General features: G+C 35.4%; 2 protein-coding genes and 1 pseudogene across 2 annotated transcripts in view; 2 read left to right on the forward strand and 1 right to left on the reverse strand.

Annotated features, from left to right (window-relative positions):
- The first annotated feature begins 32,664 nt into the window (after positions 1–32,664).
- On the forward strand, positions 32,665–32,760 carry LOC131851418 (U6 spliceosomal RNA; annotated as a pseudogene).
- Positions 32,761–42,947: 10,187 nt separating this feature from the next.
- LOC131851294 (uncharacterized) lies at positions 42,948–45,835 on the forward strand. Its single transcript, XM_059201779.1, has 2 exons — positions 42,948–43,438; positions 44,978–45,835. Exons 1-2 carry the CDS (start codon positions 43,052–43,054, stop codon positions 45,359–45,361), a joined length of 771 nt encoding a protein of 256 aa, XP_059057762.1. The 5' UTR covers positions 42,948–43,051; the 3' UTR covers positions 45,362–45,835.
- A 24,034-nt stretch (positions 45,836–69,869) lies between these two features.
- Positions 69,870–72,089, reverse strand: part of LOC131851297 (uncharacterized) — a 5,307-nt gene continuing 3,087 nt past the window's right edge. Inside the window, exon 2 of the mRNA XM_059201782.1 lies at positions 69,870–70,364. Coding sequence (XP_059057765.1) covers positions 69,870–70,364 — 495 coding nt within the window. The remainder of the gene's footprint in view (positions 70,365–72,089) is intronic.

Consider the following 72,089-nt stretch of genomic DNA (forward strand, 5'->3'; position numbering starts at 1 on the left):
TAGACATCAGAATAACACAGACTAATATAGTATAATATATAATAATAGAATAATACTATTTGACGCGGGAGAAACCGCTGGAAAGAAAGAAATAAAGAAAAAATATTTATTCTGTGGTTTTTAACAATGTTAAAATATAAAAGATAAGCAAAGGAAAAAAAATTAAATAAAATGTATATATAATCAAACTTAAGCCGCTAGTTCATATATAATTTATTAATTGAATAGTAGTGGTGGCACTTTACTTCCTATGGACGCAGGTTCGATTCCTCGCACGGTACAAACATTTGTGTTCGTGATTATGATTGTTTGTATCGGTCTGGGTTTTAAGTGTGCTATCAATGTACTATCTCAGGTTGACCTCCACGCGGTTCCCCTGAAAACCATCGTGGTAAATTGCCATTTGTCAAGATGGGGTAACTGACCTGACTTAATACTCATTGCATCATCGTTACAGGTGCCCCGTCAGCGCAAACCGTTAAACAGATGCATCATTCAATTATAAATATATAAAAACAAAATAAAAAAAAATACCGTTACTGTGACACTTAATGTAAACTTTGCTTTCAGTTAACCAAGCTGTTGACTAATACTCAATACATAATTAGTGATCCATCGACGCGGCTGTAGGTAGGCATATTTAAATTATTGAACAAAACCAGCAATGTATACGTACTACGTATTACGAAAGTATCCGCTAATTACAAACGCCCACACACCACGCATTTGTGGTAAGTGGTTGAGTAAATATTTTCAGGAAAACGCATGGGTATGAGGAGAGTTCAAGGATGAGTTTGGATATTGGATAATGCAGCTTCATAACACTCTTTTTCTGCTACGGTAACCGTTTACCATCAGGCGGGCCGTATGTTTGCCGCCATCGTAATATAAAAAAATATATTATTTTAATAACAATGACTAAGTTGTCTAATGAAATCTGATATAACTGAATAATAACCTTTATACATAGGAACTAGCTGTGCCCGCGACTTCGTCTGCATGTTATAGACCTTGACTAAATAAAGAAATATATTCAATTTTATTTTCCATACAAACATTCATTCCCTATACTATTTTAGTCCCTTAAGAGCAATAAAAAATAAAAAATAAGTTTCAAACTTCTAGGTTTAGGCATTCTTAAACCTTTGATGAGATGAAAGATGAAAGATGATGAAAGATGGAAGTATTCAATCAATAAGTTAAGTCATTACAATACTTCCATACAAACTTTCATCACCCCTTTCAACCCCTTACAACCCTTTTTCACATTAAAAACTAACCTACGCCCTTTCTCAGGGTCTAGACTATCTGTGTACCAAATTTCATTTAAATCCGTTCAGTAGTTTTAGCGTGAAAGCGAGACAGACAGACAGACAGAGCATTTATAATATTATTAGGGATAAAGATACACGAATGACGTCATAAATGTCACAGATTACGTTCGTATGTCACAGATTACGTCCGTATCTAGCATTCCAGTGCGTTGCCACTCCTGAAAACTGAAGAGTTATGCGTCTTTTCTTAAAACTAGCTTTTTCCGCGGCTTCGCTCGCGTTAATTCATCCCCTTATGGGTGAAATTTATCAAAATCCTTTCTTAGGGATTGCCTTCGTCAAAGTAGCTTTATGCATGCAAAGTCTCAGCCCGATCGGTTTAAAATTGACAAAGTTTCATACAAACTTTCATCCCCTATTTTATCCCCTTGGGGGTAGAATTAATCAAAATCCTTTCTTAGCGGACGCCTACGTCATAACATCTACCTGCATGCCAAATTTCAGCCCGATCCGTCCAGTGATTTGGGGTGTGCGTTGATAGATCACAACGTCCGTCACCTTTGAGTTATATATGTTTAGATATCTGGTGGTTATCTTATCAGCATCTCAAATAGGTCACTTCCTGTCCTACTTCATATGCAGGATCTTGCCTTGTTTTGTATTATTTTGTAAATTTATTATTAACTAACTACCCGGCTTCGCACGGGTGTACATGTATTTTACGTATAAACTTTCCTCTTGTATCTATTGGTAAAACTACATTAAAATGCATTGTAGTTTAGAAGATCTAAGCGAACAGATAACGGAAGACTTCATGTATACTATGTAAATAGTAGCTATTACTTGAATGTTTTTCTATATACATAATGTATGTATTTACAAAAAATATATCTATTTATTTATATCAATTGCAAGCTAAGCAGAGATTGTGTTATGGGTACTTTTTGGACTCAAAGTTACACCTCGATGAACATATAATCTCAATTAAAGATCGTGCAATGAGAATGTTTGGTGCGATCTTCTTGTGACTTTAAACGACCTTCTATACTAAAGAGCTGCATCACTGATGTCTAGACTTCGGGGGAGCTCAAATAGCATCCTAAAAACTGTTGCGAATACACCTGATTGTCCGCTCCAGAGGCACTGGATAACGTTGCATTGTGGACCCAGTGCTTCTGGACGTGGACACAGATTATGAATTAAATATATCTACGTATATGTATATTATAAGTTACTAACATAGTTTTAATAATAGTAATCCGAATAAAAATAATAATAAATATACTTCTATTTCTCTATAAATCTCATATAAGATCCCAACTGGAATATGCTACCTCTGTTTGGAGTCCGGTAGTTAACAAATATATAGAGATGTTGGAGAAAGTACAAAGTAAATTTTTACGAACAATTTACTTTAAATGTCGCGTCAGGCTATCGTACACACAACTATTAGATAAATACAAAATGTGTTTGGAACATAGACGAATTGCTTTCGATGTCGTTGACAGAATTCTCATCTAGTATGTTTAATTTGAAGTATCGCGAGTCATCTGTAAAGTATAGATCATTATTATTATTACAAAATTTAGTACGGATATTTAATTATTTTGCGCGCATATTAGACCAGTAATAAATAATGTATATAATAATAAGAATAACATAACATAAGTATTAACCCGTGGATATCTGTATTGGTTTTACTATTATTAATTCAGATGTATGTACTTAAATACATACTACATTGTGAAACTGTTTGTATCCCAAATAAAATAAACCCAACAGAAACTGCGGACAGTGAGACTAGATAGCAGCAAAAATGTATATAATAATAATCATAATCTTTATTTCTCTCAAACAAAACCTAATACAATTGCTGGCAATATAAAATTTAAAAGTAATAAAGGAGACGAAAAGGTCTATAACTTAATTAGAGAACAGACTGGAAATCCTCATCCAATGACTCCATCCGTAATTAAGCTTCAAAACATTAAGAAATGAAGAACATATTAAAAATATAAAAATAATTATGCGAACTTAGAACATACTAGTGCATCTCTATCCATTGTATAACTTTCTTAGATACACTTTTTATATATATATGTCTAAAAATAGAATTAAATGAATAGCTACTTTGGCAATCCCAATGGTTCATAATTAGAGCGAAACCCAGTGGTAAATAGTTAACAACAATTCTGTGGACGATTTACACTGACAGGAAATGACGACCGGCTGCCGGAAACTAGAGTAGAAAATTAAAATATCTTTATTCATGTAGGTCTATTACAGACTTATACATATGTCAAATCTACCGTCAGTTCGGAGTGCTTTCAAGTTAAGAAATACAATGAATTGAGAAAATAATGAGTTGAAACAGATATCACTATTGGTGTTCAGCGGCTTTGCTTGTATCGCTAATATAAATCCTTTGTAGCGGCTGGAAGGTGGAGGGAAAGAAATCAGTTGTAGCTATTTACATACATATATATGTTGAAATATTTGAAAGTGATATAAGATATAAGTAACATATAATCTAGATTAGGGACGAAGTTGTACATACAGGAAACAAAATTAAGTGTACCCGCGTACACTTAGATTGTGGAATGAACTACCTGCCGAGGTTTTCTCATGAGACTACAGCATGAGGTTTTTCAAGAAGGGTACATTAAGGGTTCTTAAGGGTTCTTACGGGTGCTGCTTGTAGGAACTGGTCTGCTCTAATCACTATGACTGATTTCCTCTTATTAATTGTTTAACCAGTTGGTTATATATTCAATATTTTTCTATTTGAGTATTTAATTGAATTAGTGCTAATTGGTGGTTTGTGTTCACGCACTTAAACTTAAAAATGTAAAGTAATATTAAATTATTTAAAAGAGCAACACGCAAGTTTCTTGCTCGTTCTTTTTGTGATGAGACAGCTTTCTCATGATTTTCTATTCTATTCTATTCTATAGAATAGAATATAAATGAGAGCACGGACTCTATGTCTGTGGAAAGATAGAAAGAAAGAAAAAATGTTCTTAATACATGTTCTTTATGTTTATTTATTTACTAACATACAGTTTTTAGGTATATTTGTTTCCTATTATAGAATTTAACGCCCCTCCGATCGATCCCCCGTCCAATTCAAACGGGGATCAACATTACGACGGCCTGAGCCGAGGTTCGAACCCCTAGTGGTGCCCTCAGACTAAGTCGTATCCGTCAGGCAGGAGTTGGCCTTCAGCCGCTCCATAAGTCCTTCCGTGGTTTGGAGTGCAATCTGCACTCGCCCCTAACGTCCGATGAAGCTGTAAAGGCCAGCTACGGCTAACAGCATTAGAGTAGTCCGAAAAAAAAAAGAATTTATCTGTAAATATTACATTCTTTCACAATCACAGCATTCCGGTAAAGTTTGATAATTTTGTATGCATTTTTGACAATCTACCTGATAAACAAGAATAATAATATCTTTGTATCTATGATTATTCTTGTTTCAGAATAGATAAATATGTTTTCAGATTTCTATTCATCATTGAATAAAACATTAAAAATATTATTATGTCCCCAAGTATCGTTTAGAAAAAGTCAATAGGTATAAAAATTTACAATAAGATACCAAAGGATATATTGGAATTACCCTTAAATAAATCAAAAACATCTGTTAAATCATATTTACTGAGCTAAGCCTATTACTCACTAAACGATTACTTGAATGACGAGCGTGCATGGCAATAGTTGTTCATGCACGGGATTTTCATTTAATGATAGACATAGACACCTATATATTGTAAATAAACTGGCTTTAAAAAAAAAGTAATTAAATTGAGTTTCTTGCCAGTTCTTCTCAATTGGATCTATATACTGAACTGGTCGGTAGGGAAAAAATTATAATATCAAAAGTTTTACGTTCATAAGCGGATAAAATGTCCTACATGAATAAATAATTTTTGAATTTAAATTAGAATTGAACCCAGTACTTCAAATATTAATAGCACTTTGTTTGATATAAGGTTCTTGAATAAAACAATATAGCGACTATAAATTGAGATGTAAGCTATCGTATCTTTCAAGTTAGATCCAATTACACACAATGTGCAAATCAAATTTGCAATCGGTTCAGTAGTTTAGGAGTCTATCACGGACAAATAAAGTGACACGTAATTTGTAAATATAAAGATATATATAAATATCAGAAAAATAGACACAAACAATCATGGTTATGAAATATAAAAAGTAGAATATAAAAACTTGATGTTTATAAGCGGCTAAATTGTCCTACATGAATAAAGGATTTTGGAATTTGAATTTGAAAATTTATTAATTCTAATTTTATTAAATTTAGACGCACTTTCCGTTCGATGCAAATCGTCCAGCAAGTCTCCAGTGGCAGCCAACAGCGTTACATTGAGAGCTAAACAATAGACTTAGCAACGCGGGCCCACGCCTGATTGCTGTGGTGTAGTCCATCAACTCGGAAATATCATTGTGTGCAATAACGATGTCGGAGAACTAAGAATAAATATCTTAAATCAAACAGAAGCACTGCCAGCTTGGTTTATGTTAGAAGCGTTTTGTAAAATGCATGCATTTACATTCCTCATACATTACAGATATGTAACCGTTTTGTCTAGTTGAAGAGGAAACGCCACTACACGTCCTATGTGGTTGTAGCCTACTTATGCATAAGCGATATCTCCTTTGGAATATACACAATGTATCCTGAGGAGATAAAAACCGTCGCTCCTAAGAATATCCTTCAATTTTTGTCCCTGCGAGCCTAGGCAGAGAATTATAAAATATCGAGCACAATAGATCCCTGTAGGTCGCATGCTACAGGTTTGACACACCTACCAATAGCCTCAATAAAAAAAATCTGTCATCTGAGACGGAGAAGTCAAATGTACTGCATTGAAGAATATTCTTAGGAGCGATGATTTTTATCTTCTCAGTATAGAGAGTGTACTTTCCAGAGGAGATATTTCAAATTCAAAAATCTTTTATTCATGTAGGACATTTTAGCCGCTTATGAACATCAAATTTTTTATATTATAACTTTTTCCTCTCAGTTCAATATATAGATCCAATTGAGAAGAACAAGCAAGAAACTCAATTGAACTACTTATTTTTTTTAAAAGTCAGTTTATTTAAAATGTTTATTTATATAGGTGTCTATGTCTAGCATTAAATGAAAATCTAGTGTTCATTAATGCTTGAGTGGGCTACAACCACATAGGATGTAGTGGCATATCCAATACCATTTGGCGAAATCTGCAAATAATATGAATGTTGATTTCAAAATTAGCTGTAGCAGTTAAGTGAAGACGTTACAGAATTACCTGTCAGAAGACTGCAGGAAAAAATTGACACTTGCTTTGCGCTCTGCTGGTGCCAATCGAGTCAACAGTGTCAAGGAAATCATTTCATATGCTAATTAGGTTTCTTGGCACTCAACGAAATATGCTTTTACAAATATACCTAGATTTGAAACGTACATTTGTTTTTACAACACATGTATTATATATATAAACCTTCCTCTTGAAACATTCTAGGTATTAAAAACCGCTTCAAAATTCGTTGTGTAGTTATAAAGATTTAAGCACAAATAGAGACGGACAGACAGCGACAGCGACTTTGTTTTATACTATGTAGTGATAAAGATCTGTAAGAAAGTAGGATGACGCATATTCCAATGTAAAGTAACAAAATTATTTAAAAGAGCAACACACAAGTTTCTTGCTCGTTCTTCTTGTGATGACACAGCGTTCCGAATGAGCGGTAGATTAAAAATGTCATGACTATTCAGAAGTGCTTCAATGTAAGTTCATTTGAATAAATGATTTTCTATTCTATTTCACTCTTAGGATTCTACTCAAGATGGGTTAACGAATCTAACTTATCATCATTATCATCTTCTTGTGCTCATCACAAGAAGAACGAACAAGAAACTTACGTGTTTCGTTGGTACATTTCGACTTAAAAATGTAAACTTACAAGGATTATTTAAAAGCGCAATACGCTTGTTTCTTGCTCGTCCTTCTTATGATGAGACAGCGTTCCGAATGAGCGGTCGATTAAAAATGTGATGACTATTCAAAAGTGCTTCAATGTCAAGTTCTTTTGAATAAATGATTTTCTATTCTATTCTAAAGATTCTACTCAAGATGAGTTATTGTCTGTACGTGTAATAATGACGAAATTGTAGAAAATAATATTGATGAACTAGCTAATGATTTGCTTTGGATTTGCGCCAAACTCAAAGTATTGTGGTGAACTAAAACTGAATATTGCACTGCTCAGAACAATAGCTTATATGTGTTGCTAGCAACAAATAATCATTTTATGTTCGAGTCTATGGTAATAAAGGCTAGAGGGTGGCACCATTGAATTCCTCTTAACTCACTGTCTTCACGATTCTGTCTAACATACGTCATACGTTGCTCAGTGTAATTAAGTTCTTGTATAATTTTAAATATAATAACTTTGGTCCAGCAAAGTTGTTTTTAACATCAGCAACCTACAGTATGTATAGAATAGAATTCCATATAACAAAGGTACCTTTTGAGGGACATACAGCGCCATGTAGTCCCAAGCCCAGTTTAGCTTGGGACTACATGGCGTTTATATTGTGTTATAAGTACTATACAACTGATATAAATACGTAAATATAGATAGAAAACACTCAGACAGATACAAACAATCATACTCAAGAATATTTGGACCGTGCAAGGAACCTGCGACTATCTGAAGTAAGGCTAAACCGCTTGACCACCGAGGCCACGAAACATCACTTTTCAATTATTAAAAAAAAAAAAAAAAGAAACAATTGAAGTGTTTATTCACTCCCTTGGACTATGAATATACATTATAGAAATTCATTAATTTAGGAAGAAAGATTATTTATTATATTATGTACTAGCTGCACCCCCGACTTTGTCCGCTTGGAATTTAACTTTATTTTCTAAAATAAAAGTAGCCTAATTTACTCCTTATTACATCACCTGCCAAAAAACTCCCGTCAAAATCGGTCCAGCCATTTCAGAGATTAGCCGGAACAGACAGGCAGACAGACAAAGATTGTAAAAAATGTTATTTTGGTGTATGCACCGTATCTATATTCATATGCGTGGAATATTCATATGCTCTCAATCTATGGAAATAAGGGAGTAACTAATAAAAAAAAATTGTCTGCCATCTCATCTGCGTTTTACATTCCAGTTAAGTCTTCATTGTCAATTTAATCTCCTTAATTTTCCCAGCACGCTAGCATCTTATCATTTACACCAAATAATAACAGTAGTGGGCGTGTTTGTTTGTTTGTATGTAAGCTGTTTAGACCGCCAGCGTCAACTGCTGCCTTCTGTGTATGCATCCCGTTAATTATACATACACACACGTGATGAAAACCCGTGGGAAAGTCTAGTTTATAGTCACCTGCACCGTCAGTTATCAGATGTAGACTTTGTTTTTCGTTAGCTAAAGTAACCTTTTAATGTGGGATGGATCCGCTCAGTGCCAAATTTGACGCTCTATACTCATCGACAGACGAGCTAGGAGATTTATTGGGGACGAATCACTTGTAGCTAAGAGGCTTCAAAGTCCTAATCACCGACGTAAAGTGGCTTGTCTATCGGTGTTCTATAGGCTCCATTTTGGCGAATGTGCTCAAGAACTGCACAACCTCATTCCTCCAGCACCGTTCCATCAACGTACAACAAGACGTAGAGAGCGGCTCCACCCCTACACTATTGACATCCCAGCTGCTAGAACTAACCGTTTTGCATCATCTGTCCTTATGCGAGCAGCTAAGGAGTGGAACTCTCTACCAGCGTCTATTTTTCCTGCCTCTTACAACATTGGTTCTTGTTTAGGCTGTATATGGTTATTTCGTTGCCATATAATTATAAAAAGAAAATATGTATTCTTGAAAAAAATATGGTGGGAAATACACAGAAATTATATTGTTAAATAAAGTATTTTTATTCCATCAACCTCGGACTTATTCAGTTCTTTCAAGTCAAGAGTGAAGGCACTATTTGAGCTTGCGTGTAACAGCTTAGACCACATCATCACTTAACATCAGGTGAGATTGCGGTCAAACGTGCTGAAATTATGATATATATAAAAAAAAATCTGTTGCTAAGCAACTTAAGATGCAATCTGTATTCTGAGAGATAAAAACTATTTGAAGGTCTAGATGGTCTAGTGGTAGTGCACAGTTATACTTCGCGGGTCGCTGGTTCGATTCAACATTTGTATTCATGAGTGCGATTGTTTGTATCAGTCTGGGTGTTTTTATGTATATTATGTACATATTTATAAAAAGATTTTTTTCGTCAGGTTAAGTCACCTTTTAATATAATAATAATAATCTCAGGATTCACACAGCGCCATCTAGACCTAAGTTAAGCTAGCTAAAGCTTATGTTATGAGTGTTAGATAATTGATACAAATACATACATATTATACATAGAAAACACCCAGACCGATACAAACAATTACACTCATGAATGTTTGTAGCCCCTCCGATCGATCCCTCATCCAATTCAAACGGGGATCGATGTTACGACGGCCTGAGCCGAGGTTCGAACCCCCAGCGGTGTCCTCAGACTAAAGTCGTATCCGTCAAACGAGAGTTGGCCTTCAGCCGCTCCATAACTTATAACAATAATAATCTCAGGACAATTCACACAGCGCTATCTAGACCCAAGTAAAGCTAGCCAAAGCTTGTGTTATGGGTACTAGATAACTGATATATATACATAGATATTTTTTTTGTAAATACATGCATATTATACATAGAAAACATCCAGACCGATACAAACAATCATACTCATGAATACAAATGTTTGTGCTGTGCGAGGAATCGATCCCGCGACCGTAAGTGTGTTATACCGCTACACCACTGAGGTCATCGTAATATACTATATACAAGTCGTGTGTATGTATGTCCTCATTATGTAGCAATAAGGTTATCTTTGACGTAGACGATATTGTTATTCAGACAGCGATAGACTGGTATGGTATGGTATGGTATGTTAGACTCCATTCTCCGCAATTAGCCTCACATTCGGGCCGTTGTGCGTGTAGAGCCAGACCACTAACGTAGCCAGCCAAGCTCCTCCCAAAAGCGCAGAAGACTCCTGGTGTCTTCGCAGGCTTCACGGAGCGACCTCACAGCGATAGACTGGATCGTACTGGATTTTATTGTGGGCGGTGATGATCTTACATACAACCAGATATAAAAAAATAGATCTACAAAGTCCATGCAATCATTTTAGACGACCTTATGTAAGAAGCACTAATTATGATGGACGACTGAGGCTTCGAAGCCGGCTACCGCAAGGGAAACCCCAAGTAGCGCCCGTGACTTGTTACACGGGTGTAGGTAAATGTAAATGTAAATGTATGTTGGACTCCAGTCTCCGCAATTAGCCTCTCATTCGGGCCGTTGTGCGTGCAGAGCCAGACTACTAACGTAGCCAGCCAAGCTCCTCCCAAAAGTGCAGAAGACTCCTGGTGTCTTCACAGGCTTCACGGAGCGACCTCACCGTTCCGAGGATTTGTTTTCGTTGTTGGGCCACTGCCGTGCACTCCAGGATTACGTGAGCCGCCGTTTCTTCAGCTTCAAAGCAGCCCCGACAAAGAGGACTGTCTGTAGCATCAATTTTGTATAAGTGTTTGTTTAAGGAACGATGGCCCGTTATTGTCCCTATCATTATTTTGAGGTTATGTCTATCTAGATTAAGTAGACATGTTGTTAACCGATATATTCCACGCGGACGAAGTCGCTGGTACAGCTGTGTATAAATGTGATAATATTATCTGTAGCTCAGCTCCACTCGTGTGACATCTGACATTTTGTGTTGATCGAAATGAAATACGTGTGGTGACGGAGGTAGAAAATTATGTGTCACAATTTTTATTTATTTATTTATTTATTTTAATAACTTCAATGCACGTCATACATAAGTATAGAGTACACATGGCGGACTTAACACCTAATGGCATTATCTACCAGGCAACCATGAGTTGTGCAGAGATAAGTTGGTGGCGGTGCAAATAATATTATAATATTTTTATAGAATATACATAAATACATATATACAAAAATATACCATACACACAAAAATACATGATCAATAATTTTTATTCTCGGAATGTCCAAAATTACTTGAGGATTCACCATTTTATATCTTTATATATAAAAATTACGTGTCACGTTGTTTGTCCGCGATGGACTTCTAAACTACTGAACCGATTGCAAATTTGATTTGCACATTGTGTGCAGTTTTATCCAACTTGAAGCTGGATAGCCTACATCTCAATTTATAGTCGCTATATTATTTTATTCAAGAACCTTAGACATAGCAACGCGTGGCCGGGTCTGCAAGTAAATATTATAAAATACGTCAAGAATTTATTTATTTCACCAATCTTTGGTAATATTATAAACTCGAAAGTTCGTAAATGGATGGAGGATGATCGGATAGATTTTTGTTACTCTTTCACCCAAACACTACTGAACGGATTTTGATGAAACTTATTGAATTAGTTACTTGAATTAGTGCTAATTGGTAGTTTGTATTCACACACTTCAACTTAAAAATGTAAAGTAAGAATAAAATTATTTAAAAGAGCAACACACAAGTTTCTTGCTCGTTCTTCTTGTGATGGAACAGCTTTCCGAATGAGCGGTAGATTAAAAAAATTGTGATGACTATTCAAAAGTGCTTCAATGTAAGTTTATTTGAATGAATGATTTTCTATTCTATTCTATAGTAATACTAGATACTTGCCCCGGCTTCGCACGAATGTACATGTATTATATATATAAATGTTTCCTCTAGAATCATTCTATCTTTTAAATGAAATCGCTTCAAAATCTGTTGCGTAGTTTTAAAGATTTAAGCATACGTAGGAACGGACAGACAGCGACAGCGATTTTTTTTTTTTTTTTTTATTCTTTATTGCACTATAAAGAGTGTACAAGAGGCGAGCTTAATGCCATATGGCATTCTCTACCAGCTAACCTTTGGGTAGAACTAGAAAGCGTTGTAGGGCAGTAATGGCAAAAATTTGTGATATTAATACTGTACTAAATAATTAGGCAAACAAAATCTATGTACATATATAATTTATGTTATATAAATATAATATATACTTTAAACATACACATATATATATATATATATATATTGAAATATATAAATTATACAGAATAAATACATAAATACGCTAAATATAGTTGAAAGTACCTACTTAACTCAACGCCAAACAGTTAAAGCTCATTTTGACGACTCAACAGGTAATTAAATAGTTTCGTTTTAAAAATGGTCTTACTCGGTGCTCTACGCAGGTCTACAGGCATTATATTCCAGAGGTTAATTGCCGTAACTGTGAAGGAGTTTGACATAAAGCTTGTATGATGGGAAGGAGTAGAGAGAAGGAGGTTATGAACTGAACGGAGGTTACGTGAATGAGAGTCGCCAATGAACCGAAATCTATTTTTCAAATAAGTGGGAGAGGAAGAGTCGAATATGATGGAGAAGAGTGTGCAAAGGATACGCAAGTTTCTGCGGTTACGAATTGACAACCATTTAAGTTGTGAGCGAAATTTAGAGACGTGGTCATACTTTCTCAGCCCAAAAATGAACCGAATACAGTTGTTAAGTAATCGGTCCAACTTATTCAACTGATCTTGGGAGAGATTAGTAAGACACACGTCAGCATAATCAAAATGCGGAAGTATAAGTGATTGGACAAGGAGCAATTTAGTGGAAGGTGGGAGAAAGAATTTAAACCGATAAAGAACACGGAGAATACCTGTAACCCTGCGAGATACCTCCGCTACCTGTAAATGCCATCGAAGTGTTGGGTCAATCAATATACCTAGGTCCTTAACGGAGTGACAAAACGGGATAACATTATTTTCAAAACGCACATACGAATTGATTGTATTTAACTTGGATAGAAGTTTTGTGCTGCCTATTATTATCGCCTGGCATTTGACTGGGTTAACTGATATGCCAAAACGACGGGACCAACGGGATACACTGTCGAGATCTGCATTTAGTTGATCAACTGCTGCATTGATGGCATTAGGTTCAGCTTGGGCATAAAGTTGTAGGTCATCTGCGTAGAGGTGGTAAGAGCATTTGAGGTGTGAGATAACAAGATTAATAAAAAGAGAAAACAGAAGTGGAGAGAGAATACCGCCTTGTGGAACACCAGCGACCAAGTCACACCAGTTAGATAAGTCTTGCCCGGAGCGCACAGCCTGCTGGCGACCACGAAGATAGGAAGAAAACCATTCCAGTACTGACGGCGAGAAGTTTAGGTGGGAGAGTAACATCAGTAGCAGGTCATGATCAACACAATTAAAGGCATTGGAGAAGTCAATTAGTACCAAGATGGTAAGTCGAGTGTTCTCCATAGCCTCACGAAAATCTTCCGTTACATTGAGTAATGCAGTGGTGGTGCTGTGTCCAGGTCGAAAACCAGATTGGAAAGGACTCAGAATGTTGGAATTTGCAATAAAAGAGGAAACTTGCTTATGAGTAATAACCTCGAGGACTTTTGAGAGAAATGGCAAGATCGATATAGGTCTAAAATGACAAGGAAGAGAAGGATTTGAGATTTTAGCAAGGGGTATAACAAATGCCTTTAGCCACAATTTGGGAAAACAGCCGTAGGATAGCGAGAAATTAACAATGTGAGTAAGAACAGGAAGAATTATATCTAATAGAAGAAAGACCATAGCTCTACTCACTTCATCATAGCCCTTGGCATTTGATTTAATGGATAGGACTGCTTTGCGTATATCGTCGTCAGATACTGGAGAAAATGTGAACGAGTCAGAAGCGAGTGCAGGCATGGATTTAATTTCCTGTAAGGTGGATTGTTTAATACTTGTATTGAGAGTTGTTACAGAGGAGAAGTGATTATTAAGATTATTTAATGGCACTGTTAAATCGGAGATGGTTGGGGCTTTCCCAAAACCAAGGGAATTGAGGAATTTCCATACGTCTGCTGAAGGTGAATTTAAAATATTTTTATGAATATATAAATATTATTTTATACTATGTAATGATAACTTATACATCCGAATAACGCATAGGTTATAAAATTAATGAGGATAAAACTGCGGGAACAGCTGTTTAGTAATAAAACTCTCTTCTATTCTATTCTATTCTATTCCATGTATGTATATATTTAATTAATTTAAAACGGATCTTACTGTACACTTCGATAGATAAATTAACCACAGCCACTTTACGTTAATTTATTTATTAGTTAGTAATATATATTGCATATTCTTTAGGTATATTTGTTTCCCACTGTACAATGAGCTCTACTAGTATTACAAAATATATTCTTTAGTTTTACTTTTTATTTTATCTTTTCTTACTTTTATTATTTGCACTCCTGTGACCCACACACCGCTTCCTGCGTCACGCTGTTTTGGGTTTACTGGAAGAGATCTCTTTTAGAGATAAGACCTCCTTTGTAACAAAATTTCTGCAAAAGTGCAATAAAGTATAAAAAAAAAGTTACACGATTAATTTTTTTCGAATGTATCTGTTCTGAATGAAACACCTAGCAAAAGTTTATATATATAATACATGTATACCCGTGCGATGCCAGGGCGAGTAGCTAGTATAATGATGAGTGTCAAGTAAGTGTGATACAGACGAAGGTGCGCGGGTCAGCTATAGAGAAACAGGCTCCATTTTGGCGAATGTGCTCAAGAACTGCACAACCTCATTCCTCCAGCACCGTTCCATCAACGTACAACAAGACGTACAGAGCGGCTCCACCCCTACACTATTGACATCCCAGCTGCTAGAACTAACCGTTTTGCATCATCTGTCCTTATGCGAGCAGCTAAGGAGTGGAACTCTCTACCAGCGTCTATTTTTCCTGCCTCTTACAACATTGGTTCTTTCAAGTCAAGAGTGAAGGCACTATTTGAGCTTGCGTGTAACAGCGTAGACCACATCATCACTTAACATCAGCTGAGATTGTGGTCAAACTCAAATTTTGATATAAAAAAAAATGTTCCGAAGATACTGGCAGCGTTCCCTCTTTGAATAGCTAGACTAATTCTTTGTCCGAGGTAGCTGTAAGCTGTAAGAAAAATTACCGAAGAGGTAATTTTTCTATGTAATACATTTAACAATCTCTTCCTCAAATAAAAAAAAAGTATTGAATAATATATTTAGAAGCAATTCATATAAAATTAATCATATCCGTCTTGATATTGTACAGTGCCAACGCCGACATGTCTGTTCAAGTATGTTTTTTGCAATAATTAAAGGAATTTATACCTTATTGTGTTGGAATAAGACGGCATTCGTTATACAAGACCGTTATCACGTATTACCGTACAATGAAATGTCAACCTTGTGTCAACGGAATAAAAGCGATCTGAGAAATTAGGTTTTGTCAGGAATTGAACTGACGACGAGTGTAAAGTTGACTCACTGTTGCTATGCGGCATTTCTTGTGTGTTATATTGTGAAATACCTATAAGTGTAACGGCAGTTTAAAATGATGCAATAAACTAAAGATTAATCATACTGCTAGAACTAGTTTTTTAGTTTAAACAATAAAAATATGTGGAAAGAGTGTTAAATCTTATTTTTATACTTATCTTAATATGCTTTTCTGAATTTTTGTTAGCTATTCATTTACAGTGGTCTGGGTGGTAGAAATTAAAAATTATTATATAGTTTGTTTCACAAAAAAGAGCCCATTTTCAAACTATACGGTAATGTATAGTTTGATAATGAATGATGAATATGGCATTAGTAATTTGTTGTGTTATGTTGGCAATAAATTAGTTATCTATCTAGTAAAACTACAGAAAAATCTTAAAAAGAATCAACAGAATCAGTTTTATACTAGAATAGTTAAGTTTGTATTTTTTGTGGTCAGTTCAAATTTGGATTAATTAAATCCTATAGGTTCATTTTCTTTCTGGACTTGCATTGTCATAATAAATTGTTTTATACCAAAGATTCTAGCCGTGTATAAATTATTAACTATGGATTTATGGGGGGGATCGGGGATTGTTTGTAATGTGGACTGATTACTCCATTACTAGCAATCTACTATGCTTGACCTCCACGCGGTTCCCCGAGAAACCATCATGGTAAATTCCTGGTAAACCTGTCATGATGTGCTAACTGATCTGACCTCATGCTCTTCATCCTCCACTGGTGCCCCGCCAGCGTAAACCGTTAGCGCAGGCGGGTGCACCATTCCATTATCATCCATTAAAACAAAAACTATAGTAAATATCATTAAACGATTAAATACCAGTTAGTTCACACTCCGGACCGATCGCTTTAAATTATTTAAAATAAAAAATATTACTACCTTTCGTATAATAAATTACTTAAACAGCCCGCATAAGGACTTACCCCTTTGAAATGTATTTTAAACCTGTAATTTACTTACATTTCCATGTAGGACATCTCGCTATTAACCCCATAACTATGCGGGTTAATTGTCCACTATTACGAATAGAATAGAATAGAAAATCATTTATTGAAATAAACTTACATTGAAGCACTTTTGAATAGTCACAACATTTTTTTTTTAATCTACCCCTCATTCGGAATGCTGTCTCATCACAAGAAGAACAAGCAAGAAACTTGTGTGTTGCTCTTTTAAATAATTTTATTCTTACTTACAATTTAAGTAACCTGAAACGAAACGGCAGAAGCCAGAGTCTAAATAATCTTTGTGACATTGACAAGTAGATTGATGGATGGATGAAACTGATGTAGCGGGAGTTTGGAGCGAAAAGATTAGAGTGTTTATATTATTATAAAGAATAGAATAGAATAGAATAGAAAATCATTTATTCAAATAAACTAACATTGAAACACTTTTGAATAGTCATCACATTTTTTTTAATCTACCGCTCATTCGGAATGCTGTCTCATCACAAGAAGAACAAGCAAGAAACTTGTGTGTTGCTCTTTTAAATAATTTATTCTTACTTACAATTTAAGTTTAAGTGTGTGAATACAAACCACCGATTAGCACTAATTCAATTAAATAATAAAATAGAAAAAACATTCAATATACAACAACTGGTTAAACAATTAATAAGAGAAAATAAGTCATAGTGATAAGAGCAGACCAGACCACACAAGCAGCACCCGTTCACGAGTATGGCGGATGAGGCAGCCACCACTGCGCTCGACCATATTTTAGGGAGCCCAATGACCCGGCCCACCACGCCGCCACAAGTCTGGACATTTTAGTGAGCATGACTACTCAAAACACCAGACCACGTCATAGCTACTCACAATTGCCACACACGAGAATTATGAATAGAATAGAATAGAATAGACTTTCTTAATCATGTACTACCTTATTGAAAAAATAAAGCTGAGTTTCTTGTCAGTTCTTCTCATCTCGATTTTGACGGGACTTTTTTGGCAGGTGGCTGATGTAATAAGGAGTAACTTAGGCTACTTTTATTTTAGAAAATTAAAGTTAAATTCCACGCAGACGAAGTCGTGGGAACAGCTAGTTATTAATATAGTTAATCCGGTCATAACATGTTTAATTTTATAGTATCTTATTTAAAAAGAATACGAGCTGAGTTTCTTGTCAGTTCTTCTCATCTCGATATCATTCCGAACTGACGGTAGATTTGACATATCATAAGAGTCTGTAATACACCTACATGAATAAAGATACTTTGAATTGAATCTGAAATAATGTAATTTTCAAATCGTGAAACATTTTTTAAATACGTGCAATGATTCTAGGTTTATGCTGTACCTATTTGTATAAGAATTAACGTAATTTGTACTTTCTATTCGCAATATTGGTTGTAGATTTGTAATATAAAGTGCAAAGTCTCTGTCTAGTAGGTATTGAAGAAATGTGCAGACATCTAGGAAGTTCTGATTTATTATCATCTATATAAATTGATATATAGATATTGTCATATCTATTACTATCTATAAAAAAAAATAATTAAATAACACATTCAAATAAGTAGGTTTTTTACATTGACGACGGTGGTCTAGTGGTTTGGACACCGTTTATTTTTGATGGTCGCAGGTTCGATTCCCCGCACAATACATTTGTATTCACGACTATGATACTTATAGGTTCAAACTATATTAATGTTCTGTAGTCAAAGACTATCCGTATGTGTGTCAAATACAAAGTGGGTGTAATTTTTTTAAATTGTTTTAATGTATTCAAAATGTATATTATTAAAAAAAAACATATTGATATTCTGTACTCTTTCTCTATATAAACTATAAGTGTGCAAAATTTCATAAAAAGGTGTGCAACATTTTTACTTCAAGTATGAACGTGATGTATGTGCATATATTTTCAATATTTTGACACATTTCTGAATTTTTTAATCTTGTTATCATATTAATATTATAAACGCGAAAGTTTGTGAGTATGTATAGATGTTTGTTACCCCACAGATAATATAATATTACATAGTTACTCTTTCACGCAAAAACTACTGAACGGATTTTGATGAAACTTTACAGTAATATAGCTTATACATCAGAATAAAATATACACTATATTTTTTGCTGCATACCTAGTTAATATATATATATATAAACGCGAAAGTTTGCCATCATGGATGTTTGTTACTCTTTCACGCAAAAAACTACTAAACGGATTTTGATGAAACCTTACATTAATATAGCTTATGCATCCTCTTATATAGCCTATACATCTCATCTCTCAAGTGTCATCACAAGAAGAACGAGCAAGAAACTTGTGTGTTACTCTTTTAAACAATCCTTGTAAGTTTACATTTACAAGTCGAAACGTGTGAATACAAACTACCAACCAGCACTAATTCATTTAGGCTCAAATATAAATATACAATATGATTAAATCAGTCGTAGTGTAGAGCAGACCAGTCCCTACAAGCAGCACTCGTTCACGAGTATGACGGATGATATAAATTATTTCTTACACTATTAATAATATAATTTAATTAAACTGTCGCAGTTATTTGTTGCAGTGTGGTTTAGTCATATTAATTGTTGGGAGCGGGTTTGAACTCGCTCTTGTGGCCATTGAGTCACACTTCTGTTACTAACTCGACATCATACGATGGCTGATGAAATACCTACCTCATTTTTTAGTAGGCATTATTGACTTCTTTATCATTAATGATTGTATTATCATTGAATTGTTAATCGGTAATGCGTAATAAGTCACGGCGTCCGTATGTCTACGTGTACTTTATATTTATTTATCCTTTATTTGCACTATTTTAAATAATGTACAATTGGCGAGGTTGACGCCATATGGCATTCTCTATCAGCTAACCATTGGGTAGAAACAGAAGCGATTGAAGGGCAGTATTGGGAAAAGGCATGGTCCTTTTTATATTTACCTAACTTAGGTATATGTCAATAGTAATATGCCTACATAACAATAATATGTACGTACTTAAATACTTGCTATAACAGGTACTATATATATATATATATATATATATATATATATATATATACGTATATATTATACTAGCTGTCCCGGCAAACGTTGTTTTGCCTTAAAATAAAAAAAAAAATTAGGGGGGACTACCCCTAACATTTAGGGGGATGAAAAATAGATGTTTGGCCGATTCTCAGACCTACTCAATACGCTCACAAAATTTCATGAGAATCGGTCAAGCCGTTTCGGAGGAGTATGGGAACGAAAACTGTGACACGAGAATTTTATATATAATATATATTCTTTATTGCACTTTTAAATACAGTTGTAAACTTAACTATATACAGAGCGAGCAAAGGTGGAGTTATCTCTAAAAGAGATCTCTACCAGTAAACCCAACAGTGGGACATAGCTAGTAGTGTTATCTAGTACCCATAACACAAGCTTTAGGTAGCTTAACTTTGATCTAGATGGCGCTGTGTGAATTGTACAGAAAAAAAAAATTATACATCTCAGGACAATTCACACAGCGCCATCTAGTACCAAGTTAAGCTACCTAAAGCTTGTATTATGGGTACTAGATAACTGATAAATATATCGTTTTTGTTTTCGTATATATATATACATATTATATATAGAAAATATCCGGACCGACACAAACAATCATACTCATGAATTTGAGTCGTGCGAGGTATCGAACCCGCGACCATCGGAAGTAAGGCGGTGTGCAAAACTACCGAGGCCGTAAAATAGTTTCATAGTTTGAACTAGAATCTACCTACCACGATACGTTAGCTCAGTCACGTAGGCTACATCATTAGAATGGATAGATAAAGGACTAGCCAATTGATTCGTAATAGCACATAATTCTCTATGAAATTATGAATAGCAATTAACTATTTTAACTGAATACATTAAACTATAGATTTGCCTCGGTTTCTCACGGGCATACGTGACAGAGTTTTTGTATATATATCTGTATATTATTATACATGTATATATAAAATTCTCGCGTCACAGTGCTGTTTGCCATACTTCCCCGATTTTGATGAAATTTTATATATTCGGTAGGTCTGAGAATAGGTTGTTAACTGTTTTTATACCCCTAATTGATGAGGGTGGTCCACCTCAAAATTAGTTTCCTTTTTTAATAATTTTTCTATCATAATTTTATTGATAAAAAACCGAATTTGGCAACCCTAAATTATTATCCTTCTACCCACGATATTCTCTAAATTTTTGTGAAAATTAAAAATATATAGATGCAGTGTTATTAGTACTAACATATTTTTGAGATTGAAAATTTTTAAGTTATCCCATACGGGTATCAAACATGTGACCCATGCGGATAGCGGCCATAAAATTTTTCAAATTGAAATCATTAAGTTACCCCGTCCCATACAAGCATCAAACACGTGACCCATGCTGATAGCGACCACTAACCGCTGGGTCAACTGGTCCTCAATTTAAAAATCTATAAAATAAAATATAAAATGGCGCTGAAACCGAACAATAGAAATATGAAAGCGTCAGTCTTTGTTGAGAACAAAGAACCCATGAGAGTGATATATGAAACAGCCGGTTTCATTTGTATGACCTAGATTCGATATACGACTGTAATATGACTCATATATATATGTTGTGATCGTGTATCAACATAATATATAAGTATATATATTATACTAGCTGACTTAGCAAGCGTTGTTTTGGCATATAAAAATAAACTTCGATATTAAAAATAGGGGTTGGTGGTAGAAGGGTGGAAATTTAGGGTTGTGATCGTGTCAACATATATAAGTATATATATTATACTAGCTGACCTAGCAAACGTTGTTTTGCCATATTAATTACAATCGATATTAAAAATAGGGGTTAGTGATAGAAGGGTGTTAATTTAGGGTTAATTTAATCACATTAAAAATATATATGGTCCAAAAATTAAAAAATAAATGTTAGGTACAACCCTTTTTACTTAGGTGTATGAAAAATAGATAGAGCCGATTCTCAGACCTACTGAATATGCATTAAAAAATTTCATAAAAATCGGTCAAGCCGTTTCGTAGGTTAGGTAGTAACTAATATTGTGAAACGAGATTGTTGTTGATTGTTTGACACATTGTTGTCCGTCATACTCGTGAACGGGTGCTGCTTGTAGGGACTAGTCTGTTCAGGTTACGAACACTGATTAGACTATTTGCTTTTGCAATAGCATATGCTGGAGGTCACTCTATTCATCCAAATTTGAATTTAGATGACTTTGTATTATTGTAAACATGTACAACATTTATTTGAAAAGAATACGAGCTGAGTTTCTTGTCAGTTCTCCTCATCTCGATATCGTTCCGAACTGACGGTAGATTTGACATATCATAAGAGTCTGTGTGAATAGACCTACATCATCATCTGCTTCTTCCTTATCCCATTTATTTGTGGTGGTAATATGTTTTTCGCTTCCATTCATCCCTGTTCGCAGTCATCTCGTTATTTACTTCCTTTCTTACCATATCATCTTTCACACAGTCCATCCATCTCTTTTTCGGCCTTCCTCTGCCCTTATAACCACCCACATTCATTTGTAACATCTTTCTTAAAATATTATCCTCATTCCTACGCATTACATGTCCATACCATGATAGACGATTACTCTTCAACCTCTCTGACACCGGTGCCACTTTCATGTGAATAGACCTACATGAATAAAGATATTTATAATTATATATATAACATATTATTATTATCGGCAACAACATATATACGTAAATAGGCATGAGACTTTATCTTTTAATGCATTTATTCGGTGGGTTTTTTAGACAAATAGAAATGTATGAGTCGTAAACAAAGTCACTGACCTCGTTTGTCTATATGTCCTCTCAAAGTGAACGAAGTGTTTTATTATGATTTATTTAGATTTTCTTGTAGATATATAATACTAAACCGCTTCAAAATCCGTTGCGTAGTTTTAAAGATTTAAGCATAAATAGAGACAAACAGCGACAGCGACTTTGTTTTATACTATGTTGGTAATGACGATGATACATAATTTTATTCTGTATAAAAAGTTATAATATGCAATGCTATATGTTATAAGAAACTGATAGTGAATTTACCACCATGGGCTAACTGACCTGACATTGTCCTCGTACTATCATCCTCGGCTGTTGCCCCACCAGTGTATACCCTTTTTTATGAATGATAATACAATGATGCATCCCCCTGTGCTAAGAGTTTACGCTGGCGGGGCACCAGTGGAGGATGATAACATGAACATAAGGTCATATAGGCCATCTTGGTAAAAAGCAATAGCTCATGGTTTTCAGTATACGCTGATAGGAAGACGGACCATATTTTCAAATTCATGTAGATCTATTACAGACTCTTATACATATGTCAAATCTACCGTCAGTTCTGAATGATTTCGAGATGAGAACTGACAAGAAACTCAGCTCGTATTTTCAAATAAATGTTGTACATGTTTACAATAATATAGATTTATTTTTAAATTCAAATTTGGGAGAATTGAGTGATCACCAGCTCATGCTATTGTGTTGATGTTGATAGTAATCCATTCTATTCTATTGCTATAATCTCATTGCAAGCAATATCGTTATTAGTCCACATTACTAACAATTCCCTCCGCCGGGCGTACTATTATCACAACATTTCATTATCATCCATAAAAATGTGTATAAATTACGTTAATTCTGTTATACATTGTATATAAGTAGTGTAGTACGTGTCATTTGTGCAGTTCATATTGATGACGTACAACATCATGCGTGTAATATAACATGACGTGTCATCACAACACAGGAAGTGATGACGTCTCTCTGACATCCTTTATATATTACGTTACATTTATTATAATATACACGTGTGAATATGATATGTTGATACATGTTTCTCAATACCTTGAAACAGACATACAGACTCTTATGATATGTCACTTCTACCGTCGGGTTGATTTCGAAATGGGACGACCTGACAAGAAACTCAGTTCGTATTCTTTTCAAATAAATGTTCTATACAAGAATGTGTATCTAAAGCTGCACTAGCAGGAGCCTGGTAATGAAGCTTCATAACCGAAAAATCGAATTGATTTAAATGGGCATGTGGTGGCGAAATCTCTCTCAGTCTTCTGAAAGATTTTAGCGTGTCTAGAACTGCAGTAAGTTATGTACTAGAAGGTATATCTAAGGCTACACTAGCAGGATCCTGCTAGTGGTGCTCCATAAACTAAAAATGGAATTGACTAAAAATGGGCAAAAGGTGGCCAAATCTCTCACAATCTTCTGAAAGATTTTGGCGTGTCTAGAACTGCAGTAAGTTATATACTAGAAGGTGTATCTAAGGCTACACTAGCAGGATCCTGCTAGTGGTGCTCCATAAACTAAAAATGGAATTGACTAAAAATGAGCAAAAGGTGGCCAAATCTCTCACAATCTTCTGAAAGATTTTGGCCTGTCTAGAACTGCAGTAAGTTCTATACAAGAACGTGTATTTAAAGCTGCACTGGCAGGATCCTGCTAGTGGTGCTTCATAAACGAAAATTCTAATTGACTAAAATGGGCATGTAGTGGCAAAATCTCTCTACAATCTTCTGAAAGATCTTGTTCTATCTATAACTGCAGTATGTTCTATACTAGAACATATATCTGAAACAGCACTAGCAGGAGCCTGCTAATGTAGCTTCATAAACGAAAAATCGAATTGATTAAATGGGAATGTGGTGGCGAAATCTCTCTACAATCTTCTAAAAGATCTTGGCCTGTCTAGAACTGCAGTAGGATACTAGAACGTGTATCTAAAACTGCACTAGCAGGCTCCTATCAGATTTGAACGGGCAGGGGAGAAACACGAGCGATGAAGTTGAGTGTTAACGTAGATCCCAAATCGGAATTCTTTCTTAATCGGCTTCCAAAACTCGTCTGATGACACACCTTTCGGAAATTAACATAATTTTAATACCTTAACGTAAATAAATAAAAAATACCTAAATATAAATATCTTATGACTACCTAAAGGGACTTATCGACTTAAAAGACATGTGCGAGCAGGTCGTTGATGACTAATGTAGCAGGAACTTTTTCGTTCGCTAATATTGCACCATATTTCATTTAATCGCACGTTGCAAAATCTTTATCTATTTTATCTACATAAACTAGTGGTCGCTCAGTGGTTGAAATTCGACCATAGTTAATTTAACGTTCAGTAAGACTATAATATTATAGACACAATATTAATATATTCTCAATTTGACCACAGACTTTAACATGGGCTAAGATATATACTCTTTGGTTCATCAAAAGAGTATATATGCGTGTGTGTGTCACCAAGGCAGTGTATGTAATATTTGATTTTTATTAATTTAATCTATGTTTTGGAAAATTAAAAAATAAATGAGCATTCAACTAGAGGACATGCTTTTGTGGGGTTTTGGGGCATTATCGCTCTATATAGACAATAATTCCAAATCAAACTACGTATTAAATATTATAAATGATATATTTATATTATTTGCTATTCAACATGGAATGTAATAAAATATTCTGAAGAATACTAAGAAATTTGTTCTTTCTTTCGCTCGAGGATAGAACGCTTCTCGCGGCAGTTCTAATGACGGTGCCATCCATCATCCCGGGTGTCAGGTTGCAGCGGCACCCAAGTCTTCAACCTGCCATCCTGCCAACACCTTCGGAGCCATTCATCTGAACTATCTTATCTTGCACAGCACTGTGGACTAGCGAGCGGGGCTGCCTTCCGCAACTTCGTCAACTCCCGAACCACGAGCTGTCCTTATTCCAGACTCAAAAGAAGTTTTTATGTTACTTTGTACATATTTTTCATTTTATATTCTTAGTATCTCCCTCCATCTTTTTCTGTCTCCTCTGTAACATGACACAGTATTATAAAGTCAGAATCTAATTTACATCTGGATAAAACACGTTGATATCTTTGAAGCATTTTTTTATACTTCGAATAATTTGGAAAACAATTTTAAAAGAGTGTTTTAGATTCTGACTTTAGTAGATGAAAGACACTTAGAACATCAACCAAATACGATTTGCCAGCGTTGATTTGATAATCAACGCTTGAAATAATTGTATTAATGTTATTAGCCATTTTCAAAACAATTTATACGGTTATTTAATAAAAGTTTAGTATTCGGTTGATGATGTTTATGATGTTGAGCATGTGACAATCTAGGTGTAATTTTCGATGGAACCCTTCGTTTTGAAAATCATATATTGCAGACAGTGCGTAATTGTTTTTATAGATTAAAAGTGCTATATCGTGTACGTAACTTTGTTTGTGAAGATCTGCGTAAGACACTCTGTGATTCTTTGATATTATCCAAATTCAATTACGCTGATGCTGTTTATGGACAATGTACATTGGTCCGTACTAAAAACCTGATACAGAGAGTACAGAATGCTTGTGCTAGGTTTTGTTTTTCCATACCATTTCGAGGACATGTTACTCCATTTATAAATCAAACTAATTGGTTAAAAATGGATAGACGGAACAAGCTACACTTCGCTACGTTGTTATTTGGAATAATTAAACATCAAAAGCCTTCTTACTTATTTGATAAGCTTCGATTTTCTAATCGTAATTTTGGTCAAACTTGTTCTCGATTAATATATCCCCAATTTAACACCACAGCATTTCGTGGTAGTTTTAAATACTCTGCCACTAAGTGCTGGAATAATCTGCCTCCTCCTATCCTTAATTCAGTGACAGTTAGTTCTTTCAAACATAAATTATTCACTCACCTCTTTAAAGAACAAAAATCATTGTAGCAGGGAACACATATAATATAATAAGCATCTAAAACATGTACCAGCTACACCATTTATGTACGTTATATATTTAAATATTATTAATAAATTTTATTATAATAAATATCTCATTACATAGCAATATACCTACTTAAATAATATACAGAATATACTAAATACATACATTAATTAAAATTGCATTTATCTTTACATACATTTTCATACCTATTTATAAAATGGTCTTAATTTTAACGTTTTATTTTCTTTAGTAATCTTTACGTACGCTCTCTCGTGTGTGGTGGCCCCACTGAAAATCAGCGCTGTGGTATATATATACTGCAGTATAAATGCTGAGTGGGAGTCACATTCAGCGTTACTAGTATGTTTTAGCTTTTAGCTTTTAAATTGTATAGTATATAAGATAGATAGCATCTAAGAATACTGTAATGCTGAATAAATGTCTTTATTATTATTATTATTATTTATTATATAGACTTTATATTCAAAAGACACTATTTAGACGGCGATCAATTATAATTGCACATTACAATACGACAATACGATTTTGCTACTTTTGTATATACTATATATATAATATAGGTATACATAAGTAAATATAAATATAATTAAAATAAATGTATCAAAATTGTATAAATTCCATAACAATATATAATTTTGTATACAGACAGACAGACAATAGAAAATATATAAAATTGATATTAATGGGCATGAGAAGATACAGACAAAATACAGAACAAAAATAATATAAGTGTTATATACCCAAGTTGTGTGTCTACCCAGAACCAGTAGAACTTTGATGAACTTGCGTAAAATAATCACGATGAAGCAAGCGTTTGATCCAGGTGTGCAATTACTATCCCTGGCTGACCATTATCCTTTTGACCTAGTATTTTCCCACGAGATACCCGGCAGTATTTAAGGCGTTTATACTTTGCGATGCATTTTAGCAGTTCTTGCTTCTGGAATTCTATTACGTTCTGATTTTCCGATATTATTGGTGCATTTAGATTATCTTCTTTCCTGTTTATGACTGGCATGTCAATGGTAGACTTTATATCCGGTGTATTGAGTATATTTGAATCTTTATGTACCTCAGAATTTTCATCCGTAATATTTCTTACGTTGCCTATTTTCTTGTTTTGTAGCTTTTTTACTTCATCTAATTGCATTTCAAGTTTATTTATTTTCTCGTTGGCCGCTTCCTTTTCAGACTCGAGAGCAGCAATTCTTTTATTTGCAAGTATCAAACTTACAGTATTAATTTGGAGTAGTTCTAAAATTGTAGCATTTAATTGAATAGATTGTATATTTTGCTGTTTCATCTCCGCAATCTCTGTATTTAACATATTCTTAAGAGATTGCATTGTAAAGTCTTGTAGATCTATATTTCAGTGATGGCGTTTTCTTGACAACTTCGTTAAGTTCACTTGTAGTGCTGAGATCGGGTTTTTCTCCTCCAGATGGCCTGTCCAGATTTTTGAATGCGTTGCTTGATTTGTGTTTTGATTTTATTCTAATCTTTAAATAACTGGTTATAAGTAGCAGGACAACTATGACTCAATATTTGTATTTCCAGTTATATAGAATTTTAATTAGGAATAGGAATATTTTACGAAAATGAATGTACAAGTCTTGCTTTTTATGTGGTTTCTGAAAGAATTTGCTGTGTATCGAATAATATATAATTGTGTTATCATTATTGATTGATTAGTGGTATGTAATATATTAGTCATATGGATAATGCGAAACGTAAGCATACAGCCTAAATTATCTAGCGGTTTAGCGATGGCCGCGGGTTCGGCAACACACAATGGTCGTAAACCTTTATCTTCTTCTTCTTCGTCACTGTAGTGACCTGAACGCCGCCCATCCAAGTTGAATTCGACAATTGATCTCTTTCTCAAAATATATACTTACTATCAGAAGTCTGCTAGTGGTGCTTCATATACGAATAAACGAATAGACTAAAAACGGGTATGTGGTGGCGAGATCTCTCTATAATCTTCTAAAAGATCTTGATCTATCTAGAACTGCCGAAGGACACTAGAACGTGTATCTAAAGCTGCACTAGCAGGCTCCTACCAGATTTGACCCCTTAAACCTGCACCCGGATCGCAAGTTCCGAGTACTGTTCGGAGTTCCCTCTCTGCAAATGGACCCGCCACCTGTATGGTGAATCTATGGCACAATAAGTTCGTATCTGTATGAATAGACATGTTGGTCCCTATTTCTCAATATCTTGCAACTTAAGCAGTATTTTTAATACCTAAACGTAAATAAATATGAAATACCTAAACATAAATATCTTAAGATTGCTTACAGGGCCTTATCGACTTAAAAGCAGCGTGCAGGTCGTTGATGACTAACATAGCAGGAACTTTTTCATTCACTAATATTGCACCATATCTAATTTAATTACACATTGCAAATACTTTATTTATGACTTAGTATTGTACGTTGTAATGCGTAGGAATGAAGATCATATCCTAAGGAAGGTGTTACATATGAATGTGGATGGTTGTAAGGGTAGAGGAAGACCAAAAAAGAGATGGATGGACTGTGTAAAAGACGATATGGTGAGAAAGGGAGTAAGTAACGAGATGACTGCGAACAGAGATGAATGGTGGAGAAAAACATATAACGCCGACCACAAATAAATGAGATAAGGAAGAAGCAGATGATGATTGTATATTTAGGGTACATGAGTACATAGAATAGAATATAAAATCCTTTATTGAAATAAATTTATATTGAAGCACTTTTCAATAAAAATTTTCATCTTTTGAAAGTCATTACGTCGCCGTCCCTAGATCAGCACGGGTTCCTTTAACAATGTATTCTCACCGAACTGTTGCTTTTACGGGAAGTTTCCGCTACCAGGCGACTAAATGCTGGAATAATATCCCTCCAACTATAAGAGCCATTACTTCAAAACTGGTATTTAAGAAAAAGATAAAACTTTTTCTACTAGACAATTCCTAGCATTTATATATTATTATTATTTTTTGAAAGCCTTTGATCACTTAGGTCATCACCTAACTGCGTCAACAGTTATTTGTATTTGATTTTATTTTGATATACATTTTGATTTATTTATTTTATTATTTTTTTCTTCTATTATTGTTATTAAGAATGAGTTTAATTAAATTTTGGTAACATTAAGATTGCTGAATGAACATGTCGCTGCACGCGATCGCACCACCACTGGGCTGCTACTGAAAATCAGTGTTTTGCTCGCTGAGCAAATTGTTCACTGAGTAGCTCAACCCTTTCGTATCCCTGTGGCACCTAATATGTATTTTAATATTTAATTTATGTTTTTATTTTATGTGGAAGTTAAAGTATTATGTGTTGTTTTTTTATAATTATTTACTATTCTTATGTGTTATTTGAATTTTGTTTGTACTCTCTTTGTTATCGGGATACGAATAAAGATTTTTATCTATCTATCAATAGTCACGACTTACTTTTTTTTAATCTACCGATCATTTGGAGCGCTTTCATCACAAGAAGAACGAGCAAGAAATTTGTGGGTGTCTGTTTGGGTTTCAAGGTTATTAGATTCCATTACTAACAGTCCCCTCCCTTTATACTACTAGTATAATTATCTATACAAATTAGTGATCACTCATTGGTCGAAATTCGACCATAGTATTAACTATGGTCGAATTTCGACCAATTAAAAACCTTTGAGTTATATATATTTAGATTTAATAATCTAAATATATATAACTCAAAGGTGACTGACATGGTGATCTATCAACGCACAGCCCAAACCACTGGACGGATCGGCCTGAAATTTGGCATGCAGGTAGATGTTATGACGTAGGCATCCGCTAAGAAAGGATTTTGATTAATTCTACTCCCAAGGGGATAAAATAGGGGATGAAAGTTTGTATGAAACTTTGTCAATTTTTAACCGATCGGGCTGAGACTTTGCATGTATAAAGCATGTAGTAAAAAACGGTTATTTCAATATTACATACAGACACTCCAATTTTATTTATATCTATAGATTTCATTTTTACTCAGCCATACACAACAGTAATTCTGCGCAATAGTCTAATCTATTTTGGTAATATTCCTCTCAATTGCTTTCTTTATTTCTTGTTTTTAATATATTTATTGCGCAATAAAAGAAGAGAAATGATAAGAAATGAAAAATAATTGTAAACAATTGAGATTAATTTCGTAGATGTTTTTATATTTGTGTTACACTCGGGACTAAATATTCAGAATCATCAAACCAAATCTAGGAGAATGATTTGTATAATATAGTTAAAATAGAAAATCATTTATTCAAATAAATTTAATTTCAGCACTTTTGAATAGTCATATTTTTTTTAATCTACCACTCATTTTCACACATTTCAGCTTAAAAATGTAAAGTTAAAACAATTATTTAAAAGAGCAACACGCAAATTTCTTGCTCGTTCTACTTGATGAGACAGCTTTCCGAATGAGCGGCAGATAAAAAAAGGTGCTTAAATTTGAGTTTATTTGAATGTTTTTCTATTCTATTCTATTCATTACTAACATTTTCAGCCTCTGTATGCTGTAATTACACTGCCATATCTCACCAAAGACATTGAATAACAGCTTATAAATTAGATTATTTAGCATTTATTAGTGTATTTTTTTAAAAGTTGTTGTAAAAATATGAGGTAATAAAAAGAGAAATTAAATAGTAAAATGTAATGTAATATAAATAGAAATAGAATAATTAGAAGTAGTAATAAAATAGTAGTAGACAAAAAGCCTGTAAATGTGGGATACATAAAGTCATAGCTACCCACCCCGGCTTCGCTCGTGTGTACATGTATTATACATATAAACCTTCCTCTTGAATCACTCTATCTATTAAAAGAAACCGCTTCAAAATCCGTTGCGTAGTTTTAAAGATTTAAGCATACATAGGGACGGATAGACAGCGACAGCGACTTTGTTTTATACTATGTAATGATTAGTAATAGAACTAGGTTAAGACAATATATGTAAAAATAAAAATGTGTGTGTGTGTGTAATTAAGTGTAAGAAAAAAGCCTGTAATTTAACATGCGGGAGGAGTAAAAATAAAAATGTGTGTGTGTGTGTGTAATTAAGTATAAGAAAAAAGCCTGTAATTTAACATACGGGAGGAGTAAAAATAAAAATGCGTGTGTGTGTGTAATTAAGTGTAAGAAAAAATGTAATTTAACATACGGGAGAAGTAAAAATAAAAATGTGTGTGTGTGTAATTAAGTGTAAGAAAAAGCCTGTAATTTAACATACGGGAGAAGTAAAAATAAAAATGTGTTTGTGTGTAATTAAGTGTAAGAAAAAAGCCTGGAATTTAACATATGGGAGGAGTAAAAATAAAAATGTGTGTGTGTGTAATTAAGTGTAAGAAAAATTCTGGAATTTAACATGCGGGAGGACTTGTGGTTTTAAAAAAAAACAAGATAGAAAATCATTACATTAAATGAAATAAAACAACCTGAATATATGTTTCACACATTTCACACAACTCAGCCGTTTGTACGCTCCGTGTATTTTGAAAACAACGATCCAATATCAATATTTGCATCAGGTTTCCGAGGAAGACGTGATAACATGATGCGCTGAGGCAATACTTGGATTCTTGGTAACCAGTTGTTGCTATGTTCGGTGTTTGCACAAAACGTGACTTTGTCTGTAATGCCCAATTTACACTCAGCCCGAATGGGCAGGGGAGTGACACGAGTGGAAACACTTCCAATACCATTGGCGCTGCCACTCGCGCTGCTCGGCGCTCTCTCGATTGTCGGTTTTTCGTGCGCGAGTCAAAGGACTGGCAGCGTGTTTTTACATTCAGCCCTCTCGCTCAGTTGTAGCCCGGCAATTTTTCCGGCAGCGCGAGTGGCAGGGGAAGCGTTCACCCGTTTCCCCTGCCACTCTGCTCACTGCTGCGAGAGTGTAAACACGAGTGGAAACACTTCCCATACCATTGGCGCTGCCACTCGCGCTGCCCGGCGCTCTCTCGATTGTAGGTTTTTCGTGCGCGAGTCAAAGGACTGGCAGCGCGAGTGGCAGCGTGGTTTTACATTCAGCCCTCTCGTTCAGTTGTCGCGCGGCAGCGCGAGTGACAGGGGAAGCGGCTGAATGTAAACGTAGCATAATTAACAGAGTGGTAATAGGTAGTGCTTGCTTCGGGAGTACATATACAAAAATTGGAACGATACTGAAAAGATTAGGATGGACCTTCGCAGCGATGACACGAAAAATACTATTTTTTTTAATCCCACAACCCGCAACGAGTGCTGCTTGTAGGGACTACTCTAATCACTACGACTGATTCAATATTATTATGTACTAGCTGTTCCCGCGACTTCGTCTGCGTGGAATTTAACTTTATTGTTCTAAAAAAATAATGAATTTTGTTATTTCACAGTAGTGCTAACAATTTTAGAACTTATTTTACTTATTAATACTAATGTCACTTTTTAATAAGAAAAAGGGTTGTAAGGGGTTCAAAGGGAAAATCCCTTTCAACCCCTTACAACCCTTTTCTTGCAAAGTTTTTACTTGCTAAAATCTTGTTTATAAAATTATACCCTCAAGGGGGTAAAATAAAATAGGTGTTGTAAGTTTGTTCGGAAACTGCTACGGCACTGCTAGTCATGGAAAAAACGAAATTACTTTTTGAATCGCAGTTAATATGACTATAACGCGTACAAACTCGCGGGCTTGGCTAGTTACATAATAAAAGAAAATGGTATAGGCCAGAGAACATTCTAGCAATCATATGGTATCAGTAGAAATGAAAGGCGATATGGATAAAGGAAATCATTACAGTTCAAATGATCAGTTAGCGATTGGCAATTTACTATACTACTTGGTACGTAATACTTATCAGTCAGTGTCTCGGTTATCTTACAATGGAATAGTATTTCGATACGTTATTCAATTCAATTAAACTTACATTTTTAAACATTCTGTGTAAAATAGGAAAACAAATGCAGCAATTATAATAATAATAATAATCTCAGGACAATTCACACATCGCCATCTAGACCCCAGTTAAGCTAGCTAGAGCTTGTGTTATGGGTACTAGATAACTGATACATATACTTAGATTTTTTTTTGTAAATACATACATATTATACATAGAAAACACCCAGACCGATACAAACAATCATACTCATGGATACAAATGTTTGTGCCGTGCGAGGAATCGAACCCGCGACACTCGGTCGTAAAGCGGTGTGCTTGACCGCTAGACCACCGAGGTCGTCTCGAGCAATTAAATCATAAAATCTACCTAGACGTAGACGTAGTTTAAATAATAATATCTATACATCTATACATATGAATAAAATTGGAGTGTCTGTTTGTACTATTGAAATAACCGTTTTTTACTACATGCATATGAATATACATAGGTTGTCTGTCTGTCTGTTTGTTCCGGCTAATCTCTGAAATGGCTGGATCGATATTGACGGGACTTTTTTTGGCAGGTAGCTAATGTAATAAGGAGTATTTTTTTATTTTTTTATTGGGTTGTTTGGGCTATTGTCAGATGTGTAGCACCTGTAGCACTGCGACCTACATAGATCTATTGTGCTCGCCCTTTTCAAAGTACGGTACCTAGACCCGTTGAAGGATATTCTTAGGAGCGATGGTTTTTATCTCCTCAGGAAAGAGTGTATACTTTCCAAAGGAGATATTTCGTTTATGCATGAGTGGGGTACAACCATATAGGATGTGAAGCGGCGTTTCCTCTTCAGTTTGGCAGAATCTGCAGATACTTGTCGTGCATAGTCCTAGTTCTGCCATATGCTTGTTTAATTTGCAGTGTCCTGTGAGGGCCCTAGTCGTCATGCATATGTTGTTTTTAATCAATAGCAGTAGTCTATTGGAGTATTTGTTCGAGAAGCCCGATAAGGAGTAACTTAGGCAACTATTATCTTAGGAAAATGAAGTTCAATTCCGCGCGGATGAAGTCACGGGCATAGCTAGTATATCTATAGACTAATACTATATACGGGTCGACGCACAATCTCAGAGAAAGTATGATCCTGTAAGACTAGTTTTTAACAGCAATTTGCTTGCATACTGCATTACTAATAGAAAGTAGCGTTATAGGAGCACTGACCTTAGCAATATTATGGTGAATATTAAAATAACCTCTGGCGCAGTTGGAACGTTCAAGTAGTTCAGTGCTCAGGTGGGAATGGGCAGTCGGTTCGATTTCGGGAATTAGATTTTTCTTAAATTGCATCTATTTAGTTGCTTCTATATCTGACTCCACCTGCGGCTATCAGCTATAATTATGTGAGCAGTATGCTCTCATGCCCGCAATGTGCGAGGATTTTTATAGAATAGAATAGAATAGAATAGAAAATCATTTATTCAAATAAACTTACATTGAAGCACTTTTGAATAGTCATAACATTTTTTTTAATCTACCGCTCGTCCGGAAAGCTGTCTCATCACAAGAAGAACGAGCAAGAAACTTGCGTGTTGCTCTTTTAAATAATTTTATTATTACTTTACATTTTTAAGTTTAAGTGTGTGAATACAAACCACCAATTAGCAGTAATTCAATTAAATACTCAAATAGAAAAAATATTGAATATATAACCAACTGGTTTATATCCTATCTGTGTTAGAGATAAATATTCCCCAGTAACAGCATCAGGTATGTTGTCATTCCAGCGTTGTGCTCATCAATATACAATGCCCCATACTGGTGAATATCGCACGGTATTGCATCATCACGCCGGTGCTTCAAGGGGATGAGTAAGCGCAATAGACATCGGAGGGTTGGTGAAATTGGCTGGGCAAACGGGCGTTTTTTTTAATAAACTATATTTTTTTTATTCTTCTCATTCGATACGTTCGTACGCTGTTTTACTTCCGATGGTCATGGGTTCGATTCCTCTTTCGGGGCAAAAACTTGTATTCATAATCGTGATTGCCTGTAAAGTAATTTAAATAATGTAATTTGCAATGGGTGACAATTGTGATTGGTACAGATTATAATAATATAAATGACGTAGTGGAGTAACTTGAAACAGTCATGCTCGCTATAAAGTTCAAACTTGTGGCGGCGTGGTGGGCCGGGTCGATGTGCTCCCTCTAATATGGTTGAGTGCAATGATGGCTGGCTCATCCGTCATACTCGTGAACGGGTGCTGCTTGTGGGGACTGGTCTATTCAGGTTGCGAACACTGATTAGATTTTTTGTTTTTTGCAATAGCATATGCTGGTGGTCACTCTATTCTCCCAATTTTTAATTTAAATGAATCTGTATTATTGTAAATATGTCAGTTCTTCTCATCTCGATATCATTCCGAACTGACGGTAGATTTGACATATCATAAGAGTCTGTAATAGATGAATGAATGAATAAAGATATTTTGAATTTGAATTTGAATTTGAACGGATTGGGTGTTTTCTATGAATAATATGTATGTACTTACAAACAAATGTATCTTTGTATTTATATAAGTTGTTCAGTACCCATAACACAATCTCTACTTTGTTTGGGACTAGATGACGTTATGTGAATTGTCCTGAGATATTAAATTATATGTTATACCTGTACCCGCGACTTCGTCCGCGTGGAATTTAACTTTATTTTTCTAGAATAAAAGTAGCCTAAGTTACCCTTATTACGTCAGCTACCTGTCAATAAAAGTCCCGTCAAAATCGATCCAGCCATTTCAGAGATTAGCCGGAACAAACAAACAGACAGACAAAAATTGTAAAAAATGTTATTCTGGTGTATGTACCGTATCTATATTCATATGCAAGTAGTAAAAAACGATTATTTCAATATTACAAACAGACACTCCAATTTTATTTATATGTATAGATAGGTAAGAACGGCTCGTCTGCAACGAGACAATTCTCTCCAAGTCACAAACATACAAATGATTCTGGAATTTACGGCTTCCGGCCCCAGGTGCTCGTTTGTTGCCTACCCGCAAATAAATCGAGCTACGAGTTCGAGGAAAGTGATACATCTCATACACATGTGCACGCATGGAAATACTTATTTTATGAACTAGTTGTGCCCGCGACTTCGACTGGAATAGTTCTGACCTTGACCGAAAAAAAAATACAATCTAAACCAAAAAATCCAAAGAAGTTACATTATTCTTCTAATTCACTGCGGCTGTTGTGTATTTAATATCTGACCGTAATAAATTTATGCCAGTTGGTCGTAAAGTTACAAGAATATAGAATAGAATAGAATAGATTCATTGTGTTTAATATTTATAACTTTTTTCTGCTGCTATTGGTCGTAGCGTGATGTTATATCAAATAATATACTTACATTGAAGCACTTTTGAATAGTCATAACATTCTTTTTTTTTAATCTACCGCTCATTCGGAATGCTGTCTCATCACAAGAAGAACAAACAAGAAACTTGTGTGTTGTTCTTTTATACGTGTATACACTATATACCTTTTAGAAGTTAATAATACACGTGCAAATATTTTTACCGTGTCATTTCACGTGCAGTGAAATTATCCAACAGCAAATGTATGAAGTACTTACATACATACATGACTCATTTTCAGCATTTCACGACCGCCTTATCTAATTGTTTTTGTGTGATTGTAGAAACAATTTTATATTCAAGGTTATTTTGTAGGTTTGTCGTGTACCTACTTATGTGTTTTCGGGTCAAATAGCTTTAGATAAAGATATTAAAAGAAATACAAATACAATGACGTCAGCGCGAGGATTCAGTTGAAAATAACTTCATATTATACTAGCTTTTGCCCGCGGCTTCGCTCGCGTGAATGTATCCCCTTAGGGGTGGAATTTATCAAAATCCTTTCTTAGGGAATGCCTACATCATACTATGATTGATGCTTTATGCATGCAAAGTCTCAGCCCGATCGGTTTAAAATTGACAATGTTTCATACAAATTTTCATCCCCTATTTTATCCCTTTGGGGGTAGAATTCAAAATCCTTTCTTAGCGGATGCCTACGTCATAACATCTATCTGCATGCCAAATTTCAGCCCGATCCGTCCAGTGGTTTGAGCTGTGCGTTGATAGATCACTATGTCAGTCACCTTTGAGTTATATATATTTATTTAGGTTATAGTAGACCGCCCAAACTTGGGCTTATTGCTATATTTATTCTTTTTCGGACTACTCTAATGCATTTAGCTCCAGCTGGCCTTCACAGCTTCACCGGACGTTATGGGGCGAGTGCAGATGGCACTCCAAACCCGCGGGAGGACCTATGGAGCGGCTGAAGGCCAACTGCCACCTGACAGATAAGACTTCAGTTTTTTTTTTTTTCGGACTACTCTAATGCTGTTGGCCGTAGCTGGCCTTTACAGCTTCACCGGACGTTATGGGGCGAGTGCAGATGGCACTACAAACCCGCGGAAGGACTTATGGAGCGGCTGAAGGCCAACTTCCACCTGACAGATACGACTTCAGTCCGAGAGCACCGCTAGGGGTTCGAACCTCGGCTCGGGCCTTCGTAATTTCGATCCCCGTTCGAATTGGACGGGGGATCGATCGGACTGTTTCTGTTAATTTCTAGTCCTTAGTAGTTAATTTCTTTTTAATTTTTCTTTAAGTAAAGTGTGTACGCAAGCAAATATATGTTTATATGTGTTTTTTCTGGCAATAAATAAATATTATGTTCTCTATTTGACTATTTAATTGCATTATTGTTAGTTGGTAGTTTATATTCACACTCATTCTTCATTCTTCTTGTTAAAGGATAACTGTGACTATGTTTCTATTAAAGTGTTTAAGTTTAATTAATTTGAATAAAGGATTTTTCTGTTTTCTATTCTATTCTTTTTTCTGGCAATAAATAAATATTATTATAGCCAGGGCGGGTCACGAGCTGATGATAAAAATATTTACTTAATGCTAATCGATATTGTGTTATCATTCACAAATTCAGGGATATACAATATAACATACAGTCACACAGTTCACTGGTTGATTATTTGCTATAGCGGGTCTTGTATTATATCTCAGAATGTATATCAGACAGACACTCGAACCATATTGTTGATAAGAAGTGATAACGCTTGTTGAAATAACACGTAATGTGCCAAATACACTAATTGTGAGAATTGCTTTAATTAATAATAATCTCAGGACAATTCTTGACAGCCTCGGTGGTCTAGTGGTTTAGCACACCGCTTTAGTATCCGATGGTCGTGGGTTCGATTCCTCGCACGGTACAAACATTTGTATTCATGAGTATGATTGTTTGTATCGGTCTGAGTGTTTTCTATGTATAATATGTGTTTATTTACAAAAAAAATGTATCCATGTATTTATATCAGTTGTCTAGTACCTATAACACAAGCTCTGCTTAGCTTGGGAATAGATGGCGTGTGTGAATTGTCAAAAAAAAATTCACACAGCGCCATCTAAACCCAAGTTAAGCTAGCTGACGCTTGTGTTATGGGTACTAGATAACTGATACATATACATAGATTTTTTTTTGTAAATACGTATATATGATATATAGAAAACACGCAGACCAATACAAACAATCATACTCATGAATAAAAATGTTTGTGCCGTGCGAGGAATCGAACCCGCGACCATCGGTCGTATACCGGTGTGCTAGACCGCTAGAATACCGAGGTCGTCATATAAATATATATATGTATATATAATATATATAAAAAAACAATCTTTGTATGAAGTTCTTGTAAATGACTTTGTGCAAAGTCGAAGTCTTGGAGTTTGTGCGCGGATTTGATATCGTTATTGGGAAGGTCATATAGAGTAATTACAAGTGTAATCTTTAAAGGATTAAGATAAATATACTGGTACACCATTATATAAGTGAATAAACATTTTTGACTGCTTCGGTTGTACAGCGGATTAGCACATCGACTATCTTTGGTAACATTTGTAATAACCATGATTGTTTGTGTCTATTTTTCTGCTATTTATATATATCTTTATATATAAAAATTACGTGTCACTTTATTTGTCCGTGATAGACTCCTAAACTACTGAACCGATTGCAAATTTGATTTGCACATTGTGTGTAATTGAATCTAACTTGTATATAGAATAGCTTACATCTCAATTTATAGTCGTTATATTGTTTTATTCAAGAACCTTAGCCGCAGCAATGCGTCGGTGGTCGACCTCGGTGGTCTAGCGGTCTAGCACACCGCTTTACGTCCGATGGTCGCGGGTTCGATTCCTTCCACGAATAAAAACTTGTATTCATGAGTATGACTGCTTGTATCAGATTGGGTGTTTTCTATGAATAATATGTATGTACTTACAAAAAAAAATTCTTTGCATTAATATCAGTTGTTTAGTACCCATAACACAGGCTCTGCCTTGCTTGGGACTAGATGACGTTGCGTGAATTGTCCTGAGATGTATTATATTCAAAGTTATATGCGTGCTATTAATATTTGAAGTCCTAGGTTCAATTCTAATTTAATTTAATTTAATAATTTAATAATAATTTATTTCATTAAAATAGATGTTTTACAATTTTTTTTTTTACATATCAACAATCACATATTCTTATTTATATATTTCCTTAAGCCGGGGCTGGGATCTCCTTGTAAGCATAATTAAATACTTGTGATAGGAGATCACGCTCTTCTAGGGTTATTTATTATTATATTAAGAATTTGTTTCTACTGTAAAAGAGTGTGTGTGTGTGTGTGTTTCTAATTGAAATTAAACAATCATTTATTCATGTAGGACATTTTAACCGCTTATGAACGTCAAATTTTTTATATTATAACTATTTCTCTAGCGTCCATTTCAGTATATAGATCCAATTGAGAAGAACTGTCAAGAAACTCAATTGAACTACTTTTTTTTAAATGCCATTTATAATGTATATTGATGTCTATGTCTAACGTTACATGACAATCACGTGTATGATCAACTACTGCCATGCACGCTCGTCATTCAAGTAATCGTCTAGTGAGTAAATAGTCTTTGCTCAGTAAAAATGATTTATTTTAGGGTAATTCTAGTATAAGTATAGTAAGTTTATTTATATGTTCTGTACGTATTCAAACAAAATTAACTTGGTAACACAAATATCGAAAGTTACCCAAGCAAACTACTTTATACAGTCTACCTCACTTAATTCCTTTTTTTTTATACTACTTTTTTCGGACTACTCTAATGCTGTTGGCCGTAGCTGGCCTTTACAGCTTCACCGAACGTTAGGGGGCGAGTGCAGATGGCACTCCAAACCCGCGGAAGGACTTATGGAGCGGCTGAAGGCCAACTCCTGCCTGACGGATACGAGTTTAGTCTGAGGGCACCACTAGGGGTTCGAACCTCGGCTCAGGCCGTCGTAATTTCGATCCCCGTTTGAATTGGACGGGGGATCGATCGGAGGTGCGCCCGGGGGCGCCGGTGTGGAGCGCCCGGGCGTGCGCAGGCGCCCGGTTGAATGTGCGATATTGTTTTTTTTTATACTACTATGGTGGCAAACAAGCATACGGCCCATTTGATGGTAAATGGTTACCGTAGCATATGGACGCCTGAAACACCAGGGGTGTCTCGTGCGCGTTGCCGACCCTTATGAAACCTTAATATACCCTTCTTGAACAATGCTGTAGTCTCGTGGGAAAACCTCGGCAGGAAGTTCATTCCACAATCTAAGTGTACGCGGGAGGAAGTTCCTCTGAAACCGCACTGTCCGAGACCACTTAGGTTCGAACCTACCAAATGTTTGCTGGATCTTTCTAGAATCTTATATAAATAACACACTCAACATTTCTAAGTACTCACTGAGTAAACACGACAAAAACTACTATCTTATCAATTTTATCCAGTGTGAAACGACTTTCAAGAACATTGGTCCGGTAGACTCAGTGGCGGCTTTGTCTATACTCGATATGTTCACTCGTATTTCTAAGGCGATAGAGGTCAATTTCTATTGCACATAATGTTGATTGTATTGTGCAATATCATTATGCACCTTATGTGAAGGACCTAGAGGTATAATTGGAGTGCATTCAACTCGCTGTCGTCATATCACGCCACTAGCTGACGCAATGCTTTGCTTGCACTTCGTATACTTCTAAAACAATAATAATAAATATATTTTATACTAGCTGTTCCCGCGACTTCGTCCGCGTGAAATTTAGCTTTATTTTTCTAAAATAAAAGTAGTCCAAGTTACTCCTTATTAGATCAGCTATCTGCCAGAAAAAGCCCGTCAAAATCGGTCTAGCCATTTCAGAGATTAGCCCGAACAAACAGACAGACAGACATAAATTGTATAAACTGTTATTTTGGTGTATGTACCGTATTTATATTCATATGCATGTAGTAAAAAACGGTTATTTCAATTTTTTATTTTTATTATTATTATTATTTTACACGCGGCTTTGCTCGCATTGAATGTATGTAAGTATCGGAGATCAGTATCGTATGTTCAGTCAAATACCTCCAAGAACATGTGAAAATATTCATGATGGTCGGTTCAGTAGTTTTTGCGTGAAAGCATAACAATACTTTCACATATATAATATTAGTAAAAATATACACATCCTAATATATTTTTTTTATTATGGGTTTTGGGCTATTGTCAGGTACTAAGACCTGTAGCACTGCGACCTGCATAGATCTATTGTGCTCGCCCTCTTTCAGAGTTCGTTACCTAGACCCGTCAGGGACAAGAATTGAAGGATATTCTTAGGAGCGATGGTTTTTATCTCCTCGGGATAGAGTGTAAACTTTCCAAAGGAGATATTTCGTTTAAGCATGAGTGGGCTACAACCACATAGGATGTGTAGTGGTTTCCTCTGCAGCTTCGCAGAAAATAATATCCTTTTTAAAAGGGCGACAACGTACTTGCAATTCACCGGGTGCTCGTGGGCGGCGGTAATCACTTACCATCAGGTGAGCCGCATGCTCGTTTGTCCCCTGTGTTATAAAAAAAAAATACAAATTTTGACTTTGATTTGAGGTTGACTGGAAGAAATAGTTCATTTGGGATAAATCCGCTATTGTACCATTTTTTGCTTAAGATTTTTCATAGTAAGTGTTATTGCTATATAATAAAGTATTACAAACAAACTTAAATGCATTTTGTTTTTTAAATACATACTCGTACGTACATTATATACATAGAAGACTAAAATAGTTTCAATCAATCAAGGCTGATGGAAACTATTTTTTTCATACAATATCGAACCTGCGACCATCAGAAGCAAAGCGGTGTTCTAAACCGCTAGATCAGCGAGACGGTCATATTAAAAAAGATAGCTCGTTGCAACAGTATCTGTTTACTATATGTTTATCTATTCGAAAATTCGGTTCTAATAAATATCTTTAAATAAATGTTATTCTAATTTTTTTTTATTATTGTTATAGTGAGGATAATTCCAGGGCCGTAAAAATAGATATTAAAAAAAAGAATGTCGTGTGACGCTCGAGTCGGTGCAGGCGCGCTGTTGCCGTCCTGCACAGACGTTGTCTGCCGTCTCGCTCTCAGTAAAGCGTGGCCACGCTACTAGATCAGACGCACGTTCGATCGTCACGCGCGTACAATCCATCGAACTAAAAGAATCAAGCGAAAATGAACTCAACGGAGAGATCACAAAACTCCATAATGAAAATCAGTGACGAACAGACTATGATGCTCTTAGATCTGTATGAGAAAGAGGAATGCTTGTGGAACACGACCTTGGACGACTACAAGAATAAGGAGAAGAGAGCGAGAGCAGCCGAGAATATAGCCCGGAGATTGAACATCAAAGATTTTGAAGCCTACCACGTGATCGCTAAGTTTAGAAATATAAGAAATTCTTACTGCCAGGGATTGAAAAAATTAGCAACAGGTCATAATGGTAGAGGTGACTGTACCACAGCGTACATCCCGAAAGCAGTGTGGTTTACAAAAATTGATTCCTTTCTGCGACCACACCTATATAAGAATTTAATACACTTTGCTAATTCTCCAGTGGTGAGTAGGTTCTTTAATTTCTTTTTTAGTACCGTGACAATCAACCATATAGCCTGCCTGTAAATGATCACTACGAATTTGGTAGGTGGAAGTATTGGCGTCATTCATGCTTCTCCCTTCTGACCTTGATGCTGGACATAATATTCAGTTATTTATTATTTCTGCGTACTTCCTGTTTCTCTTCCTGTAATAAATAAATCTTCGTACCTTCCGGTATGAAGATTTATTTATTACAGGAAAATCAGGATCATTAGAAATGTAATAATTAATAAAACAGACAAAGACACTAACTTTCACAAATAGAATATACAAAACAAATCTAGACTATATTTTTAATGGATGATAAAGTGGTACATCCGCATTCGCTAACAGTTAATGCTGGGGCACCAGTGAATGATGATAACATATAAAATGAGGGCAGGCCTAGTCAGAGTGTAGGTCAACTTAACATGGTACATTGCTAGCAATGGGATCATCAGTCCAGATTAATAAAACAAATGAAAAGAGTCCCGCCACAAATCGAGATAAAAACGTGTCAGTAAAAGAACAAGATTACAGTAATAAATAATCAAGGAATTTATTGGCCTCAGGTCATAATTATTGTTGGATGTCTGCTTGTAGTGTTTGATAAAGATATTGTTTATTAAAAAAACAATATTTTAAACTTAATCATATACCTATTGTCTGATTTAAATAACAGCATTCATGACTTTAATTCTTGGACGCTAACAGATAGATTGACAATTGGAAGATATTTCAAAAACACAATAAAATTTATTCTTTCCAGTCCTTCAAGGGTTCACTGGGAGAAATGTCTGTTTTTGGGATAATTCCGCCATTGTATGCATGTATTTAATGATTTCATTGTGTCCTTTTATACAAAAATGATAATACAATAAATTATTAGAACCGAAACAATAATGTTTGTTATTTGTTTTTTTTTTTTACAAAGTTATCTACGTGGGTAGTATTTCTTCAAATTCTGTAGCGAAAGTTTAGGTAAATTTCTGTAGAAGGGTTGAGTAGGTTAAATATTGGCGGTGAAATACAGGGTATGGAGGCATGGGATCATAATCCTTTGGAAGAGCATTGTATGAGAGTTTTCATGGATGTCATATCATCATATGATGCCCATGGAACCACGAATACCATCCACGTCCCGAAATGCCTCGTCCGTGATGTTCTAAATTAAAAATTCTTAGATTCGCAAACACAGTTTTTAAGACTCATTTTACGCCTAAAAATGCCTGCACTAAGAGACTCCACTCTTCCATATAAGTGTTATAACTATGTAATAGCGTATTATAACTATAAATCGTTTTCTATACTTATTTTATTTTGTATTTGAATTTTATTATGTCAATTGCATGCATGCCATCTAGTTACATTGGCGAAAATTTAAAAATTATCCAATTTGGCCACAATATACAGTAAAACCCTATTAAAACTAACTGCACGATAAGATTTTTATTTCGAGACTTGACTCCCAAGTTTAAATAAAATTTACATAATGCATATACTGATATATAACTCTTGCAGGTTATAAACAATGAAGCGATCTGCAAAGAGTTGAAAAAACGTTATGACTACGACGATTTCTCGTGGGCTAATGAGATAGAGGAAGATTCAATGCCTGTTCCGGAATCAAATAATGACGATATAAGTGACTATGATGATAACTCTGAAAATTCTGTTGGAAATGCATCAAAAAGAAGTTTAGATTCGAATATATCAGATATAATACACATAGACGGATTACCTTCTCATTCTACTGACGTGAATACTAATGATTCCTTCGATACTTTTGGAAGATACGTGGCTTCGCTATTGAAATCGATGCCTCGGAAGAAAGCTATATCGCTGCAACCTAGAATTGTGAATCTTATCACATCTTCGATTTTGAATAACAATGATACTTCCTAGATGTGATTCTTCATGGTGATACAGTTTAATAAACAAAGATTTTAAAAAAATAATTTTATCATTCTGAGCATCTGCGTGTATGGCGCTCCTTCACCATGCGTTTTTCCTTTAAACTTTTTGCTACACACAACCATTGAGAAACCACCTTCTAGTAATGGTATTTCTGAACAGATACGATATGGAATCCTTCAAGAAAAGAGTTTAGTTTTTCTAAAAAGGCTTGGAACACACTTACAATTCTTCTGGTGTTGTGGATGCTCATGGGCGGCGGTAATCACTTACCATCAGGTGATCTGTAAATTCGTTTATCTCTATTCAATAAAAAAGAAACATCGGTTCGTAAAGTTAGTACTGTACTCTTTTAGATGGAGCTCATACTACTTACAGCAGTTGTTTTAAAATGTTAATACAACACGACTGTTACTTTAGTGTGTTTGGTATTGATTTCATGTGTTCCTCTATTTCCTTCCATACTTTCGTCAATAACAAAGTTCAGTAACTCTATTGTGCCATATTTTCTCGAATTTAGTTTTCAGTAACCTTTACAATCTGTCGATTTTGTTTAATATTCTATAGGTCATCTTTATTCATAAAATTAGACATTATATTTATCTATACCTGCTTATACATCTCCATTAGCTATAAGCAACTGTTTTTGTAAAACTAGTAGTATATATCAATGAATGTCTTGAAAGAAATAAAAGATAACATCACCTTTTATAGGCAAAAGGTAATGTTATCTTTTATTTCTTTCAAGTCATTCATTGATATATACTACTAGTTTTACAAAAACAGGTTAATAAGGTTATTAAACTGTGTAAAACTTATGTTAACGGTACATTCCTTGTAATATATTTGTGCTGTATTAAAGATAATTACAGACTAATGGTTCACTTCTTTTTTGACTTCCATTAAAGTATCTAAAAGTTCAATGTAGAAATTTAATTCAATTTCCTACAGACAATGCTTCACAAAATCAATCGATTCATAGATTAAATAACAAACATAAATACACACCATTAAGAATTTTTAAATGTTTACTGCATATAAATAAAGAAGAATTGATATGATTTTTTTTCTTTGTAGTGGTTTAATTTATGTATAGGAGATAGACAGACAGATTCTTATCTATAATCTGTAATCTATAAATATAAATAAAATTGTAGTGTCTGTTCGTGATATTGAAATAACCGTTTTTACTACATGCATATGATAATGATTAATAATAGTATATATAATTTGCTATTTATTTAAGCTTTGCATTCCATAATTTTAGAGTAGATAGATAGACAGTTATAATTCAAAGTAGATGAATTATGAACCCTATTGGGCAGCAACCGGATGAGAAGAGAGGAGGACGAGCCCTCCTCTCTTCTCCTCTGGTTGCTGCTCAATTTCTATATAATTATAATATTCTATATATAATAACAATATCTAATTCACGTAATTATTAAGAAATTGAAACTATAGATATATATTACACTAGCTGTACCCGCGACTTCGTCCCCATTGTATTTAACTTTAATTTTCTAAAATAAAAGTAGCCTAATTTACTCCACATTACATTAGCTACCTGCCAAAAAAATTCGCGTCAAAATCGGTACAACCATTTCAGAGATTAGCCGGAACAAACAGACAGACAGACAAAATGATAGAAAATGTTATTTTGGTGTATGTACCGTATTTATATTCATATGCATGTAGTAGAAACGGTTATTTCAATATTACAAATAGGCACTCCAATTTTATTTATATGTATAGATTAGATATATATTAAATTATTTTATTAGTATGGATTTTAGCTTCTCTAGTGACAAGTTCTCAAGTGTGTCCTATTTATAACATTAGTGTCATATATAGACAATGGTATTTAGTCCAGTGCTCAGGTTTGCCTACGTGACTCTAGTCAGGACGCGTGAGATCTGTCGACGTACCTATAGGAGTGAGAGAGATAGACGAAGGGGTGAAAGACCCGCTGCGAGGGGTGTCTATAACTAGTTTTGCCTGCTGGTTTTCCCAACCCAAAAGTCCGCTTTAGGTTTTTGGGTCAAAAATAGGTGAAGGTAATAACAAAAATTTTATTAGGGTTTTGATATTTTTTCTGGAACGTCTATGATCGACAGACTTTTAAGTACACGAATGAATCTTTTGAGATTTACCCGATTAGCTAATACAAGTTTTTTTTTATATATGAAGGGAATGAAGAATACGTTCCGCCTGATGGTAAATCAGTATGAAAGTTGCCACTGAGTCTACATTTGTCGACCTCTTTGGTCTTGTGATTGAGTCCACGGGTTCCATTCGATTTGTATTCCTGAAACTCATGGTTGTATATAAGAAATACATTTGTATTAGTTTAAAAATGTTTTTAAGTATTTATATCAGTTGTCTAGTACTTAGAACACAAGTCAAATTCAAATTCAAAATATCTTTATTCATGTAGGTCTATTACAGACTCTTATGATATGTCAAATCTGCCGTCAGTTCGGAATGAGTTCGAGATGAGAAGAACTGACAAGAAACTCAGCTCGTATTCTTTTCAAATAAATGTTGAACATGTTTACAATAATACAGATTTATTTAAATTCAAATTTGGGAGAATAGAGTGACCACCAGCTTATGCTATTGTAAAAGCAAACAGTCTAATTGTTGTTGTGCAGTGTTCGTAACCCGAACAGACCAATCCCCACAAGCAAGGTCTCATTAGTTTTAGCTCAGATAGCGTTATGTGAGTTATTAAATTTTTTTTTAAATTGTTAGTAATGGAGTATACCCGCCTGCGCTAACGGTTCTCGCTGGCGGGGCACCAGTAAAGATGAGCATGAGATCAGTTCAGTTAGCCCATTATGACAAATTCACCAGGAATTTATCACAGTTTCCAGGAGTAACCGCGTGGAGGTCAACATGAGGTAGTACATTCATAGCAATAGGGTAATAGTCTACATTACATCAATTTAGCTTCCCCGTCCAATTCAAACGGGGATCGAAATTACGACGGCCTGAACCTAGGTTGGAATCCCTAGCGGTGCCCTCAGACTAAAGTCGTATCCGTCAGCCGGGAGTTGGCCTTCAGCCGCTCCATAAGTCCTTCCGCGGGTTTGGAGTACCATTTGCACTCGCCCCTTATCGTCCGGTAAAGCCAGCTGCGGCCAACAGCATTAGAGTAGTCCGGAAAAAAAACCATTCAGCTTGAATATCATATGTCTGTATGTATATAATTGCGCTTAGTTTAGCGTTAGAGTCATAAGACATTATTTGGTATAAAACTGCAAGCTGTTTTGTTAACCGACTTCAAATCAGGCAATTCACTTAATATAGGTTCACTCTCAACGCAGTGCTTTTAATCATCATCATCATCGCAGCCCGGAAGACGTCCACTGCTGGACATAGGCCTCCCCGAAAGATCTCCACGACGATCGGTCCTGCGCTGCTCGCATCCAATGCCTTCCCGCGATCTTGACCAGATCGTCGGTCCACCTTGCTGGAGGCCTTCCCACGCTGCGTCTTCCGGTCCGTGGTCGCCACTCGAGGATGCTTTTAATACGTCTTGTTTATTTGTACTGAGCAGTAAGCAGTCTCGGAGGGCGTACGTGAGTCAGTCCACGGCACTGGAACATTGAAATTATCTTCAATAATTGTTGTAAACAACAAAAGATAGGGAACAAAGCGATGCATTTATATTTGGAACTTGGGAAGTGAACTGCAATTTGTAAATGTATAAAAGAAATAACTTTGCAATTGTAATCTAAATTAGTGGCTGCAATTAAACTTATCGGAATATTTATATTTAGTCTTTAATTACGAGCGAGGTGTTATTTTCGAATGCAGTTTCGTTGTTTCATTCTATTGTATTTAATTTTAATTATAAAGAACATATTAAGGTGAATTCAAATAAATGGGATGAGGACGAAGCAGAATATAAGTTAGAGTTAATAATAATAATAATAATAATAATAATAAGAGACCGAGACCATACAACACATCACGGGTGCTTGTAAGACATTAGTTCAAAATGATTATAAGCACCGCCATGATCAAGTTGCTACAATTATACATCAATATATAGCACATAAATATAAATTCATAGAAAGCAAAGTTCCATATTACAAATACAGCCCTATTAATGTATTAGAAAACGATCACTGTAAACTGTACTGGGATAGAACAATAATTACTGACAAAACTGTACATCACAATAGACCAGACATAACATTACACGACAAAATCAATAAAAAAGTATATCTTGTAGATATAGCCATCCCAAACACACACAATATACAAAGCACAGTCAATGAAAAACTAACAAAGTACACAGATCTAGCAATAGAATTAAAAAAACAATGGAAAGCACACACCATACACATAGTACCCATAGTTTTGTCATCCACAGGAGTTATACCAAAAAGTCTGAACAAACACCTAGACACGTTGCACATCCCCTCCTCTACAATAGACCTATTACAAAAAGCCGTCATACTAAACACATGCCGAATAGTCAGAAAATTTCTATCTTCATCACATAACTCATCCATGCTTGGCTAAGGCCCGCGTGTTTGACTATATTACCCCCGTAAAAAGGGAGATATAATAAATATATATATATATATAATAATAATAAATCTTAAATCATTCCAATCGTTATGTCGGTGAACGGTCTTATCCCAACCAGTCTGGAACAACATCTCAGACGGTTGGGATTCCGGGGCGGTTCACTCCCGGGAAAGATGCAGAAAGCGGTGCTGTTAGATTCTGCCCGCATTGTACGCCGGTTTCTCTCCCTGGGGCCCTGAACCCCGGCCGACTGTGCTTCTGCCGGGGGTATGCCATCTCCTCTCCTTAAGAGGGGAGATGAGAATTTTTGGATAATGATAATAAACTTTATTGGCCAATAAAACACTTATTAGTTTAATAGTTGTGTGGTACAATAATAACAATCTCAGGACAATTCACACAGCGCCATCTACACCCAAGTTAAGATAGCTAAAGCTTGTGTTATGGGTACTAGATAACTGATACTTATACATAGATTTTTTTTTGTAAATACATATTATACATAGAAAACATCCAGACCGATACAATCATAGTCATGAATACAAATGTTTGTGCCGTGCGAGCAATGGAACCCGCGACTATCGGTCGTAAAGCGGTGTGCTAGACCGCTGTACCACCGAGGTCGTCAAACAGACAATAGTCAACAATAGATGATCTTATTGTGTAATCAATCTCTTCCCGACAACATTCAAGTAGAAGATAGAAGACAGAAAGTGGTAGGTGACGCAAGATAGAAATAGAGAATAAAAAAAAGCATAATTATCTTACTAGTATTATAAACGAGAAAGGTTGTGAGTTTGTAGATGGATGTTTGTTACTCTTCCACGCAAAAACTACTGAACGGATTTTAATTAAACTTTACAGTAATATAGCTTATATATCAGAATAACACATAGGCTATAATTTAAAAAGATATGTAAAGATTGGATTGGTTGCGCGGATCAGATAGCAATAAATGTATTAATTTACGAAAACATATATATATATATATTTAAAATTCAAATTCAAAATATCTTTATGTAGGTCTATTACAGACTCTTATGATATGTCAAATCTACCGTCAGTTCGGAATGATTTCTAGATGAGAAGAATTGACATGAAACTCATGTATTTGTATCAGTTATCTAGTACCCATAACACAAGCTTTAGCTTAACTTGGATCTAGATGGCGCTGTGTGAATTGTCCTGAGATATTATTAACAAGTACGAATAAACCATAATGGAATTTAATTATATTAGTTAAGACAAACATAGACTATATTTCATTTAAAAAAACAAACAAACACGCTTAACAGTATTTTTATATACATACATAAGTGAACCTAGTGAAGTATTTTGTAAATTGTAACTATGTCAGTAGTTAAGTAGATATTGCCAAGTGTTTAACATGTTAAATACAGGGTGGTGCATATTATTTGAGATTAGCTGTTACCCGACACATCGACCGCGTGGATATAAAATTAACAAAATTTAAAAAATAAAGATAGCCTAAGTTACTCTTTATAATATTAGCTATCGATAAGTGAAAGTCTCGTAAAAATCGGTCGGTTTTCGAGATTAGCAAGACAAATAGACAGACAGAAAAGACAGCCAATATGTCATGAATTTCACTCGATCATAACAAAATATCCGTGAAAACTGATCAATTTTAAAATGTAACAAAATGGGCAATTTCTCTACATTATTTCCTCTCCACCTTCGACCGATCCAGGTCCAGTTCAAACGGGAATCGAAGTTACTGTCGCAGTCGAACCTACCGGTGCCTCAGACTAAAGTCGTATATGTCAGGTGGGAGTTGGTATTCAGCCGCTCCGCTCCTTCCGCAGGTTTGGAGAACCATCTGCACTCGCTCTCTAACGTACGGAGAAAATGTAAAGGCCAGCTGCGGCCAACAGCATTAGAGTAGTCCGAAAAAAAAATCAGCTTGAAGTATCATATACATATGTATGTACATAGTTGCGCTCAATATAGCGTTAGTCATAAGACTTAGCGTAAGAGTCGTAAAGAAGTTCGAAAAAATACATTATTGCCTATATTTTCGTGCAATCAAACCTGTTTATACAGAGTTTTAATTTAAGGTAAGTAGCTTTGACGTGGTCTGGTGTTTTGAGTAGTCATGTTCACAAAAATGTCCAGATTTGTGGCGGCGTGGTGGGCCGGGTCATTGGGCTCCCTAAAATATGGTCGAGCGCAGTGATGGCTGGCTCATCCATCGTACTCGTGAACGGGTGCTGCTTGTAGGGATTGGTCTGCTCTAATCACTATGACTGATTTCCTCTTATTAATTGTTTAACCAGTTGGTTATATATTCAATATTTTTTCTATTTGAGTATTTAATAGAATTAGTGCTAATTGGTGGTTTGTATTTACACACTTAAACTTAAAAATGTAAAGTAATAATAAAATTATTTAAAAGAGCAACACGCAAGTTCCTTGCTCGTTCTTCTTGTGATGAGACAGCTTTCCGAATGAGCGGTAGATTAAAAAAATGTAATGACTATTCAAAAGTGCTTCAATGTAAGTTTATTTGAATAAATGATTTTCTATTCTATTCTGTTTGACAACGAATCTGTAGATTTACGCACTTTTTCCCAGTGCAATTTCGCCACTACTTGCTACAATTTTTTTAGGAAACTATGTCGCCCTGTTCATTAGAGCAGGCCATGTGCTCTAAAACTGACCATAATTTGAACTCTAAAAGGTTGAGAGAGACTCGATGTCGCCGTGTCTTTTAGAGCAGGTCATATGCTCTAAAAATGACCATAATTTGAAGTCTAAAGGGGTTGAGAGAGACTCGATGTCGCCGTGTCTTTAAGAGCAGTCATATGCTCTAAAAATGACCATAATTTGAAGTCTAAAGGGGTTGAGAGAGACTCGATGTCGCCGTGTCTTTAAGAGCAGTCATATGCTCTAAAAATGACCATAATTTGAAGTCTACAGGGGTTGAGAGAGACTCGATGTCGCCGTGTCTTTTAGAGCAGGCCATGTGCTCTCAAACTGACCATATTTTGAAGTCTAAAGGGTTGAGAGAGACTCGATGTCGCCGTGTCTTTTAGAGCAGGCCATGTGCTCTCAAACTGACCATATTTTGAAGTCTAAAGGGTTGAGAGAGACTCGATATCGCCGTGTCCTTTAGAGCAGGCCATGTGCTCTAAAAGTGACCTTAATTTGAAGTCTAAAGGGGTTGAGAGAGACTCGATGTCGCCGTGTCTTAAAGAGCAGTCATATGCTTTAAAAATGATCATAATTTGAAGTTTAAAGGGGTTGAGAGAGACTCGATGTCGCCGTGTCTTTTAGAGCAGGCCATGTGCTCTCAAACTGACCATATTTTGAAGTCTAAAGGGTTGAGAGAGACTCGATGTCGCCGTGTCTTTTAGAGCAGGCCATGTGCTCTCAAACTGACCATATTTTGAAGTCTAAAGGGTTGAGAGAGACTCGATATCGCCGTGTCCTTTAGAGCAGGCCATGTGCTCTAAAAGTGACCTTAATTTGTAGTCTAAAGGGTTGAAAGAGACTCGATGTCGCCGTGTCCTTTAGAGCAGGCCATGTGCTCTCAAACTGACCATATTTTGAAGTCTAAAGGGTTGAGAGAGACTCGATGTCGCCGTGTCTTTTAGAGTAGGCCATGTGCTCTCAAACTGAGCATATTTTGAAGTCTAAAGGGTTGAGAGAGACTCGATGTCGCCGTGTCTTTTAGAGCAGGCCATGTGCTCCAAAACTGATCATAATTTGAAGTCTAAAGGGTTGAGAGAGACTCGATATCGCCGTGTCTTTTAGAGCAGGCCATGTGCTCCAAAACTGATCATAATTTGAAGTCTAAAGGGTTGAGAGAGACTCGATATCGCCGTGTCTTTTAGAGCAGGCCATGTGCTCTAAAACTGACCATATTTTGAAGTCTAAAGGGTTGAGAGAGACTCGATGTCGCCGTGTCTTTTAGAGCAGGCCATGTGCTCTCAAACTGACCATAATTTGGAGTTGCGATCGGGTCTAGATGAGGGCCAGTCTTCAACTCACATAAAGTCCGGGACGTTAGTTTCATCCTGTATATGAATTAACTCTATTATACGGTGTATATGTAAATTTAATTAGTTAATATTCTAAAGACCTTGAACTTGAAGCAAATATTTACAACTTTATACGTTTTATTTGCAAGTTATATTACTTTAAAGTATGCAACATTAATATTCACTACGCTGTGGAGGTAAAACAAAACACCGGGTTACCTCACTTATATTATTATATACATATTAGCTGTGCCCACGGTTGTACCCGCGTGAAATCTATAGCCTACTAGCTACTCGCCGCGGCTTCGCCCGAGTGTTCAGTAGTTTAGGGATAAACGACGTGAAACGAAATTTTTATATATTAGAATTATTTCCAGCGCTTATGTATATAATTATCATATAAGGAAAATTAAAACTTGTATAAAAGTATAATATATATACTTCGAAGATACAATATAAAAATATAGGCAAAGAGAAAAAAATGACGACCTCGGTGAAGCAAACCGTTTAGTTTACTATGGTCGCGGGTTCGATTCCTCGCACGGCGTAAACATTATATTTATGAGTATGAGTGTTTTTTGAGTGTGTATGTAATTATAAAAAAAATATTTAGTACTTGTATCAGTTGTCCTGTACTCACAATACAAACTCTTCTTAGTTTGGGGCTATAATATTATACTGAGATGGGTCCCCGGGCATTCAAATATTGAAGGCAATGAGAATGCCGACCATCTGGCAAAGTTAGGGGCAAAAACCGTCCAACTGGGCCCCGAACCGTTCTGTGGTGTGCCTCGTTGCCTAAAACTGGGACATCTCAAATTAATAACCAAACGAGAAGCACTGAATCACTGGCAAGAAATGCCAGGATTAACACATTCAAAAGACCTAATATCGGGCTTCTCGACCAAATACTCCAATAGATTACTGCTATTGAGTAAAAACAACATATGCATGATGACTAGGGCCCTCACAGGACACTGCAAATTAAACAAGCATATGGCTAAACTAGGCCTATGCACGACAAGTATCTGCAGATTCTGCCAAACTGAAGAGGAAACGCCGCTTCACATCCTATGTGGTTGTAGCCCACTCATGCATCTCCTTTGGAAAGTTTACACTCTTTCCCGAGGAGATAAAAACCATCGCTCCTAAGAATATCCTTCAATTCTTGTCCCTGACGGGTCTAGGTAGCGAACTTTGAAATAGATCTATGTAGGTCGCAGTGCTACAGGTGCTACACGTCTGACAATAGCCCAAACAATCCAATAAAAAAAATAAAAAAATAGCTTGGGGCTACTTATTTAGGCAACTAAGTAAGTAGCCCAAAGTAAATAAAGTTAAATTCCACGCGGACGAAGTCACGGGAACTGCTAGTTACGTAATAAATTCTGTTAGGACCCTAGTGTTTAATCCCTACTCACTATTGTTTCTTTCACATGATGCAATATAACCAATAGATTTCATTATCAGATTATTGTAATATTTCGTATTGTAAAAGTACATAACACTTTTATCATATACCAATCGAGCGAAAATAATAAACTATGCTATGTTATTATTACCACTCATACACATATATACTAGCTCACCCCGCAAACGTTGTCTTGCCATATAAATTAAATTCGCATTTAAAAATATGGGCTTCTTGATAGAAGGGTGAAAATTTAGGGTTGTATGTATTTTTAGAATAGAATAGAAAATCATTTATTCAAATAAACTTACATTGAAGCACTTTTGAATAGTCATTACATTTTTTAATCTACCGCTCGTTCGGAAAGCTGTCTCATCATAAGAAGAACGAGCAAGAAACTTGCGTGTTGCTCTTTTAAATAATTTTTATTATTATTTTACATTTTTAAGTTTAAGTGTGTGAATACAAACCACCAATTAGCACTAATTCAATTATATATAGGTCTGAGAATCAAATAGTCCATCCCTAAAATTTTTTTTATAATTTGAATATATAACCATCAAAATAACGTTTGGCTTAAACAAGTAAACAATATATGGTTAAACTGCTAGTATATATATATATAAGAGGAAATCAGTCATAGTGATTAGAGCAGGCAACTCGTGTACGGGTGCTGCTTGTAGGGACAAGCAGCACTCGTACACGAGTTTGACGGATGGGCCAGCCATCACTGCGCTCGACATATATTTATATTTTAGGGAGTAAAAATGACCTTGAGCAAAAAATTAAAAAATATATATTAATAATCTAACCCAATAAAAAGTTTCATCGTTCTAGCTTCAAAAATGAAATTTGCCCACCACGCCGCCACAAGTCTGGACATTTTAGTGAGCATGACTACTCAAAACACTAGACCACGTCAAAGCTACTTAATTAATTGCCATCTGATTCAATTCCAAATAATAATAAAATATATTCAGTAGGTCTGAGAATCGTCTACTATCTATTTTTCATACCCCTAAGTATTAAGGGGTTGTCCATCCCTAACATTATTTTTTTTATATTTTGAGCAAAATATTTTTTTATATTTTTTTCTTATGTGTCATTAAAAAATACATACAACCCTATATTTTCCCCTTCTATCACCAACCCCTATTTTTTTATAGCGTTATTAATTTATATGGCAAAATAACGTTTGGCTTAAACAAGTAAACAATATATTTATATATATACTACCAGTCCCTGCTAGTATATATATATATATAAATATATTGTTGTACATGTATAGGCTATACCAGGATTATATTTATGTATTTATAAAATAAAATTGCAAGCAAACGTTTATTCATTTGATAACATTATATTGAGGATATTTAGTCTCATAAATCATGCTATTTAATTATTTATATGACATTATAATTATTGTCAACCCCTTACAACCCTTTTTTCGCATTAAAAAGTAGCCTATGTCCTTCCTCGGCGTCTAGACTATATGGGTACCAAATTTCATTTAAAAGTTCAGTTTTGGCGTGAAAGACGCATTACCATTGCCCCGGTGGTTTCAGCGGTTTAGCACACAGAGTTACTTTCGCGCCAAACATAAATCATGCTGATGTTCGTAGGTTCGATTCTTCGAATAGTACAAACATTTGTTTACATGAGTTTGGTTGTTTCTATCTGCATGATTTCCACGTATGTATCTATATATTTATTATTAGTGTGAATTAAGAGTTATTAATATTATAAAGCAAGCTGATTTGTACCTGAAGTAGATAGAGCCATTTCACCTATTTACCATCCAAAGGACTTTTTACAGAATTTACCTAAGTAAATCTAAAATATGATAAATATAAAACATTCGTTCCTGAAATGGTTTTAACCCTTTACTTTACTTATTTACCACGCAGACGACTTTTTACAAAGACTACCTAGGTAAATCTGATGTTGGACCACAAACCGGCGGATGGGTAGGATCATCCAAAGCTCCAAGAAGATCAGTGGCCCGAGCGGAGGGCCCGGCGTATACCCCGCGGCGCCTTTTTTTTTTATGGATGATAATGGAATGGTACACCCGCCTACGCTAACGGTTTACGCAGGCGGGGCACCAGTGGAGGATGATAAGATGAACATGAGGTCAGGTCAGTTAGCCCATCGTGAGAAATTCACCAGGAATTTATCAGGATGGTTTCCATGGGGAACCGCGCGTGGAGGTCAACCTGACATGGTACATTGCTAGCAATGGGGTCAACAGTCCACATTACTAACAATCCCTGTCCCCCCCCCCCCTTCCCCGGCGCCTTCTGGGAGTCATCCAGAGTCCATCCGAACTCAGGGCGGGGAAGCGGAAAAACGTTGTTCCCGCGACCTCGCCCGCCACGGGCTAAGAGGTATACCATCAGGTTTTTAGCCGGTAGGAGTCCGGCAGTACCCATTCGCCCACTATGGCGACTGGGTCTCCATGACGGATTTTCCTGATGAAAAAAAAAAAGGTAAATTTGATGTTAAATGCAGAGTAACACTTTACAATGATATTTTTTATCATTGTAATGTGTTACTATGTTTGTGTGAATGTTACCGTGATTACGCAGCTGAAGTGGTAACACTACTCAACAGGTGAACTGTCAGCTTGTTTACCATTATACATATATATAAAAAAATCTAGATACTATGTCTGTTGATTAATATCTAAATCTATATGATAAATATTAAATTGCATATCCTTATAACACTGATCATCTTATAATAACACGACTGTTGACTGGTAGAGAATGCCATCAGGTATTAAGTCCGACATGTATACAATATTACGTGTATAAAAATAAATAAATATTGGTATAAATAATGTTTATTTCATCATCATCATCTGCTTCTTCCTTATCCCATTTATTTGGGGTCGGCGTAATATGTTTTTCGCTTCCATTCATCCCTGTTTGCAGTCATTGCGTCATTTACTTCCTTTCTTACCATATCATCTTTCACACAGTCCATCCATCTCTTTTTTGGCCTTCCTCTGCCCTTATAACCATCCACATTCATTTGTAACATCTTTCTTAAAATATTATCCTCGTTCCTACGCATTACATGTCCATATAATGTTTATTTATGTTAATATATTATTACCGAATGCATAGAATAAATAAATTCTGTTGTAACGCAATGAATTATTGAATTAATCAGATGTATAATTTCCCGAGGGAACAACTCGGTGTATATAATTTGTTTAATGCGAAGAATAAATTTGATTAAGCGGTGTTGAAAAATTGGACTTCCGGAGTTTTGCGTGTCCGGAATTTTCGAGAAATTCCTCTTTAATGTAATGAAGAAATAGAAATAATCTTTATTCAAATAAACTCAATACAAGCACTTTTCTGCGTCACAAGACGAAGGTTTACGACCAATGTGTGTTGCCAGTTTACGGCACAGAGACGTGGTCGCTAACTATGGGCCTCATAAACAAGCTTAAAGTCACTCAGAGGGCGATGGAGAGAGATACGCTCGGAGTTTCTCTACGTGATCGAATCAGAAATGAGATCCGCAGAAGAACCAGAGGACGACATAGTCCGAAGGATTTCGACACTGAAGTGGCGATGGGCAGGGCACATAACTCGTAGGACAGATGGCCGTTGAGGCAATAAAGTCCTCGAGTGGCGACTACGGACCGGAAGACGCAGCGTGGGAAGGCCTCCAGCAAGGTGGACCGACGATCTGGTCAAGATCGCTAGAAGGCACTGGATGTAAGCAGCGTAGGTAAGCGGATCGTCGTGGAGATCTTTGGGGGACGCCTATGTCCAGCAGTGGACGTCTTCCGGGCTGCGATGATAATGATGATGACAAGCACTCGATTCGCAAGCACAAGATTCTACCATTCATTCGGAACACAGATTTATCACAAGAAGAATGAGTGAGAAACTTTTGTGTTGCTCTTTTGAATAGATTTTTTTTTATATAAAGGACATTTTTGTACTCTGGAATACTATGAGGTGTACCACATGATCATCTGTATGTGCTATTCATATTATAGACTTGGTGAGGTGAACCGTTAGTTGCCATTTTAATTCGTACCACCCTGATCATCTGGATGAATGGCGGTATTCCACAGTGAGGTTTACTAGAAACTTTTTGCCACGCACAACCACATCCAGCAATTATATTTTAAACCGATACGATATTGAAACCTTTAATAAAAGAGCTTATTCCTTTCTAAAAGGCCAGGAAGGCACTTGCAATTTCCTTGGTGTTGCGGGTGCTCATGGGCGGCGGTAATCACTTACCATCAAATGAGAGGCAAATTCGTTTGTTTCCTGTACGATAAAAAAAATACATAACAAAGTTGTGTTGTGTCACAGAGTAATTAGCAACTGCGAGTTTGCGTGTCTCTGTTTGCGTACCGTCGCTCTGTGCAAATATGTACACGGAAATATGTGTAATCATGCACGTCCCGTCTTGTCGTCGGCCGGCCGCCGTCCGACCCCTTTATCACGAGAGATAAATTAATTGATGTCATTTAACACGACGTTATGTAGTTATGATAACCCGGGAGTAACTTCGACTGCGTCGTGAAGTTTTAATCTATTTCTATTCATAGCCCTTAGAGCAGTTTTAGATTTATATTTTGACTAGCTGTTCTCGCTACTTCGAATTAGGTTCATCATCATCATCATCGCAGCCCGGAAGACGTCCACTGCTGGACACAGGCCTCCCCCAAAGATCTCCACGACGATCGGTCCTGCGCTGCTCGCATCCAATACCTTCCAGCGATCTTGAATAGATCGTCGGTCCACCTTGCTGGAGGCCTTCCCACGCTCCATCTTCCGATCCGTAGTCGCCACTCGAGGACTTTACTGCCCCAACGGCCATCCGTCCTACGAGCTATGTGCCCTGCCCATTGCCACTTCAGAGTCGCAATTCTTGAGTCGAATTAGATTATTAGAGGTGGAATTTAACTTTATTTTTCTAAAATAAAAATAGCCTAAGTTACTCCTTATTACATTAGCTACCTGCTAAAAAGAGTTACGTCAAAATCGGTCCAGCCATTTCAGAGATTAGCCGGAACAAACAGACAAGATTGTAAAAAATGTTATTTTGGTATATGTACCGTATTTATATTCATATGCATGTAGTAAAACACGGTTATTTCAATATTTCAAACAGACACTCCGATTTTACTTATATGTACGAGTATAGTTGAGTGTAGGCTATTTTTTTATTTCCGTCGCCCCATGTAGGTATATTACCTTTCTAAAATAATAATTTTCTCTAATTTCATTTCATTTCAATCGATTTAGTAGTTTTTGGCGTGAAAGCACGACAGACAGAGATACAGTCATTACTTTCGCATTTGTAATATGTTTTAGTAAATAAGTAAGGATATATACCACAACTGAACGGACTTTGATTATCCTTCGAGCACTTCCATGCTGTTACGTTTTATTGTGGAATCCTTTTCGGGAATTCTTAAATTCTTCTTTTTTCCTTTCTATGGGCTTCCCACGTCCGTGTCACCTACAGTCGCTATAAATACTCTGCCGAGATAATGTTTCAATCACTTCCATGTGTTTTTTTTTTTTATTGGGTTGTTTGGGCTATTGTCCGATACCTGAACCTGTAGCACTGCGACCTGCATAGATCTATTGTGCTCGCCCTTTTTCAAAGTCCGCTACCTAGACCCGTCAGGAACAAGAATTGAAGGATATTCTTAGGAGCGATGGTTTTTATCTCCTCGGGAAAGAGTGTATACTTTCCAAAGGAGATATTTCGTTTTTCCATGTGGTTACGTTTTAATGTGGATTCTTTTTCGGGAATTCTTAAATTCTTCTTGTTTCCCTTCTGTGGGCTTCTCTCGTCCGTGTCACGTACACTCGCTTCAATCACTTCCATTTAGTTACGTTTCATTGTGATATCTCTAGACCGTCTAGGTCTCGGTGGTCTGAAAGTTTAGCACACCGCCTTACTTCCGATGGTCGCGGGTTCGATTTCTCGCACGGCAAAAATATTTGTATTCATGAGTATGATCGTTTGTATCGGTCTGGATATTTTCTATGTAAATACATAGAAAATATCCAGACCGATACAAACTTTTATTTACTGATACAAATGTATCAGTAAATAAAAGTACTATATAAAAATGTAACAAACATATGTTTTACTAAAATTCCAGCTCGTAATCAATATATCTTATTTACAGATTACGTTTGTCAAATGCAATTTATTGTTTCCCTCAAATCCGGGTATTACTGTGACCAAATCCCCTAACAAACACGCTAATCCCTGCAGAGTGTTTACGAGTGTACGTGACACGGACGAGAGAAGTCCACAGAAGGGAAACAGGAAGAGGTTAAGAAATGTTCTATATTTTCGAAAGAGATAATAGTAATAATCTCAGGACAATTCACACACTGCCATCTAGTTCCAAGCTAAGTTGAGCATGTGTTTTGGGTACTAGACAATTGATATATTTTTTTTAATTACATACATAATACAGCCGGACAAACAATCATAATCCTGAATAGAAATGTTTGCACCGTGACAGGAATCGAACCCATGACTAGCAGATGGATGTAATGCAGTGTGCTGAACAGCTAGACCACCGAGTATATCTTGTTTTGTTGACAGTTTTTTTTGTTTTTCTTTTACTGTAACGTTATCTCTAAATGTTTCTTATGTAAATAAGTATTTAGAGATAATTGTATGATTAATTTCTTCTACGAATTTAATATAAGTATACTAGACAACCCGCGCGACTTCGTCTGCATCACACTTATCATTTTACATAATATATATTTAAATTATAGTCTATATGTTATTCTGATTTAAAAACTTTCATTCATTTAATTTTACCACTTAAGGGTAAATTTTTTAAAAACTTTGAATGTCATATTTATTCATATTTAATCAACAGCCTCAAAAATAAGTTTCAAGCTTTTAGCTTCAAAAATGACGATTCTTCCATACAATCTTTCATCCCCACTTTCAACCTCTTACAACCCTTTTTTCGCATTCAAAACTTAAACCTATGTCCTTTCTAAGGGTCTAGATTATCTGTGTACCAAATTTTTTTCACCATTTTGTACCAAATTTCATTTGGATCGGTTCAGTAGTTTTGACGTGAAATCGAGACAGACAGACAGACAGAGTTACTTTCGCATTTATAATATTAGTCAGGATATATGTATGTATATTTACTTATTTTTTTGTTTTTAATCAACAATTTATCGTTTTATCGGTCAAAAACTTATCTGGGCTAGACGAGTGATGTGACATGACATGTGTACCCACAACATGTTTTTGTCACTTTTTATAAATCAAAATCTTTACACTTTTGTTTATATATCTACCACCAAATAGCAAGCAACTGGAGGGAACGGAATCGTTAGTAATGTGGACCAATAACCCCATTGTTAGCAATGTACCATGAGAAGTTATCCTCCACGCACCCTTCGAAGCCATCATGGTTAATTGCCATTTGCCAAGATGTGCTAACTGACCTGACCTCATGTTCATCTTATCATCCTCCACTGGTGCTCCGTCAGCGTGAACCGTTAGCGCAGTCATACCATTATTAGACCTATTTGATACCATTATCATATAAATTGTAATTAAAAATTATTTTATGTGTATCAAATAAACATATTTTCTTTCTTTTTTCTTATTCATTTTTTTTTTACGATTCCCCTGCCACTCGCGCTGCCGGAAATATTGCCGGGCGACAACTGAGCGAGAGGGCTGAATGTAAAAACACGCTGCCACTCGCGCTGCCAGTCCTTTGACTCGCGCACGAAAAACCGACAATCGAGGGAGCGCCGGGCAACGCGAGTGGCAGCGCCAATGGCATGGGAAGTGTTTCCACTCGTGTTTACACTCTCGCGCTCACTTCCCTGCCCACTCGGGCTGTAAATTGGGCATTAGATGAATATGGAAGATTTTTCCACGCGTTAATATGCTCTAATCACTATGACTGATTTCCTAGTATTAATTGTTTAACCAGTTGGTTATGTATTCAATATTTTTTCTTTTTGAGTATTTAATTGAATTAGTGCTAATTGGTGGTTTGTATTCACACACTTAAACTTAAAAATGTAAAGTAATAATAAAATTATTTAAAAGAGCAACACGCAAGTTTCTTGCTCGTTCTTCTTGTGATGAGACAGCTTTCCGAATGAGCGGTAGATTAAAAAAAATGTAATGACTATTCAAAAGTGCTTCAATGTAAGTTTATTTGAATAAATGATTTTCAATTCTATTCTATTTTAAATAAACAAAGTATCCGGTATATCGGATTATTTAGCTGCCAAATTGGGTCGTACGTAGCTTTAACACAATCCTACTGTCAATGAAGACGATGGACACGTAATCCTCCAATGAAAACAAAACAATTGAAGTGCGGAGGACAGTTCGAGGTCGCCATTATCGGTGCCAATGAGAAACAAAGGAAAATAGCTCTTACGTGGAACGTGATAGGTGATAAACGTAATAACGCACGAGTTTATTATATCGATAGGCATTGTCTGAAACTTACGTAAGATTATTCAGTGGCCGGTGGCGACGTACCGTCTGTTTGTCACGTCGGCGTCGCCCGCCGCGATACGTTGCCAATGATACTAGTTGATTGAATTTTTTTTTTGTTTTTTTTTTTAATTATTGTTAAAGTTGCACCGGTTATTGAAAAGCTGCGAGGTAGCAGATTGAGCTGGTATGGTCATGTTATGTGGAGGAACGAGGATCTTGTCTTATGGAAAGTGTATAATATGAATGTGGATGTAAAGGGACGCCCTAAGAAAAGATGGATGGATTGTGTGAAAGATGATATGAATAAAAGAAGAGTATGCTCAGATATGACGACCGATAGAGAGCAGTGGGAGAGAATGACATACTGCGCCGACCACAAATAAGGGGATAAAGGCAAGGCAATGATGATTTATTTTATTTATTGTATTGATTTATTATTAAAAACAAATTACATAATTTTACAATTTTAATTGTAAAATTATGTGACTGTGTACTAAAAAACATGAAAAAAAAATACTTATATGCTAAATTTATGACAGGCATACATTATATTACATACATTATATTACAACTTACTTTACTTACTGTTTTAATTCTACCAACAAATATTTTTATAGTTAACAAACAAGCAACACAATTTAGAATAACCTTTTAACAATTATTAGTAAATGTGCTGGTATGAGGTGAGTTCAGACCGATACAATCATACTTCTAAATGGATACCCTAATAAAAAAGATAATTTGAATTTAAATGTATCTGTATTACTGTAAACATGTACAACATTTATTTGAAAAGAACACGAGCTGAGTTTCTTGTCAGTTCTCATCTCGAAATCATTCCCAACTGACGGTAGATTTGACATATCATAAGAGTCTGCAATAGAGCTATAACAGTAAAGATATTTGTATTTGAATTTGAGATATATATAAATCTTTCTGGTACAGTTTTTGTGTGTTTACGTCACGGTGTAAATTGGATTTTGCGGTGACCAGTTCGATGCTGTGACTAAAACATTTCCCTAGTTTAGTGTTCAAGGAAAAAAAACGTTTAGGTCACTTCTGTACAAGTATATAATAACCAGTCGAGTTTACTATTTACTACTATATTTGTGAGATAAATTTATAGAAAGCCGCTGTGGTTTAGAGGTTTAGAAGTAAAGCAGTGCTTGTGATGGTTGCGGGTTCGATTTCTCGCACGATACAATGACAAACATATTAATGAGTATGATTGTATGTTTCTGGGCGTTTCCTATGTTATATGTATATTTTAAAAAATGTATTCAAATATTTATATATTAATATGTAACATGTACATGTATAATATATAACATAAGATCTGCTTAGTTTAAAACTAGGTGATAAAATTAGCACCGTAAGATATTTTCTTCCTCTCAAGCATAGGGCAAACATTGTGTGCATTTAAAAATAAAAAGAATGAACAATATACAAAATGTAACTATGAATCACATTAAATATACATAAATATTAAACGTATAATTATACATATTATCTGTGATTATACTATACATCGGACAGAAATTTGGCATGAAGGTAGATGTTATGACGTAGGCATCCGCTAAGAAAACGTTCAAAACCCTTCCTTAGCGATTTTTGGTTTGGATTTTGATTAATTCTACCCCCAAGAGGATGAAAGTTTGTATGAAACTTTGTCAATTTTAAACCGATTGGGCTGAGACTTTGCATGCATTAAGCTACTATGACGTAGGCATCCCCTAAGAAACGATTTTGATAAATTCCACGCCTAAGGGTATAAATTAACGCGAGCGAAGCCGCGGGCAAAAGCTAGTTTTTAAATATACTTATACCTTTATATACTATTAAATATATGTAGGAATAATACTATTTAACTTGAAATTAAAAATACACTGGTTGTGGGAAAGATATTGGCTTATTTAGATTTAAATTCTTGATTTTTATGTCATGAGGTTCATGTGTAGAGGCAACGTTGTTTCCATCAAGTGGTTAATCAGTTTAAAATAGAATAGAATATAATATAAAATCATTTATTCAAATAAACTTAATTTAATCACTTTTGTATAGTCATAACAATTTTTTTAATCTACCGCTCGTTCGGCTAGCTGTCCCATCACAAGAAGAACGAGCAAGATACATGTGGTGCTCTTTTAAATCCTTGTAAGTTCACATTTTACAAGTCGAAACATGTAAATGCAAATCACCAACCAGCACTAATTTATCAGGGTCAAATATTAATATACAATAAGGTTAAATCAGTCGTAGTATGAGCAGACCAGTCCCTACAAGCAGCACTCGTTCACGAGTATGACATACAACCAAACCGCTTGATACCATTTATATAATGAAAGAGACTTTCGTTCGTGGAAAGGCAAAAAAAATCATGCAGGAAAGAAATACAGTAGTCATAAGAAATACCAATAACTAATTTGCGTTAAGGAAAAATATATGCCTATTTTATTGAAATTACTTTCAATGACTGTATCGTCATATTCTGATGCAATTGTGTTCATTCAATACGTAAGTTAAATATTGACTGATTGACGCATCGTTTCAGAGTAATTAAATTGATGCAATATTCATAGTCGGGATGAGAATGAGCCTCGTGGACTTACTACGCTAACTTAAGGTGGAAAGAACGAGGCTCATTCTCGCTAACTTAAGGTGGAAAGGAATTGTTAGTAATATCAGTACATATCTACTGAGTACCATCACACTGCGATCGCCAAGCGTGGCGATTATGGCAAAATCCCCCTATATGGATTTACTGAATATGTACACAAAGTTTCATAAAAATCGGTCAAGCCGTTTCGGAGGAGTATAATAATAATAATAATAATCTCAGGACAATTCACACAGCGCCATCTAGACCCAAGTCAAGCTAGCTAAAGCTTGTGTTATGGGTACTAGATAACTGATACAAATACCTAGATATATTTTTTTTTGTAAATACATACATATTATACATAGAAAACACCCAGACCGACACAAACAATCGTACTTATGAATACAAATGTTTGTGCCGTGCGAGGAATCGAACCCGCGACCATCGGTCGTAAAGCGGTGTGCTAGACTACTAGACCACCGAGGTCGTCAAAGTATGGTAAGAAACATTGTGAAAACTATTACATAGTATAAAATAAAGTTGCTGTCGCTGTCTGTCCCTATGTATGCTTAAATCTTTAAAACTACGCAATGGATTTTGAAGCGGTTTTAATAGATAGAGTGATTCAAGAGGAAGGTTTATATGTATAATACATGTACACCCGTGCGAAGCCGGGGTGGGTAGCTAGTGGACTAATAAAGGTGCTGCTAAAAATGTGTATAATATGTCAGGTTGACCAGTATCTGGTTACCCCTGGAAACCATCATTTTTTTTACAATTCACACAGCATCATCTTGTCCCAAGCTAAGCAGAGCTGGTGTTATGGATACTAAAACGACTGATATAAATATTTTGAAACTTTTTTTTATAAATATGTATATAATATATATAGATATAGAATCAGGTATAAACAATCATGAATATAAATGCTTGCGTGGAATCGAACCGGCGACCTTTGGAAGTAAAGCGGTGTGCTAAACCGCTAGATCATGGAGGCCGTCAAAAATTTGTTAGTGATACAAAAGTCTGTGAACATCCTTATAGTTTCGATTAACCCTATAACAAATTTCAATGGTATGTAACGAACTAGCGATTAAATAGTTTAGAAGTAAATACGGAACAAATAAATAAATATACTTTCGAATATATTACAAACTTCGACTCAGAAGTACATTACAATGGAAATATTTTAGTTTGAAATGATCTCAATAATAATGGCATAATTACTGCGGATACATATAATTGTAATGGACTACATAATGTAAATTATAGGTTAGATCCAATAGCAAGACCGCGTGGCAACGAATGCATTAACTGCACACAAATTACACGCTCCCAACAAAAAAACATAAACGTCGAATGACGTCATATGGCGTGATCTTGGATCTGCTCTGATGCACCACTCGCCCTTCACCAAGAAACCAACGAGATTACCAAACCGTTGACGTACATTGACGCTTTGTTATTTGCTGTACACGTAGAAGTGGAACCCTTGGCAGCGATTGATGTAGAACTTGCTCAAATAATGAATATGCAAGTTTTGTAGCAGAATTCAATAATACTGATGCAGAAACAGGTTTAGCTACCATTGACTATTAAAAAGACAAAGCTATGGAAGAGCCCGGCGTACAACTGGTAATGGAATAGTAACTGGTTTTAAGTCATAGTGTAGAAATATCGTATAATTACTTAATGAGAGCCGACGAGTCATCGTGCATCGGAGCACGTATACTGGTTCTAGAGTCTAGATTGATCGACGCTAGTGGAGGAAAATTTTATTAAAGAAAACATGCGTGTGCGGTTTCTGCCAACGCCTCGTGTCTCCATGCGCTTTTTTCCTTCTCTCCGTAATTACAGTCTGTCTTATAATTATTCTCTTCAGTTTCATTAGAGATCCGTGATTCGAAAAGTAGATAGTCATTATAGGAACATGTTAGCTGTCAGTCATTGTCGCGTACAAGCAGCAACAAAACGCAACGTAACGAACAGACTTTAAAAATCTAGTCGATCGATCTAACGTAGTTTTGTTCACTCCAAAAAAAAATTTAATTAATAGTATATTTACCGTTAAATTTAAAATAGTAAGCAAATTCTACCATTTTCAACAACCCTGTAATCTGCTGAAGCCATCAAACGTACCATCTATCATTCGAGCCGCAACATCATCTACCATCTGAGCATTCGAACCGCATCATCACGTACTAGTATCGCATCGTAACATAACTCGAGAACATCGAATTTTAAGATTTATATCACTTTCTTCTATAAGCAAATTTTCAAATAAACTCATTTAACAGTACAAGAAACTTGTGTGTTGCTCTTTTTAATATGTTTTTTTTTTATATAAATAATTACAGTATAACAAGTAAGAGGCATGCGAAATCTAGAAGTTCAGTAATTTAGTCAACAAAATATGTTTACATCAGTAATTTAGTCAACAAAATATGTTTACATCCTTCGGAGACTGTCACACAAGGTTAAGATAATAAAAAGGATGAAAACTTAACGCATTTCCGATTCCGGTTCATATAATTTGACATAAAGGAAGGCCACAGATAACAAGTGAAAGGAAAACCGTATTATTGTATTAAACATTATAATTGACGGTTATTAACCAGACCTTCAGATTAACTAATAGTTTTACGATTGGTGTATTTGTTCGTTATGATGTCACATCATTTAGAATTAGGTACAACCTAAATTTCATCACCATGAAAATCTATAGAAAAGTAAAAGTTTAGTGTACAGAATTAACACTATCTCAGCAAGTAATTCGGAACAATTTAAATATTATATATAATTTTAAAAAAATATATAATATTTTCCCCCTATTTTAGCACTATGGACTATATTTGGACGACTCATATGTTTTATGTAATATGTATAACAATATTATCGAATAGTCTATTATAATAGATAATAGAAATCTTTATTGTCCTCAGAAAATATAAGTTAAATTCAAATTCAAATTCAAAACAAAATTTACCCATGTAGGTCTATTACTGACTCTTATGATATCAAATCTACCGTCAGTTCGGAATCATTTCGAGATGAGAAGAACTGACAAGAAACTCAACTAGTAATCTTTTCAAATAAATTTTGTATATGTTTAAATAAGTATAAAAGAACATTATGTATAGATCTGCTAGGCCAAAACCTGTTATATCGTCAAAAGCAATTACTTCGAAACGATCTATTTTAAATCATTTAAAACCACATAAAACTTGGTTCTTTTTGTCTTTTAGATTTTCTAACTATAGGGCTAAACTTACCATATCGCGTAAAGCAATCTCTTTTAAAACTACGACATTTTGTGTTGACTTTCTGTCTTTTAGATTATCTACCTATAACGCTAAACCTATAAAATTTACATTAATAACTTGAATGTATGATAAATATAATATTTAAAATGAAAACAATGAGTGATATAATATGTATTTATTTGTCATTATCATCTGTGTCACCTAGAATTAAAGGATTCTCGTCTATTCCAGTTATAACTACTTCGTACTGGTTCGTACTGAATTTTTTCATTTCTTGTTCAAACAGTATGTTGTTAATAGCCTGTTTTATCATTGACTGAGTTCTGTCATCGTGTTTCCTTAGAGAATCAGCAATATATTCACCGAAACTGTCGCATTCATCTTTCTTTCTTGATAGACCAGTTTTTTTTATTAATCTCAATGTTTCTAATATTTTACTGTCCATTCTATTACTGGTATTAGGAACTTCTCTAACTGGCCTTCGTTTTAGTACTTTAGTAGAACGTGACATGGAGTTTGAATTTGAGTATTTGTATGTTTTTGGTTTGTACGCTTGTATGACTGGTTCCTCTTTTATTGTGATCTCTTCGTGAATGTCGTCTATTTCATGATCATTGTCATTTGATGTTTCGTCATTCATATCCTCTAGTTTATTGGACTCTTTTGAATCCTGAAAAAAAAGAGGGATATTATTAATATGTACAATAAAATTCTTCTAGCAATGGCATGACAATCATTAATGGCAATACGCATTTGTTAAAGTCGTTTATTTTCTTGAGCAGAATAGTAACTATTTTGTTTAAAAAATAAATTAAGAAAGTGTTTATTGCTACATAAATATTTATACACAGACTGATTAAACAAACTTCACTCTAATAATGAACTTCGTTGTAGAAACCTCAAATTTTTCATTTCATAGCAGCTTCCAAAAAAGGGGATGATATATATATTTGTCGTTTATTTGGATTTTTATTTACAAATCGAGCGGAACGATAGGATCTAACTGTCTAAATTGCTTTCTCAGGCATGCGTGAAATCTTTCACAAAATTGAAGTTAAACATGCTCGAAGATTATCTAAAAATAAATATTAGACGGTTATGAAATTGATACGCAACATGTTTAGAGATTACCTAATCTGCCTTTAAGTACTAGAGATTATTAATATCGGTCGTTTAAACTATTGGAGTAAATATAGCCATAACATACTAAATAATAAAATACATGCGATAGGTTTTTTAGAGGATTTGGTCATTAGGCACGACGATTTGGTCATTAGGTCATTTATCATTAGACACGACGAATTAATTAACAACATTATTGAAGGAAAAATAGATGGAAAGAGAGGAAGGGGAAGACCGAGACACAGCTATATCAAGCAAGTTAAAGAAAAAGTTGGAGTCGTGTCATATCAACAGCTAAAGGGACTGATAGAAGATCGTAGAAGGTGGCGGGAGCTCCACCGACAAGAGCACAGCTCTTAAATTATGAATGAATGGTCATTAGGAAGGCCTAGTGATATCGAAACTTTGTTGAAATAGAACACCACTATGGACGTTTGTGAACCTCGAGGTACCATTTTGTGTAGGGATAATATTAGGCATATTATCCCTACACAGAATGGTACCTCGAGGGTCACAAACGTCCATAGCGTACCCCGAAATACAGGGTACAAGTATGAGGTAGAATTAGAAATAATGATACAAGTTCTTCATCTAGTAAAATATATCAATATTTATAATATAGCTGACCCTGCAAACATTGTTTTGCCATATAAATTAATATCCCTATTAAAAAATAGGGGTTGATGGTAGAAGGCTAAGAATTTAGGGGTGTATGTATTAAATAAAAAAAAAAATAGATAGTAGCCGATTCACAGACCTGACTGAATATGGATATAAAATTTAATAAAAATTGGTCAAACCGTTTCTAAGGAGTATGGTAACTAACATTATAACACGAGAATTTTATAAAGGATGAAAATACTTAACGAATGAAGCTCTTCTGTTACAGTCAGTTGATAACCAATCTACATTAGCCCTAGGTATTATTACAGCTGACAATATAGAATGGAAATATACAAATGATGGCTCGAGAAATTACAGGCCCGACAAACAAATTATAGGTCACTTTGTGTAACAAGTTTTTTGTGTTATACATTCGTGCAAACATAGTTAGTAATGTCATAAAAACAAGTTTATTTCATCCAACATAGGTTGGAGTCGTGTCAAGGAGTGTCGTATTAAGGATTAAAGAGCATGATGGAAGATCGTGGAAACTGCCAAGAGCTCCACCGACTAGAACGTCGTTCTTACATCATGAATTAATAGGTTTTGTATAAAGTAGTCTTGCGAGATCTTACCCTTTTTCAAGTAGCTTAATTTATACTATCGATAC

The sequence above is a fragment of the Achroia grisella genome, unplaced genomic scaffold, assembly GCF_030625045.1.
Source record: "Achroia grisella isolate CSIRO2021 unplaced genomic scaffold, CSIRO_AGI_Agris_v1 utg782, whole genome shotgun sequence".
Taxonomy (NCBI): domain Eukaryota; kingdom Metazoa; phylum Arthropoda; class Insecta; order Lepidoptera; family Pyralidae; genus Achroia; species Achroia grisella.

What these genes read in the sequence shown, in the direction of transcription:
- LOC131851294 (XM_059201779.1), top strand. Translation starts at nt 43,052, where the DNA reads ATGAACTCAACGGAGAGATCACAAAACTCCATAATGAAAATCAGTGAC. An exon ending in ACTTTGCTAATTCTCCAGTG is followed by an intron (nt 43,439 to 44,977) that starts GTGAGTAGGTTC and finishes TAACTCTTGCAG; the next exon opens with GTTATAAACAATGAAGCGAT.